Here is a 70608-nt window from a genome sequence, read left to right as displayed (position 1 = left end):
GCTAATGAGACGTCTTCTCATTTCTTCTTTATGTATGAATGTATGATCACCCGTCTGGGTGTCTTCCTTCCTTTTTCGGATTTTGAAATGTCTGTTTTGCACCACTGTCGAGTTGCCCTACCCAACTTCACCTCAATTCTTGGGATTTTCTGAAAATTTATCAATTTATTAGTCAAGCTTTGGACTTCCCGACTTCTTTGAGGATTTTCTTTTTTCTTTTCCACATGACTAAGCCCTTTAGTGAGTTAAACAACAAACAGCAATGGGTGTCCTTCCGAGCCATACAAGGTCGGAGGATTTTCACCCTTTTTGACGAATCCTTCCATGACTTCAAAAATTATTTTTTCAAAGTGCAAGCTGTAGAGGGTCACCACCCCTTTTTTCTGGATGATAACTCTTCTCCTCGCTTTCCCTTATATTGGCTGGAGGCCTCCCCTTGTGAGAAATATGGTCTGGACGACCTGGATGAAATAGAGGTCGCCATTGTGGGATTCCTCCGAGAAGTGTGGGGGAGGGCCCCATATTTGGATACTAAGAAGTTTCTCCAAGGGTCTCCGACCTTTGTCCAGGCGCAGCTAGGTAGCTTTTTCTTGTTTTTAAATTTCCGACTTATCAACTGATCATTCCGACTTGTTTGATTCTTTAGCTATTGTTTTTCTTTTTCAGAAATGGCTAAAACAAATGCTCAAGAATCTTTCCAAAGAGTCCAGGAGGCCAAGGCCAAGTCTCGCGCTCGGGCCGGTGGTGCCAGGGTTATCTCCCCTCCTCCTCCTCCTCGGAATATTGGGACTCTTTCCAAGCCTATCGTAATTTCTTCTTCAGCTCCCCCTCAGTCGCTCCCCGTTGTCCGACCCTCCCCTGATCCAAAGAAGCGCAAGACTTTGGAGTCTGGTGCTTCTGGTGAGGTTAAGGCGGATGCTATTAAGTTTGTCCGAAAGAATATCTATCCCCATGTTCGTATAGGCATGGATGATATGTCTGTTCAGGGCCACCTTACCACGATGGTCGAGGAGAGTCTCAAGGCGGCGGGGGTTTGTGGCAAGCTCTTGGATATCTTTGAGAAGGCTCCCCTCAGCTCTTTAGGTACGACCTCAAAGGTCGAGGAGCTAGAGGGAAGGCTTGCTCATATCAGAGATGAGGGAGAGTTGAAGAAGGAGATTGCCAAGCTGAGGGAGGAGAGAGATACCTTCCGGGAGAAAGGGAAGGCTTTGCAGGCCCAATATAACATGGAGATGGAGTTGAGGAAGACGGCGCAGGCCAGTTATCAAAACTTATTCAAGGATCTTGTGTCTGTGAAGAATGATCTGCTGAATTCTCGGAAGGCATATGATGAGTTGGAGGACTCAATTGCTGATGGCGCCGAGGAGTCTTGGAGGATTTTCTTGGAGCAAGTCAGGGTGATTGCTCCCGACTTGGATCTTTCTCCTTTACATCCTGACAAAGTCGTTATTGATGGTGCCATCGTGGATCCTCCTGCCCCCGTAATTGTTTCCGAGTCAGAATTGAAGACTCGGGGGCAGAGGATTATTGAGTCTCCTCCTCATTCCAAAGACGCTCCGGGTTCTTCAGCAGTTCCTCCGATCTCTTCCTCTCCCATGGATACCTCTGGTGGCGCTCCTCCTGATTCCGGTGGTGGTGATCTTTCTAAAAAATGACTTGTGGCTATTTGGGGTCCGGCCTGTGGGCCCCCGTTTTTTAAACTCTTTATTTATCTCTGGTTTGAACAATTTTCTTTGGCCCCTTGAGGCCGTAAACAAAATATTTTATGCGTGCCCTTTTTGATAAGGGTTTTAACTTAACAAAATAAATACCCTTTTTTGGATAAGGGTTTAAGTTACCTTATGCGTGTATTGTTTTCTGAATTCCCCTTGACCTTTTCCTGAAAAACCTTTCTTTTTGCTTGTTTGTTTTTCTGAGCTTTTTTGTTTAAGGGCTTTTTAGGACAGCCTTTAAACTTCTTCCTAGGTTTTCCTATCTCTTTTCGTTATCCCTCATACTCAACTTAGTTTTGGTGAGTTCTTATGACTTAGGTTATTTTTGCGATGCGTTTTTCTTCTACTCGGTCCTTCATTCCGATTTATGGATCGAAGTATTTCCGAGCTTTTCTACTCGGGATCTCATTTCGACTTATGAGTCGGATTTGAACCCGAGTTTTTACGATCGACTTCTTATAACCTCTTTACACCGACTTGTACCTCGTCGTTTTATCCTGACGACCTTTTAGGTCGGTTCATGGGATTTTCACATTTTGTCGAGCTTAAGTCGGCGCGTTTCGTAGAAAGACTTAAAAAATAAAAAATGAAAAGGATTTCATAAGAGATATCGTAGATGAAAAAGATCTTTATTAATCGGGGAGGTACCTTTTTTTGCTACTAAGGGTTTTGATAATCTATTTCCCTTAGCCTCCACTATGATGCCTCGTTAAAAACCCTTCTCCAGAAAAAACCCTTTTGGGAAAAAATCATGAAGTTGGGAAAAGAGTACATCAGGGAGTAGAGTTCGCTTTTAGCTATAGTACCTTTTCATGTTACAAGCATGCCACGACCTCGGGACCTCAGTGCCGTTCAGGTCGATTATTTTATAATAACCTTTTCCTACAACTTCATTGACTTTGTATGGTCCCTTCCAATTTGCGGCGAGCTTTCCTTCTCCTGATTTGTTGACTCCAATGTCGTTTCTGATTAAGACCAAATCATCTGGAGCAAATGTTCTTCGAATGACTTTTTTGTTGTACCTTGTAGTCATCCTTTGCTTTAACGCTGCTTCTCTTATCTGGGCATCTTCTCGGACTTCGGGGAGCAGGTCGAGCTCCTCTTTGTGCCCCTGTATATTTCCGATCTCATCGTGGAGAATTACCCTTGGGCTTTGCTCATTGATTTCTATTGGTATCATTGCCTCCACACCATAGACTAGTCGGAAAGGTGTTTCTCCAGTGGCAGATTGGGGTGTTGTCCTGTAAGCCCATAGCACTTGAGGGAGCTCTTCAGCCCAAGCTCCTTTTGCTTCTTGTAGTCTCTTCTTTAGTCCTGCCAGTATGACTTTGTTGGCTGTCTCGGCTTGTCCATTGGCTTGTGGGTGCTCCACCGAGGTGAACTGATGTTTGATTTTCATACTGGCCACTAAGCTTCTGAAGGTAGCATCGGTGAACTAGGTTCCATTGTCCGTAGTGATGGAGTAAGGTATCCCATATCTTGTGATGATATTTTTGTAGAGGAATCTCCGACTTCTTTGAGCGGTGATGGTGGCCAATGGTTCTGCTTCTATCCACTTTGTGAAATAATCTATTCCCACGATCAGGTATTTGACTTGTCTAGGCGCTTGGGAAAAAGGACCTAACAAATCCATTCCCCATTTTGCAAAAGGCCATGGAGAAGTGATACTGATAAGTTCTTCTGGTGGAGCCACGTGGAAATTTGCATGCATTTGACATGGTTGACATTTTTTCACAAATTCTGTGGTATCTTTCTGCAAGGTCGGCCAATAAAATCCAGCTCGGATTACTTTCCTGGCTAGTGACCTTGCTCCGAGATGGTTACCGCAGATTCCACTATGTACTTCCTCCAGTACCTCGGTGGTTCTTGAGGTCGGTACACACTTTAACAATGGTGTTGATATCCCCCTTCTGTAGAGGATATTTCTCACCAAGGTGTAGTGTTGTGCTTCCCTTCGGATCTTTTTAGCTTCTTTCTCCTCGTTAGGGAGGATGTCGAATTTCATGTATTCAACTAAGGGGTTCATCCATCCGAGGTTTAAACCGACTACCTCAAGTACTTCTTGTTTATCTTTTATTATTGAGGGTTCCTGGAGGGTTTCTTGGATCAGACTTCTGTTGTTCCCTCCTGGTTTGGTACTTGCTAGCTTGGATAGGGCGTCTGCTCTACTGTTCAGATCCCGAGTTATGTGTTTGACCTCGGTTTCTGCAAAGCGCCCGAGGTATTCCAAAGTTTTTTTCAAGTACCTCTTCATATTTGGGTCCTTTGCCTGATATTCTCCGCTTATTTGGGAGGTCACCACTTGCAAGTCGCTGTATATCATCACCTTTGTAGCACCGACTTCTTCTGCTAGTTTTAGCCCCGCAATCAAGGCTTCATATTCTGCCTGATTATTTGAAGCTGGGAATTCAAATTTTAGAGAAACCTCTATCTGGGTTCCTCTTTCATCTACCAATATTATGCCTGCGCCGCTTCCCGTTTTGTTGGAGGATCCATCTACATAGAGTTCCCATGTAGTTGGTTTTTCCTCTTGATCCCCTGCGTATTCCGCAACGAAGTCGGCGAGGCATTGAGCTTTGATCGCTATCCGAGTTTCATATCTTAAGTCGAACTCGGAGAGCTCTATTGCCCATTGAACCATTCTCCCTGCAACATCCGTTTTTTGGAGGATTTGCTTCATGGGTTGGTTCGTACGGACTCTTATGGTGTGAGCTTGAAAGTAAGGCCGTAACCTTCGCGAGGCTACTACCAAGGAGTAAGCAAACTTTTCTAGTTTGTGGTACCTTAGTTCGGGGCCTTGTAGAACTTTGCTGATGAAGTAGACTGGATGTTGTCCGACCTCGTCTTCTTTTATCAGGGCTGACGAGACAGCCTTGTTTGCTACGGACAAGTATATGACGAGGTCTTTCCCAGGTACGGGTCGGGTTAGAATAGGAGGTTGGCTTAAAAACTTTTTGAACTCCTGGAATGCCTCCTCGCATTCAGAAGTCCATTCGAACTGGCATCCCTTTCTTAATAAGGAAAATAGTGGAAGGGATTTTAGTGCCGATCCTGACAGGAATCTGGAGAGGGCCGCAAGTCGGCCATTTAGCTGCTGGACTTCTCTCAGACAAGTCGGACTTTTCATCTCTAGGATGGCTCTACACTTGTCGGGATTTGCTTCGATCCCTCTTTGTGTTAGCATAAATCCTAGAAATTTCCCTGCTTCCACTGCGAAGGCGCACTTTGCGGGATTTAGTCTCATCACATGCAGCCTTATAGTGTCGAAGACTTGCGAGAGGTCTGTCAAAAGGTCGTCTTCTTTCTTGGTCTTTACCAGCATGTCATCGACGTATACTTCCATTAGACTCCCCAGATGAGGGAAAAACACTTTATTCATCAACCTTTGATATGTGGCCCCTGCATTCTTTAATCCGAATGGCATGACCACGTAGCAGAAATTAGCTCTGGGTGTGATGAATGATGTTTTCTCCTGGTCGGGTTCGTGCATCGGGATTTGATTATATCCCGAGTAGGCATCCATAAATGATAAGTATTGGTACCCCGAGCTAGAGTCTACTAGGGTATCAATACTTGGCAAGGGATAAGGGTCCTTAGGACATGCCTTATTTAAGTTGGTGTAGTCGACACACATTCTCCATTTGCCGTTCTGTTTTTTGACTAGCACTACATTGGCTAGCCATGTTGGGTACTTGACTTCTCTGATGAAGCCAGCTTCCAGGAGCGCCTGTACTTGTTCTTCCACTATTAGGGCTCGTTCTAGGCCGAGCTTGCGTCTTCTTTGTTGTACAGGTCGGGATCCTGGATAAACCGAGAGTTTGTGGGACATGAGCTCGGGGTCGATCCCAGGCATGTCAGAGGCCTTCCAGGCGAAGAGGTCGGAATTATCTCTTAGGAGCCTAGTCAACCCTTGTTTTAGAGTTTCCCCTAGGTTGGATCCTATATGGGTGTTCTTCCCTTCCTCTTTACCAACTGTATCTCCTCGGTTTTTCCTCTCGGTTGTGGTCGCAGTTCTTCTCTGGCCCTTGCGCCACCGAGCTTTATTGTGTTAACTTCTCTGCCCTTTCCCCTTAGGTTTAGGCTTTCATTGTAGCACTTCCTTGCTAACTTTTGATCTCCCCTTACCGTTGCTATTCCCGCTGAGGTTGGGAATTTCATGCAGAGGTGAGGAGTAGATACCACTGCTCCGAGTCGATTGAGGGTAGCTCTGCCGATTAGAGCATTATATGCTGACCCCACATCGATGACTATGAAGTCTATACTCAGAGTCTTTGATTTTTCCCCTTTTCCAAAAGTAGTGTGAAGGGGTAAAAATCCTAGTGGTTTTATTGGCGCGTCCCCTAGTCCGTATAGGGTGTCGGGGTAAGCTCTTAATTCTTTCTCATCTAACCCTAGTTTGTCGAAGGCGGGCTTAAAAAGAATGTCCGCCGAGCTTCCTTGGTCCACCAGGGTTCTGTGGAGATGGGCATTTGCTAGGATCATGGTTATCACTACTGGATCATCATGTCCAGGGATTATTCCTCGCCCATCTTCTTTGGTGAATGAAATGGTAGGGAGGTCGGCTGGCTCTTCCCCGACCTGATAGACTCTTTTGAGATGTCTTTTGTGAGAGGATTTGGTGAGTCCTCCTCCCGCAAACCCTCTTGAGATCATGTGAATATGTCTCTCTGGTGTCTGCGGTGGTGGGTCTCTTCTATCCATGTCGTCTCGCTTTCTCTTTCCGTGACCGTCTGACCTTTCTATGAGATATCTATCAAGCCGACCTTCTCTAGCCAGCTTTTCTATCACATTTTTAAGGTCGTAACAGTCGTTTGTGGAGTGACCATATATCTTATGGTACTCGCAGTAATCGTTGCGGCTTCCCCCTTTTTTATTTTTAATGGGTCTAGGGGGTGACAATCTCTCAGTGTTACAAATCTCTCTGTATACGTCCACTATAGAGACTTTCAGAGGAGTATAAGAGTGATATTTTCTCGGCCTTTCCAGACCGAGTTCTTCTTTTTCTTGGCTTCCCTTTCCCTCTCTTTTGTTGAGGGAGGGGGTCCGGGTCGCCAACTCAGGTCTCTTAATTTGGCGTTTCCTCCATGTTGATGTACTTTTCAGCTCTTTCCTACATCACTCAAGGAGGTGGGGTGTCTTTGGATATGGACTGCGAGAAAGGACCTTCCCTAAGTCCATTGACTAACCCCATTATTACTGCTTCGGTGGGTAGGTCTTGAATCTCCAAACATGCTTTGTTGAACCTTTCCATATAGGTTCGTAAAGATTCTCCGACCTCTTGCTTTATTCCCAGGAGGCTCGGTGCATGCTTCACTTTGTCTTTCTGGATTGAGAACCTCATCAAAAACTTCCGCGAGAGGTCTTCAAAACTAGTAACCGACCTCGGGGGGAGGCTATCAAACCACTTCATCACTGCTTTCGATAGAGTGGTCGGGAAGGCCTTGCATCGTGTAGCGTCGGAAGCGTCAGCTAGGTACATCCGACTTTTGAAGTTGCCCAGATGATGTTTCGGATCCGTGGTCCCGTCATAGAGGTCCATGTCAGGGCTTTTGAAGTTTCTCGGAACTTTAGCCCTCATGATGTCCTCGCTGAAGGGATCCTCCCCACCTAAAGGTGGTTCTTCGTGTTCATCGCGGGAGTTGCGACTTTTGAGGGAGGATTCCAACTGTAAGAGCTTTCTTTCTAACTCTTTTCGTCGTTCTCCTCTTTTAGGCTCTTTCAGTTTTCTTTTGTCGCTCTCCTTGTGAGGAGCTCACCTTCGGATTCTTTATTCCGGAAGTGCCTTCCCTGTGCTGATTATCGATTTCTTGGTGGAGGGTGAGGTCCACATCGTTGTTGCCTGTGTCCAGGTTTTCTTGTTCAGAGTCTGTTTCTACATGGCCTTCTTCGTGGGATCTATCTACCATCGTGGGATGATCTCTCAGGTCCCCGGCAACGGCGCCAATGTTACGATGGGTAATCGGAGATTAATAAGAGGGATGGCTTTGGTTGGCCCAATCGTTCGTGGATGGTGGCTTCCGAGCTGGTTTGCACGTTGGAGCCTCCTTCCGACTTGTGTTCGTGAGTGAATGGGGGGTGGTACCTGCAAAGACACTCCGATGCCTAAGTTAGCAAGGGTGTGAGCAGGTCTAGAGAGTATTGGGCTTAGAGATACCTGAGGGGTGTCAGTGTATTTGTAGTGGTGAGCCAATAACCACCGTTGGAGTAGTGCCATATTTTTAGGGTGTCAACCGTCCCATTATCTTAGGGAGGTTAAGATATGGCTCGATTAAAGTAGTTTGAGAGATTTTAGGGGCAGTTACTCATTTAAATGAGTGCTTATCTGCCAGCTATTCTCCGTCCCGACTTCTTGGGAGTAGGTCGGGTTTGACACCGACTTCTAAGTGTGAAGGTTGGTGTTTAGTAAGGCTCGATCCTCTGGATTAGGCCTCTTATTTAGACCTGGACTTTTATTATTGGGCCAGGGTAGGAACAATAATGTATCTCTAAGAAAAGTAAAGGGTGTTGTAGTGTCTTTTTAGAAAATATTCTGCTATTAGAAATAAGAAATAAAATTAGTAGGTTTTGAGTTTTTATTGTTTAGTAGGTTTTAAGCTTTTAGAAAATATTTTTGCAATTATTTTATACTATGAGTGTGACATAATGAAACGCCAACGAATTATATATTTAGTTAGATCTTGCGAATTCGAGACTTATTCTTAACTTAAAAAAAAAAAAACGTGACATGGTTAAACGCTTAAGACAAACTCGGAAAGTATACTTATGGCAAAAACAGAAAAATATCTAGTAGAAGAAAACCGGACTCCGTTGTTGAATGCGAAAGGTGAAACGAAAAGACAAGTGGACACGTGTCAATGTGAACATAGAAGCAAGCCCACCACGCCTTTCTCTGGTCTCTAAAATGATAGCTACGTTGTGAATTACCTTAATCCACCTGTGATTTCATCTTTCCCTTGTTTTGCGTCCACGTACATCGCCCTTTCATTCCACACACAACACTACTTTAATTACAGATCTAATCAATAATAATTATTATATTTTTGTGTGCTGTTAGATCTAAGCTATTATTATGGACGTGGATTACAAATAAATCAGCCTATCTATATATTTATTTATTCACTAATCTTCCCCTCTAGGCTCTAAGTCTATTAAAGCACCTTGATTTTGTCATCCTCCCTGTTGAAACCAGCAACAGTGGATAAAGAAAAAAGTTGCCACCTATTTTACTATTTATATTATTTTGTGTAAATTCTTTTATATGATGGGTATTTTGGTAAATTCGACTATGGGGTCGTCGTCCCAGGTCTCAACTCAAAACAGGGGGTCGCTCTAACCGCCAGTTTCCAAACAATTCTATGGGGGCGCGAAGTGGATCTAAATATTGCTTTTTCTTTTATTTTTTAATTTAATTTTTATACACTATTAATTTTTAAAAATTAAAAAAAATTACACAAATAATTAATTATATATTATTATATTAATAAAAATAATTAAATTTTAAATTAAAATTATTTAAATATAAAAATACATATAATTATATCTATTTTTTAAATAATTATTCACATATTTAATATAAAAAATATTTATTTTTACTGATATTATATTATTAAATACACATATAAAATTATTTTATAAAATATATTAATTTTTTTATTTGATCTTGTTTTGATTTCTTCGTAGTTGCAATAACGGTTGTCACTTGTCAACATGGCACATTGGCACTACATTCCTAAAAGAAAATAGCCCATGGTTTTCAATCTTAGATTTCTCTCTCTCTACACTTTCTCTCACTCTAAACTAATTCCATTATTCTTATCTCTCACTACATATAAATATCACCTCCAATTTCTCCCAATCTTCTCTTACATCTTCAGAAACCTCATCGTACTGTAGCAATTTTGATACACGTTTTATTTAAGTTATTTGGGTCATTTTTGCAGAAAATATCAAAGATTCTCTTTCTTTCTCTTTCAGTCAACCATTACCTATTTCATTCTTGAGTTCCAAATCAAATTTATAGTAATATCAAAACTACCAGAAGAGTTTCCATTTTTGAATCACTCCAAAGTTTTTGAAGAAGAAGAAGAATCATCAAGTCCATCTCCAAGAGGAAAATGTTGATCCAGCTGAAACACTGAAGAAAAAATAGAAGTTCGTTCGTTCATTAATTCATTCATGGAGGGTGGTTTAAGGATTGGTTGTGCAAAAAGGGTGATCGCGAAGAAGAAGAAGCCTTATCGGAGAATAAAGAAGGCAGTGCCTAAAGTTCCAAAGGCACTTGAGGATCTTTTCCTTTCATGCAGAGAAACATTCAAGGGTCCTGGAACCGTTCCTTCACCACAAGATGTTCACAAACTCTCTTGCACTCTTGGTACGACATATATGATTTCATTTCTTTGGATTTTCATGTTCTTTTATAATTACACTCACAGGTTGATTATGACTAATTAATTGGATTTAATTTCCATTTACGTGTACTGGCTATTTGATTGTTTTAACCTTTGCACCATATATTTCTTTTTCTGCCCAAGTCTTTTATTTATTTATATTTTGTAGAATTTTATGCTTAACTATTTTCCAATTTTATGCCTAACTATTTTATTTATGATTGTGATTGCACTGAGTGCATCAAAATTAAACTCTACCTAGATAATGTAATGACATTTCAAAGTTTGTTTATTGTTTATGAAAATATAAACATTTGAGGACAATGCACCTTTCTTGTTTTTGCTAAAAGTACATTTGACAACATCAATTAGTAGAAAAATTGAGGGGATTTATTTCCGTCATTCAAGGTCCTTGATTCTTGATTGATTTATGACTTTCTCTGAAATGGTGTGTGGTTAACAAAACAGATACCTTGAAGCCAGAAGATCTTGGGCTAAGCAAAGACTTGCCATTCTTCAATCCTGAAAACCCCATCAAAGATAACCCAAGGGTCACCTACACAACAATATACCAGTGTGCTAATTTCTCGGTATGTCTTGGGAAGATTCATGAATCTAAAATGATGTTAATGTTAGGATAATTACTAACTTTCCTTTGTTCTTGCAGCTCTGCATCTTTTTCCTACCAGCAAAGGGAGTAATTCCTCTCCACAATCACCCGGAAATGACAGTTTTCAGTAAGCTTCTATTGGGGAAAATGCACATCAAGTCTTATGATTGGGTTGATCCTGAGATCACTCGCCGTCTTTCGCAGGGACAGTCACAATGTATGTGTTAAATTTGATAGTCTTGAGTTGATGGGATTGGGAATTGAGATATACACTAGCTTCTGAAATCTAACCCATATTCTAAACCTTGTCTTGCAGTGAGACTGGCAAAATTAAAAGCTGATAACGTCTTCACAGCGCCGTGCGACACTTCGGTTCTGTATCCAAAGACAGGAGGTAATATCCATGAATTCACAGCCATAACACCATGTGCTGTGCTTGATGTAATTGGTCCTCCTTATTCCAAAGAAGACGGAAGGGATTGCTCCTACTATAAAGATCATCTATTCACTACATTTTCCGGTAAGCAATCCCATCATTTTAGACAATTACTCGCTCCGATTCAACTGAGAAATTGTTTTAACTTATATTTGGGCTGAATGGTTTTATGACATGGTATCAGACCTTTATCTGAAAAGATTTAGAGTTCGATCTTTTGTGAATGTCAAAAGTAAAAAGTTAGCATAAGGCAAATAAAAAAAAGTCTATGCAAAAATCAAGCAAACTCAAAAAGAGTCTTTTGCAACATAACTATTTATGGTGCCTCATCTTATTAGTTTAAGCTTTTTGGAATGGATGGTTTCATGACACATACATTCATAAATGTATGTTTGCATGCAATTTGGATTCATAAATTTGTTAATATGAAATGAAAAAAGTGTTGTATAAGGAATTGTCACTTCTTAGACATGTAGTTCATGTCTTCACAAGCAGGATGGATTTTGTTCTTTGTTTAGGAAAAGGCCTCACCTTTAAGATTCGGTTTGGTTGGATAGATATTTGTTCCTAAAATTTTTGTCTGAATTTAATTTTGATGACATTTAGACGTGTATTGTCACATCAATAAAAATAACTAATTTTCAAATTCGCTGCTTAATTATCTAACATCGCATTGCATTAAAATTAAATTCTTTTTTATTCCATAAATAGAAAATCTATGTCCTTGTCTATGTTTTTTGTCAATGTATGGAAGATGTTTCCATAAAGACGCAAAAAAGTCTTTTTTTTAAGATATTTTTTTATAATTTAACTTTAACACATAATTATTTAAATTATGTTATTTTTGTCAAAATTAGGTCATACAAATTAATTTGACCGAAAAATAATGAATTAAATTTTAAATCTGTCTAAATTAATTATTTTTTATAAAAAATGACTACAATACCCATATTATATAAAATTACTAAAATATTTTTATTATATATATATATATATATATATATATTAATTTTGAGAATTCTAAATTCTAACTCTTTTCTTTTCTATGGTTATAGGATTAAAATTTAAAATTTTAAAAATTAATATATATATATATATATATATATATATAATAGAGATATTTTAGTTGTGTTTTATAATAAGGATATTGTAATAATTTTTTATAAAAAATATTAATTTATACCGGTTTAAAATTAAATTTATTAATTTTTTGTTAAATTAATTTATCCAGTCTAATTTTAATAAAAATAATATAATTTAATTGATTATATATGTTAAATTTGATTTTTAAAAACATTTTTAAAAAAGACGTTTTTTACATCTTTATCTAAGTGACTCCCTTTATTAGATTAAGAGACAATCTCTAAACACAACCTAATATTTTATTTAGAATTACACTATGGTGAAGTTTGGGTGATTAAGCTAATTAATTATTCTAATTATGTAGATGGCAAGGGAGCTGAGGTGAAAGAGGAAAGTGATAGGTACGGATGGTTAGAAGAAATTGAGATGCCAGAGAATTCAAGAATGGATGGAATCAAGTACTTGGGTCCTTCAATTACTGCAGACAGAGAGTTGTAGATCAATGATATGTTTTCCATTTAGGTCTTAGTTCTTACTTCTTACTGTTCATAACCACAGGCATATACAAGTCACCTACCACTTCATCATCTGTTTTCTTGTGTTGGTTTTAGTTTTTTTTACCCTTTCAATTTGTTTGGGTGCTGTCGGTTGTAGATGTTTAATGATACCTACATGTTTAATCACGTTGAAAGTAAATCTCAAATCGGTAATTTCTTGTTACTACCTTTAGTTTTCATGTTCTAAGTCATTTGCATAGTAATTAAGAAATCTAAAGTTTGGAATCAGTTGTAAAATATTTTACTGTTTTATGGAGGGTGAAAATAGAAAATGCCAAATAAAAGTATATTAAATGTGGAGAGTAATAAATGAGTTTAATTAAAAAATTAACTATTTTTCAGTTAATTAATTTTTTATAATTTTTTTATTTTAAATTTTAAATTTTAAATTTTAAATTTTTTGCATAAAACTTGTCTCATGAGTGGCTGTAACGAGTTGACATACTTAACATAGCTAAAATCCTAAAAGTAAACTGTTCAATTATAATTACAAGTTTATAACTATGTATATGAATTAAGAAAATACTAAATTATCCAATTCTTCTATTTATTTCTTCCCTACTTGTTCTCTGTTATTCAGTTAATAATTAACTGAATTATTACTTTGGACCAAGTTGAACTATTTGGTGACGAGGTGGGTCAGACGGTTCGGGTTAGATGAGTACGGTTTGGGTTAGACGAGTTTTTGGTATATAGCAGCCTCAAAATTTTAAATTGGTCCATTGAGTTACGCTTGCCAGGTTTAAGAATTAATCAATCGTGAAAGCCTAAAGTTTGTTTTCATCATGTATCGTTACTTACATACAAGTTTTTTATTTTTGGTTTTCCACGGTATTTTTTAAACAGGCTAAAAACTAAATTAATCTGTAGTGTTACTGAATTTCATTTAAGGTTTTGTTACTGGCCAATAAATTGCTGTATACACAAGACAGGATTCGAACCCCTAACATTTACTTAAGTAGACTAATGTGTTAATCACTAGACAAACCTAACTTGGTTTACATACAAGTGTTTAGTCATGGCTGGTGTGTCCAATTTAGCATGGAAGGCCCAATAACTTTATTTGCATGACCACACTGTCCAAGATTGTGTCATGCATTTTCATGATCCGTCTTCAAGAAGCTACGCCTTGTCCTATCAAAACCTAAAAACCTTACGTGATCCTACAAATGGTTAATTATTTCCTATTTTGTTATTCTTTCTCTGTTCGCATTATTCTTTAACTTTAAGGTAAGAGTATGTTCGTAGCCCCATGTTTTCATGTTTCTTCCTCTTCTTCGGGAGACTTTGTTAACTCATGTTTAGATTTAAACTTTAGGGATAAGTATTATTTTGGTCCCTGACATCGAGAGTCAGAATCGAAATCGTTTCTAACGTAATTTTGGATTTTAAATCATGCTTAACATTTTTTCGTATTAAAATCGTCTTTTCTAATAAAATAATTTTTTAAAAGACAACAATACCCCCAACCCCTATTACTGTTCATTTTGCATTCCCTACATTCTGCATTCTCCATCATCGCTACCCCCTTATTTTCACTATCAGCCATCCGATCATTTTACATTCTCCACCACCACTGTTCATTTTGCATTCTCCACCAACCGTCACCGCCCCTATTTCCACTATCAGCCATTTCTTTCCACAACAATAATAACAACAGAACATACATTCAAATTCAAGAATCCATTATCAACAATAACAGAACATTCAAATTAATAATAACACAACGTTCAACATTAAAAAAAATTCAAATGAACATAGAAATCAACACAAGCAGAAGCAGAAAGCAGAAAAAATCAACACAAGCAGAAGGCAGAAGCAGAAAGCAGAATCTAAACAGAAACAGATGCAGAAGTTCAAACACAAAGTCAAATCAACAAGCAGAAGAACAAATTCAACAAGAAGTAGAAGCAGAAGCTCAAGCAAAAGCAGCAAGCAGAAGCCTGAGCAAGAACCACCGGCAGCTTGTGGACGACGGAGCGACAGCGGCTGGGTAGATCGGCAGTGGCAGCAACCCAACTCAGCCTCAGATTTCTCTCTCTCCTTCGCGCGCCATCCTCCTCGCGTCAGGCTCCTCTTCCCGGCGACGCATTCCACGGCAGCGGCAGAAGCATGCATGAACGGCGGCGACGTTTCTAGCGGCGGCTCGTGGGCGGACTGACGACGATGTAGGTGTCGCGATGGTGGCGGCAGCTATGGCAACGGCCTCCTCCCCTCCACCAGTGCTCCCTCTCTCTTTTCAGATCTCCTCTCTCGCTGCTCCTGCTCCTGCTCGGTGACGAAGGACCCAACGGTGGCGGCGATGGCCTCTTCCCCTCCCCCATTCGCATTTCCTTCCCTTCCCCCCCAACCCTCACCCCCAAAAACGCGTTTCCTTCCCCCCTCCCTCCCACAAAACCGTTATTTTCTTTTATTTTTTAATTTTATAATTTTTTTATTAAAATATGGATAGTTTAGGAATAAAATTAAAAATTTTATTAAAAATGACGATTTTAATACGAAAAAAAACATTAAAGATGATTTTAAATTCAAAATTACATTGAGGACGGTTTTAATTCTGACCCTCAACGTTAGGGACCAAAACAATACTTATTCCTAAATTTTAGTAGCACAATAGTGGTTAAATCACTTGGATCTAGTTATGCATTATATATATGTTCTAGAGTCTTATTGGAACCGAGATATATCTCTGTCAAAGGACTAATTTTTTAAAGGATCTGTTGCTGATTAATAAGTTATTGCATGCATAAGATGAAATTCGAACCCTTATACTTGTTTAAATGGACTAATAAACTGATCATTCGATCAACTAAGTTGGTTCATTGCTTTTACAATTTGTACTTAAAGGCTACACATTTGGCAAGATTTATGAAGAAATTTTTTGCATCAGAATGATAAGTGATTAACATATGTAATTAAAACAAAAGTCTCAACCAATCCCTATCTCAAATTACAAACCGGAACTTTCATAATCAGCTAGACCCTCATATTATCCAAAACTTTTGTTTTAGATTTTGAATAATAATAATAATAAATAAACCTCTTAAATGCCAAGAACCACCCTTGCGCTCGTGTCACTTCTATTCCCACCCAGTGGCTGTTCTTTTTGGTGAAACAAATAGAAAGTATTCTAACTCAAACACGATTTTAGCATTATTTCATAGAGAACATGATTTTTCGAGGAATAAATGATCATTTTTCATCATATAAATTTGAGTTCTGATAATCCTAATCATAAAAAATATACACTAATTCAATACTCATAAAAAACTACAGAGATGAGTAATATTCAATTGTTAATTTTATGGAATTATCACAACATTGGATAAATAACAAATTACTAAACCTATTTCATAATCAGAATCAGAACAGTGAGGACTCCCGTTTTGATTCTGAAACAATAATTTACTCTTTTTGAGTAACTTTGGTAGAAATTCGAGTGCAATTAATTTCATCCGAAACTGATTATCATCTAACGATATTCAGCTATCAACTTTACACGAATTAAATACCAGTCACTTTTCTAGACGCCAATATTGCATACACTGGCGGAGTTTCCAGCAGCGACTAGTGACTTGTAGATCTGAACTATCACCTTCTCGTCGTACTCTTTGGGATGGGCCGGCCCAAGCCCACCAAGAGCTACAGAGTACGGCCCACCGAAGCCCGTCGCGGAGGCATTCATGGTCATGACACGGGAGTTGGCGAAGCCGAGCATCATCCTGACATAAGCATCCCTCAGCCACAGCAACATCTTCTTTGGCGAAGGGAATCTTCGGATTCGGATCTTGGGCGCAACCTTGACCCGCCATCCCCAGAATCGGGTCCGACGCCGTGACCCGAGTTGCTCAGACTTTGATCTGCGAGCCGAGCCATGGAGCTTGCGGTAGCGTCTCCTCTTTTGGAAATCCTTGAAGCTCTTGTAGACGCTCACTGTGATGCCTTCCATTGGAGTTAGAGAATGAGAATGAGATTGAAATGAATTAGTTAAGGAAGTGAAGGGAGTAATAATGGTGGTAGGTGCATGTGGACAGGGACACCGTATAGTAGACATCATACATTAATACATGGGTTTGTGCTAAGCATTCCTTGTACATTTGGTTCGCGATTCTTTTGGACTTCGATAAATATATTTAAAAATATTTTTTTAAGACGTTTATATGTGTCATAATATTATTAGACATTTTTATTAAATTGGTTGATAATTTATTTTTTGAATAAATTAGAATAAAATTGGTTTATTATAACAACAATAATAAACCCAATTATTTACATTATAATTATTAGATCCGATTTGATTCGATCGATTTACATAATCTAAACCGAATCATATTTAAATTTGTTATAAAAAAACAAATATATTTGTTAAAAAAAAATTTATGATTCGGTGGGTTATGTAAATTGGTCGGTTTCAACCGGATCTGATAACAATTGGGTTTATTGTTATTATTATAAAAAAAGAGAAAAGTTCTGCATACAAGTCATTAGGGCTTGTATGCTTTACACGTTAATTAACGAATAAACCCCAAAAATGCGATGCAAGGTCTACGTTCTTCTTCTTCTTCCTCTTTCTCTTCTTCTTTTCTTTCGTTTCTTGTCTTCTCTTTCTCCTTCTTCTTCTTGCTGCACGTTCTTCTTCCTCTTCCTCTTCCTCTTCTTCTTCTTCTTTTCTTTCGTTTCTTGTTTTCTCTTTCTCATTCTTCTTTTTGCACGTTCTTCTTCCTCTTCCTCTTCTTCTTCTTCTTTTCTTTCGTTTCTTGCCTTCTCTTTCTCCTTCTCCTTCTTCTTGCTGCACGTTCTTCTTCCTCTTTCTGTTCTTTTTATTCATTTACGTGCTTTTCTCTCTATTTTCTTTCTTCGTTATTCTCGATTTCTATTTTTTTTACATGAAATCGTTTTTGAAGAAGAAGAAGCAGCAGAAGATGAGGAGGAGAAAGAGAAAGAGTTTTGAAATATGCATAAGGTGTACTTCAACGAATTTTGGGTGTATTTTTGTAATCTTTTGGGTGTATTTCTGTAATCCTTTTGGTGTATTTCTATAATCATTGGGTGAATTCCGATAACCGTTTGGGTGTATTTCTGTAATCCTTTTGGTGTATTTCTGTAATCGTTGGAGTGTATTTCTGTAATCGTTAGGGTGTATTTCTGAAGTTCCATTATCTTCAAATTTGGCAAGAAAATTGTTTTCATGGAGGAAGAAGAAGAGTCGTTCATAATACATGGTGAGTAGCGTGCTTTGGAAATAGGAAGTTGTTAAATAACGTGCTTTTTATTTACTCTTGAATGTGGAAGTGTGTAATGCGTGTGTTTTATTGAACTTGTAAGACTTGTAAGCCAAAAAGATTTGTATGTGTAACAGGCCTCATAAAAAAATAGTTTTATTCTAATTTATTAAAAAATTAAAAAATAACAAATTCATTAATACGTCTAATAATAATGCCACACATAAGTATCTTTACAAAAAAAGACGTTTTACATGGGAGTATCCTCTTTTCTGTATATCTATTAGAAAAAAAATTATATGTATTAAAAATAAAAAACTTTTTATTTTATATAAAAAATATAAATGTTAGTTTTTAGTATATTTATTATGTATTTATTAAAATAAAAAATAAAAAATTTTATTAATAATAATTTTATCAAATCTTCTAACTTTTAACTAAACTCTTATTATATTTACCAATTACTATTTCCAAAATTTTTACTCTTAATGCGTTGATAAATTAAGAATGTATTTGATTTGTATTTTTATTTTTTTATTATTATTTTTTTAATTTTGTGAAAAAAATTAAAAAATATTAAAAATAAATAAATTTGAGAAGGTAAATCAAACCGAGTCTTTAATTTCTAAATTCAATACAATATTAAATAGTAATAAATAAGTCTCCTAATAAGGTATTTTCTCTCAGATTAATTTCTTAGAGAAACTTTGTCTATGAAAAGGTCTATTCATATTGAAGTTGTCGGGATTCATAAATTGTAAGTACTTTTAAATATGCTGATATAAATAGCTCTCCAATATATCCATCTGAAAAACGAAAATCTCTCCAAGTAATTTGATTGTGCAATAATAAAAAATATTTGCCTTGTAGAACAAAATTCCTTGCATTATTGTAACATGTACTCCATATTACATCAAAATGAAGAAACTGAATTTCCAAGCATGCGCATACTTGTAATGTATGTATTTTATCTATTTCTTATATATTCATATGATTTTAAAAGAATTTAAATCCGAGTAAATTTTTATAATACTCTTTGAAATTTATGAGATTACTTAATTTAATTTTTGAGATTTTAATTTTATTATATAATCTTTTAAATTAAATTTCAGATACCATAGTAGTCTTTGAACATTTTTTAGTAATAATTAAGTCATTTCAGTGATGACGTGGCTACAATGTGCCTTGATGGTCCCTCAGCTACCCTTTTTTCCTTTTTCTCTCTGATCTCCATCATACTTTTTTCTTTTTTTTCTCCATCATATTCTTTTAAAAAGATGCTCAGAAATTATTATGGTACCAAAAACTCATTTTAAAGAATCATTATGATAAAATTAAAATCTTAAAAATTAAATTAGATAATTTTGTAAATTTTATGGACTGTTATAGAAATTTACTCATTTAAATTTTTTAAAATAAAAAAGTTAGTAAAATAAAAAATTAATCACGATTACTTTATAATTTTTAAAATATATAAATTTTATTATTTTAATTTAAAAATGATTAATTTTTATTTTATTATTTATCAACTTTTTTATTTTATATTTTAGAGGATGTTGATCCGGTTTAGGAGGTGAGGCAGACGTGACATATTAAATGGGCAACGCAAGCTGGTACCAATATTTCGTGCACATTTAGTCATCACTCTCTTTTAATGAGTTTGGTAGAACTTAGAAGTTGCATACTTGCATGTGCTGATAATTTAATTATTTGTGGCCAACTAATTATAATTTATTAGTTTTGAGCATTTGTTGTATCATTGTAAAGGCTCATAGTTAAATGCACACCCCAACAATTGTTTCTGACTTCAATATAGTGTTTCTAACTTCTTAAATTTCAATATTGTATGTTCCTCCAAAAATTGTTTTTATTTTATTATTTGTATATTTCCAGATAATCTACTTAGACCCACCAATTACTCCACATATCTTTTCAGTCTTCTTCGAATTCTAATTTCAAAATATTTCATTCACATAGTCTCCTATTTCCTTATTTGCAATTTTGTATGGTGCACAACTTAGTCATTAAGTTTCAATGAAAAATGGCTAATGATCAATTCATTGTAGTGATAATAACATTAACAGAAACACGGACATTACCTTGAAACTTTTCGTCAAAAAGAATTCCACGTTATTATGGTGAGATTTATTGTTGGATTTATCGTAGAACAAATTAAAAATATAAAAAAGAGTATATACTAATTTTGGTTCTCAAAGAATTTTAGATTAGACACTTTAGTTTTTAACTAAAATTAATTACTCGAATGATCCTTAATAATTAATTCCGTCAGTCACTTAGGTTCTTTATTCCGTTAATTCTAATGGAGGACAAAATAGTCCCTGACAACTCTAATAGGAGACAAAATGGTCCATGATCTCCTCTGTTTGGAAACGACATTGTTCTCTCCCAATTTCCATTATATATTGCATAACACTAACAGTCTAACACTGTAATTTCAAACTACACAATGCGCACTCTATAAATTTAATGTTTACAAGAAAAAAAATCCTTAACTTGTTCTCAACCAATTCATACTCAGAAAATTAATGTCTATGTCTCTCAACTAGTTGTCGTCTTCGATGGATCCCATGAATCTAGACAGCAAGTCTGATTTGTTAAGACTCGTTGTCGTCGTTGTCATCTCCCTCCCCCTCTGCCCTAACATCTCCATGACCACGTTGTCCACCACTCCGATCGCTTCCTTCAGCTTCTTCTCTGAACCAATGTTCAGTAATTGCTTCAGTTTTCATATGAGCGGCAACGATGACATTGCTCGTTGTAATGGCTTGGATGCGAGGTCGAAGCTGTCTACCAACTTGGACTTCGGAAAAGAAGGAATGAAGCACTCGGTGTCTATTTCAAATAATAATTTACATATGATGTCGAAGGAGAATCTTCTCATGATGTCCTAATGTCCAATAATCTATATTGCTTGACAGAGAGTGGAGAAAGGCATGCCCTTGGAGTAGTTGTGGAACTTGGTCTTGAGGATGTCGTGGACGTTGTCGAGGTTGGAGGTGATGTTATTAAAGACGTGGAAGTTGATGCTTTTGGTGAGTGAAGTACAAAGGAGGTGGATGTACCAGTCACAAAGATTTAGGAAGTGTGTGGTCCATGACATGTTGTGGTAGGTGCGACATGTGTGACAATTACACCATGGCTTAATCTTGGAATTAAAGAGAAGAAAGGAAAAGATGGAAAAGAAGACTGTGAAGGTGAAGAAGGAGAGTATGAACGTTAGGGTTATGCGAGATATGATAAAGACTTGTTAGAGTTGTCAGGGATCATTTTGTCCCATGTTATAGTTTTCAGGGACCATTTTGTCTTCCGTTAGAGTTGACGGAGCCAAGGACCTAAGTGACTGACGGAATTAATTGTTAGGGACCAATCGAGTAATTAATTTTAGTTGAGGACTAAAATGTCTAGTTTAATATTTTTTTAGGACCAAAATGAGTATATACTCTATAAAAAATTACTGTTAAACATGAAAATTTGAGATGAAATCTTACGTAATTCTAGCGTCAAAGTTGACTCAATTTGAGTCGAGTGTTACTCTCGGTAGTAGTTGAACTAAAGACATTCGATTAAAGGTAAATATCAAATCAGTATTCGAAAAATTTTGACGTTGACAAAATGGTATCTAATTTTTATTATTGACAAAATAATTTTTCAAAAATGTTAAAATTTGACAAAATTAACCCACCGTCAATTGAGTTACATTGAGTCAAAATTTAAGAATGATGCGTCAGTTAACAATTATCATAATTACAAAAATTACTCACTTTTTTAAGTGAAGAACTAGAAACTCTCATTTTCGATTGAATCAATTTCGGTGTTCAGTGACAGTTTCTCGCCGAAAAATTACGAGCGAAAGAGACTGAAAATGCAACAACAGATAGAGATGAAAATGAATCTAAAGGGGTTGAAAGGAAGGAAACCGGAACGAGTGACGAAAGAGAAAGAAAAGAGAAATTGGTGGGGATATGCAGTGAGGGAATTAGAGAAAAAAAAGAGAAAAAATAGATTAGGATTTTTATAAAATTAAAATTAGAATCTACTCGTTCTTTTATAAAAGTTTTATAAAAGTTTGGAGGGGTCATGACCTCCCATTGCCTATAAAAACCTGTCATTGTTTATGAAAATTACTATCGAAAATTTTTTACAATAATAAGAAAGGAAATCTATCATGAAAATGGTATTCAATATTAAGTCAAAATCGCATCATTTTTATCATTGAAATCATTACCGTCAAATTAATTAATCAAAAATCTAACACTCATGTACTCTAAAATTCAAACTTCACCAGCCTCCTCCTCCTCTCTCCCTCCCCTAATTTTCGAGCCCTGCCCTACTTGAAACCGTACTATTTTCTCATCTTCAAACCATCATTTTTTTTCATCACTTCAAACTTCTCAAAATATTTAACAGTAATAATCACAATTTTGTTGAATCTAGATTAGTATTTAATGTGAAAAGTTTTTACGATAAATTCGATAGTAATTATTATCAGACAAAAAATTTGATGGTAATATTCATTTTTATATTTTGCGTCGAGGTTTTTATTGTTAAAAAAATTCAACAGTAAATTTAAAGATTAATCTAATGGTAACAGGCGAAGTTTTTAAGTATAAAAGACGTTGAATGGTGGATTAGAACTAATTAAGATTATTTAGAGTATATATTTTAAAACTTGTACTTAAATAAATATATTAGAAAAATATTAAAATCCTCAAATTTTTGAACTTTTTGTTCAACAAAATCTTATTTATTAACATTCTATGTTTTGGGTTCAATTTTATTCTTCTTTTTGTTGCTTCAAGTAAGTACATTGAATCATGTAATATAGTGCTAAACGACTCGTAAGCTTTGGCATCGGTGAATCACATGATCCTTGTACCTTGTTTTTATGCTTTTGGAAAATGGTGAAAGCTAATTATATTACATAGACATAGTTGACTTTTCCTTTTATTATACAGTCTTACATTGCATTTTCGTAACGTCTTTCGTTATTTGGCATTTTGGCCAAGTGAAATTGTAATTCTCTAAAGTTGCGTAAAGAAGTACATATTTTAGGAATTTTAACTTTTAGCAAAATTATGTGCACTCAACTTAAATTCTATCATTTTGAAATATATTTATTAGGATTAAATAAATTATTATTCTTAAGATTCGGTTGAGAATGGTGGATGGTGGTGTGCATGGAAAGTCATGGAAGTCTTGAATTATCATGATAACAGAGTTGAGAAATAATTTTCTAATTTCGAATATACTCTTTTAGGTATATAAAATCTTATAAATATTCTTGGAATTTTGAATTTTTATGTTACGGAAACAAATAATTTTATGAGATCAATTAAAATATTTTTAAAAATTATATTTTCTCTCATGTTGCACCATTCTAATACAACATAACGTTAATCTATCGTTTAACAAAAGGAAAAAAAAAAAGTAAAAAACAATATGTTTCGGACCTAACACCTGGAGCTGTAGTAGGACTGAATACGATCCGATCCAAACAGTTTTTATTATTTATAATTGTTTGGCCTAACCATCTTTTAGATATCAAGGGGATCCCTCTAGCTGAAAAGATAAGACAACCTTTCATAGCTATAAAAAGGGAGTCCCTTTACTCCTTCAGGTATGATCATTTTTCTCTATATACTTACTTTTTACTTCTCTAGCTCTCTAACTTGGGTGTTGGAGTGTCATTGTAGGTACTATCCTCGCTCTGAGGATCTTGCCTTGCCACCTTGCCAGACCAGCAGACACCCGATCCATCTCATCCAACCAAACCATCAGGCAATTCTCTTGCATATTGGCGCTGGCGGTAGGGATCGCTAGGATCCCAGCAGTCATGGCAGATATTCTTGAAGAACGTTTCTTGGATATCGCTGAATCAATCCCCCACCACCAACCCGAGCAACTCAAGCCCTTGGACCATGACGACCATCCAACTCACGGAAGGATAGCCAGCATGATCCAAACTCGCATGACACAGAGCTAGCCTAGGCCACATTGGCAAGGAGATGACTGTCAATCCAACGAAAGCAGACCGGTTGACGGCTTAGGAGAGAATACGAACTGAATAATCCAAGAACTCTGCCACCGAGTGCAATCCCTAGAAGGTAGAGTCGCCACTAACGAGTGCTACAAACTGGAGCACACAGGTGAAGCGATCTCTTGGACCGACGGGTTAACTGGTCAAGAACCCCAGTTCACGGTCACGGGAGGCGTAAGGATAGGAGCAGATCTCGCGACTCCGACCCTGACACATACCGATATGATCGTGACGAATGACGCCAAAGGGAACCCAAGTGGAGAAGAAGCAATCACAAAATAATAGGAGCCATCTCGTTTACCGAGAAAGTCTTAAGGGTCAAGCTGCCAAAAGGTTTCGACAAGCCAACCGACATGAAATAGGACGACACTAAAGACCCCCAAGAACATCTAACGGCCTTTAAGGCCAGAATGAATCTAGAAGAAGCTGTTGACGCTGTCAAATGCCGAGCCTTCCTAGTAACGCTAGGCGGCCCAGCCATTAAGTGGTTCAACGTGCTTCCAAACCGTGCGATTTCTTGCTTCGCTGACATTTCCAAAAGATTTATGGCCCAATTCACCACACTGATTGCAAAGGAAGAGCATCTAATTAGCTTGCTTGGAGTCACCCAAAAGCCAGATGAGTCCACAAGAAAAATACCTAAATAGATTCAACAACAAATGCCTCCAGCTAGATGGATTGAAGGACTCAATGGCCAGTTTGTGTCTAACCAATGGACTCATGAAAGAAGATTTCAGGAAGCACCTCACAATCAAACTAGTATGGACAATGCACGAATTTTAGAATGTAGCAAGAGAATACATAAATGATAAGTAAGTGAGCCAGGTCGTTGCAGCCAATAAACGACATCACGGCAACATAGCACCACAATTCAATCCTTCAGATAAGGAAGCATCGAAAGAACAAACCAAAACACCCGCCACTAGCCGGCCTCCCCGAATGGAAAAGTTCACAAACTACACATCCCTGCCGGCCCCAATCACCAAAATTTATCATCAGATAGCAGAACGAGACATGCTTCCGAAAGCCAAACAGCTGAAAGAGCGTGCGGAGGGAAACAAAAGTCTATATTGCGACTATCACCAGGGTTACGGACACAAAGCCCAAGACTATTTTGACCTCAAGGACGCTCTCGAACAAGCCATTCAATACGGCAAACTTTTCGAGTTCGCCAACATCATCCGATAGTCCCGGAGGACCAGAAGGGAAAGATCACCCAAACAAGAAGGAAGAAATCCCAAGGCGGTATGGTCGGGCAACATGAGAACCCAGATACTAACCCGACCATCGTAGTAAATATCATCACCGGGAAGGACATGTCAGGGAAGTCCAAAACCGCAATAAAAAAGGACATCCGTGTCTTGGCCATCAAGGACAAAAAGAGGACACCCCTGCCATAAAGATGATAACATTCTCTTCAGATGACTGCCAGAACGGCACACTGGAAGATGATGCCCCTTCGTCATCTCAGCTAGAGTCAAAATCGGACTGGTAAAATGTATCTTGGTGGTCACAAGAGCCGACTCAAACATCCTATTTATGGTAGTCTTCAACAAGTTAGGGTTTTTGAGATGAAAATTTACAAAGCCTTCGCAACAGAATAATCGGACACGGAGACAATTTTCTCATGTCAGACGTATCCATAGTTCTGCCCATCACCATTGGAACCGGTAGTCAAAGAAAACTGTGCTCTTTGATTTCGTATTCTTGAAAGACTCCACGACCTATCATATCATTCTCGGCATAAAAACTATCAATGACCTCTCTGCCTCCATATTCACTAAATTCCTAGTCATGAAGTATCAAGCAGACGACGGGACCATTAAAACTATCCATGGGGATAAACAAATAGCAGTAGAATGTAACAATGCTAGCCTAGCACTCTAAAAATGGTCTCGCAATGCGGCAGGAATCTTCCTCACTGGCCTAGGCACGCTGCAAGACGACTTGCCGAGACCGAAAGCGAAAGGAAACATGGAGAAGTTAAAGATCGGGCAGTCTAGGGAGGAGATCACTTACATCAACTGGAACCTGACTTTCAATCTGAAAGGACCACTAATCAAGATGCTAAAGGAGAACAGAGACTTGATCACTTTACGCCTGCCGATATGCCGGGAATAGACCCAGAGATAATGTCCAATCAACTAATTGTGGATCCCAAAGCCAAACCGATGACCCAAAAAAGAAGAAAAATGTCCCCAGACCGAGCAAAGAAAGTGAGAGAACAAGTCAATGGCCTACTGGAAGGGGGATTCATCCGAAAATTTCCCTACGCTACTTGGTTAGCGAACGTCGTGTTAGTAAAAAAAGTAAACAGAAAGTGGTGAATATGTGTCGATTACACGGACCTAAATAAGGCCCTCCCAAAAGATGCCTTCCCCCTGCCCAAAAGACGCCTTTTCTGTGCCCAACATCGATGGCACATTTCATCGAAACACTAATATCTTTGATTCATGGATGTGTATTATAGGTACACCCAAATACCCATGCACGAATCGGACGAAGAAAAGACCGCGTTTGTTACACTGGAAGGAACGTACTGCCATACCATCATGTCATTTGGCCTAAAAAATACAGGCGTAACATATCAAAGACTTGTGACAAAAGTTTTCAAAGGTCTTTCAGGAATGAAGCTCGAAATCTACATAGACGATATGTTGGCCACGAAGAAAACTGGTGATGAGCTCATCAATGACCTCAAGTTGATACTCGAAACCCTAAGAAAGTATCAAATGCAGCTCAACCCAGGTTGAGAAATTCCTAGGCTTCATGTTCACGCAACGTGGGGTGGAAACCAACCCGGAAAAATGTCGAGTCATTCCCGAGATGAACAATCCATCAAACCTCAAAGACATTCAAAAATTGACTGGACAACTAGCTACCTTTTTCAGGTTTCTCGGAGCTTCAACACAGAAAGCCCTCCCGTTCTTCAAACTTATGAAAAAAGGCATCCACTTTCAACGGGGACCCGAGTTCAAAGAAACTTTCTAGCACTTCAAAAGGGTGTCAACGGAACCCCCCCATCCTTTCCAATCCCAAAATGGGGGAAACGTTGTACTTCTATCTCGCCATAACGAAAGAGGCACTAGTGGCAGCGTTGGTTCGTAAAGATAAGCAAAAAATCCAGAAACCAATATCCTTCATTAGCAAGGTGTTTTAAAATGCCAAAACTCGATACTCTTATATCGAAAAACTAGCCTACGCCCTGCTTATGGCTTCCCGATGCCTTCGTTAGTATTTTCAAAGGCACCCTATGGCAATTCGAACAGACCAAGCCGTCAGACAAGTCCTTCAAAAGCAGGACTTGGCGGGATGAATGGTCGCTTGGTTGGTGGAGCTATCCCAGTACGAAGTCAAATTTGAGCCTAAAAACGCAATCATAGTTCAAGCCATGGCGGACTTTGTCGCCGAGATGACCCCGAGGGGCGAAACGCCTGAGCCGTGGAGGCTGCATGTCAATGGATCGTTGAACGTAGGCTCCATAGGAGCGCGAGTAATATTGGAAAATAAGAACAGAATCTACATTGAACAGCCAATTCGATACGAACTTCATATCTCCGATAACCAAGCCGAATATGAGGCCCTCCTGGCAAACTTAACACTAGCAAAAGAAATCAGCGTAAAGGCTCTGGAGGTCTACAACGACTATCAGGTTGTTAGTTCCAGGTAAAAGGAGATTACCAAGCACGATATCCTTTTTTACAAAAATACCTATCCAGGGTAAAAGAATTGACCACCGAATTCGATGTAGTAATGGTTTAGCACATTCCCAAAGAGAAAAACGCAAGGACATACCTGCTCTCCAAACTAGCAAGTACCAAGCCACACTCCAGAAATCGATCCTTAATCCAAAAATTTGTACAGATGCCTTCCATCTTGTCGTCAAGCCTGACCTACATGCCTTTTTACGACCAACCGACCTAGACAACCCCCTCGTCCAGTACCTGGAAAAGGGCGAACTACCCGAGGACCCGACGGAAGCGAGGCGTATAAAGCAAGAAGGGACCAAATACACTATCATGGTGAGACAACTATACAAGAGGGGACTCTCCCAACCCCTTCTCAAATGCATAGAACCGAACTAAATAGACTACATCTTGCGAGAAATCTATGAGGGGTATTGCGGCCACCACATCGGAGGCAAAACCCTGGCCCAAAAGATTATCCAGGTTGGATACTTTTGGCCAACCATAATCAAAGACTCCCTCTAGCTAGTTAAGACTGCAAGCAATTCTAGATACATGCCGACTTCCACCAAGCAGCCCCACATCAGTTCAGATCCATATCGGCGGACCGCCCCTTCGGGACGTAAGGAGTCGATCTCATGGGGCCCTTCTCAACGGCCCAGGGGTTCAATTCTTCATTGTTTCCATCGATTACTACACTAAGTGGATCAAAGCAGAGGCATTATCAGCAATAATGGCCACCCAATGCCAAAAGTTGTTCTAGAGACAAGTCATCACCTGATTCGGCATCCCTGGAGTTATAATCTCAGACAACGACACCCAGTTCATAGATAAGTGATTAGGGAATTCCTAGAATGACTCAGAATCACCAAAAAATTTAGCTCGATAGAACACCCACTTACCAATGGCCAGATAGAAGCGGCCAACAAGATAATCCTGAAAGGGCTAACAAGGAGACTAGACAAAGCTAAGGGACTGTGGAACGACGAGCTAGGATCTGTCCTCTGGTCATCTCGAACTTCTCCTCAAAGCTCAACTAGAGAAACACCCTTCAAGTTGACGTACAACATGGAGGTCGTCATTCTGGTTGAAATAGGATAACCAAGCTCCAAAAGAATCATTGAAGGCCACGACGAGGCGACAGAGTAATATCTCGTAGATGAGGTCAGAAGCATAACCCATCTAAGAGACCTCGCCCTAAAGCAAAGAGTCAGCTTAAGGTATAATAAGGATGCCTTGAAGCGGAAATTCAAACAAGGAGACTTGGTCCTCCGACGAAATGACGGCAGCCCCCCAACGCTGGGATAAGAGACGCTGACTCCAAACTGGGAAGGACTCTACCGAATCAAATCTGTGATCAGGAGAAGGGCCTACAAGTTAGAACGGCTTATCGGCAACGAACTACCGAGGTCATAGAGCATTGCGAACCTACAACGCTACTACCCGCAAATCATTCTCCCAAGTTGGTAACTTGGAAAAATTGTCTTACTAGTTATGTTTTTCTTTTTCTTTTTTAAAAATCCTTTTCTTTTCTTTTCTAAGTTCGAGCACTCTTTGATACCCAAAATTGCGGGGAGGTTTTAACGAGGCCTACATCCGTCTAAAACTCTTAATAAAACTTTCTCATTTTTTTCAATCATTCATTCTATCTTTCTCGAGCGAGTGAAAACCAAAAACTATAAAATGGAAACTCAAAAAAACAAAAAGGCTACCCCAAGGACCGATCACCCCCGAGGCAAACAAAAATAGATATCCAAAATAATAACTAAATCAAAGTCGGCCCACCAAGAGGCCCAAGAGTTCATAACAAAACGGCCCCAAAGACGCCACCAAAAGTAAGTATATACACCGAACACATGACTTACAAACTTAATAGTTTTTAAACAAAATAAAATAAATTCACTCAAGGTCCACAATCTACCCATCCTTCACGGTTCGAAAGACTCCCATGACAGACACATCAACCTTCGGAGCCAGCACCTGGACCTGGGCCTTTAAAGCCTCTTCAATTGCAGAAACAGCAGCCCGAGCATCAGACAGCAAGTTGGCATTCTGCTTTTTCAGACCTTCCATCTTCGCCCTCACAACATTAGCAACAGCTTTCTCCGCTTTAGCAATCAACTTTTGAGCAGCAGCCACCTGAGTTGTGAGGGCAAGCTCCCAATCTGACAGACGCTGAATCTCTGAGCTAGCACTTTTTGCTTCCTTCATCGACTTTGATTTAGCAGCCTTAAATGCCTCTAACTAGGCTTTTAAAATGCCTATATTCGCCCGCGCTTAGCAAAGTTTCCAGAAGGAGATTCTAAGCAAGCATTAGTTTCGCCTTTCGAACTAATGCTGCAGAGCATAGCAGGACACGATACACTGATTTGGCCTGTCAGGAAACATCACAATCTTTGAAAAACGTCTTCAGTCTCGGGCAACAGATGCTGAACAATAAACCCGGGCGCATAAAAGGAGCGATCCATCATGCAAGAAACTGTGCCACCTTGCCACTTCCCACACCACTAACTCATGAGTTCCCTCAATAGCAACTTCCTGAGAAATAGTCTGGAAACTAGGGAGAAAAGTAGCCTGGATAGTCGAATGGGAGGTCCTATCACCCCCGCTCCCTGAGCCAACAACAAAGGCAGTCTTCAACCTAGCCAAAGTCATTTGACCATCAGCCATCCCAACTACAAAACAAAAACAAAATAAAAATAACATGTGACGAAATCGAAAACCCAAAAGCATAAACCCAGAAAATACCCAAAAAACCTACCAACATAAGACATGCCACCTCGAGATTCCCCATAACATCTCGAGGATTCAGGGGCATGTCCCCGAATATCACCAACAAAACATCAGCAATATCTTTGTTCTCGAGCGATAGACCTTTGTAGGTTATCCTCGTCAAGTAAGAAGCCCCTGCCTCGAAGATCCAATAAGTGGAAATTCGACACTCCCCTTCCAAGGTCAACCAAAATGAGTGATGCCTGATGCAAATTTTTACAAACCACAAACTACCAGCAAGTGCACCGAGTCTTATCAAGTAATATCATGGTGAGTGAGTTATCGTTCCCATGAGGATTATAAGACTAAGCAACAATGATTAATTGATTGTTCTAATTTGACAAATCAAATAAACAGAGAAATGAATGAGGAATTCAAAATGTGTAACAAAGAGCAATAAAACTAGCAATCAGTGAGTGAAAGAAGACAATAACGGTGAGAATGTTAAGGTTTCAGAGATGTTCACCCTCTAGGAAAACAATCTTTATGTTCATTTATTTAAGGCATGCAATGATCAATCACAACAAATCACAATTAATCAAATTCCAATTCCTTGGTAATTCAATTTCTCTTTAACCTAATTAATCACTAATTCCTTAGTCAATTATTTAAAAAAAAGAGGTGAAGTACAATACTGATTTAATTTCAAATAAGATTTAAGAATAGTCTTTAGGTTGAATTATATGTTACCTATCCAATCTAGTCCTAAACAATTGAAACCTACAAGAAAAAATGATTTTCAAAAGTTTTATAATCCGAATTTTATGTCGCTTATTCAAACTAGAGCAATTGAAAATCAATACGTGTCACACACTTTTTGAAACACTATTCCTAATTAAATCAAAATGTAATGAGAAAGTGTTTTCAAGCTAATTCCAATATTACTTTTTCCAAAACAATATTTAGAATTCAAAACGGAGTTAAAATATTTTTCAACAATTCTAAATCTTTAGGGATGAAGAACGAAAACTCAATCATGAAATAGATCAAGCATAAACCTCAAATAAAGTCAAATACTTAGATTAACAATCCATAAAAAGATGAACAAAGCTCATAACCTTAACAAAGGAGATTAGTTGCTCATGATGAAAAAAATGCTAAATTGTAAAGTGTGGTGTAATGTGGTGTCCCTGTCTGTTCATGCACAAGGATTTATTAAAACTTAAAAGCTAAACCTAGAATTCAAACTCAAACTAAATAAAAACAAAATCAAATCTAATCAAATCAAATATTTTTTAATAACTCTTAATTAATTAATGATCTTTCTTGTAATTGAAATTCAAAACTTGATGTGCCTTGTTGAAATCATGGGCTTAAAACTAAATCTTGGGCCATCCAATTAAGTGCTTGAATAATTGAAGGATTTGGAAGAATTAGGAAGTGATTTATCAAGGAATCACAAGCACTGGGAGTAGCCCACTTTGGTGTGTGAGGCGCATGAGATGGAGGCGTGAAGCGCAGCCCAAAATACAAGGAGTTGGAGGCCTCTGTGAACTATGCGTGAGGCGCACACAACCATGCGTGAAGTGCATGAGGAGAAGGCAAGGCTGGGAGCTCTTTGTTGAGTATGTGTGAAGCGCACAAGTCCATGCGTGAGGCACATGGCATGGAAGGTAGCTCTTGGGTGTCTCTAGATGCATGCGTGAAGTGCCGAGGCTGAGGCGTGAAGTGCATGGGGAGAAGGCAAGGAGAAACAGCTCCTGGGAGGTGAGGTTGTTGAGGCATGAAGTGCATGCATGGAAATTGCACTTGAGATGGGGATGCTTTCAACACAGGAAAAGTTGTCTTAAACGCATAACCACTATAGACTATTATATATTATTGGAAATCTCTCGAAGTTAGCTTTCTAAAGCCACTAGAACTTTCTCATTTGGACCCCTGTAACTCAAATTATACTTATTAAAATGTGAAGAGTTCAAGGACTCATGCGTGAAGCACATAGGTTGCTGCGTTAGGCGTAGGAAATTTCGAGCTTGAGATGGGGCTGCATTCAATGCAGGATTTGGGTGTGTTAGAAGCATGTCCACTATGGATAATTATATATCGTTGAAAATCTCTAGAAGTTGGCTTTTTAATTTTGCTTAAACTACTCCATTTAGACTTCTTTAGCTCAAGTTATGCATGCTGAGAGGTTAGGGTTACAAATTCTTTTTGAACTTCCCTTGGCTTGTTTTCAATTCCTGGTTCTCTGGGAGATTGCTTTCTTTTGCATACCATCTTTCTTAGTTCTCCCAGGAGCTTCTTGGGTTGTCTCTCCCTTCTTTGGTCCCAATGTTCCTCTTGCTTGCTTCTTTTCATCTTTATTTTTGCTCATTTTCAACATTTTTCTACACATACCAAAGCTCAAGAGGACTTCAAGAAATATTTATTAGAGCAGAAAAAATCTCAATTATAACAAGAAAATCACTAACTTTATTCAAGAAAATAATAATAAAATAACTAAAGATGCTCATACATCAATGCCCTAGGGCAGGACGAATCTTAAAATACTCTACCTTGAACCCATTAAACGAATCCTCGAATAAATCGAAGATCTGACGATTCGATTGGGCCCAAAAAGAAATATAAGTATACAGCCCTTCTGATGCCTTCCTTCCTTATGAGTAATGGTGCAGAGGAAGAAATATAAAAAAATCTCGACCCAAATAGGGATCTCCAGGAAAGTACAATCCAAATCGAAAGTCTGAATAGTATCCCAGCTATTCAGATGTAGCCAACTTGGAGCTGCGAAAACCTAGTTCAGAAGGGCTATAATGAACTCAAAAAAGGCAACCGAATCCCTACCTTCGTGAACAACGATTTGTGCACCCACCTCCAATCAAGGACAATAAGGAAATCTAAATTAAGGTAGCATACTCTCTTATTCACATCGTCGAGTAGGAGCTCCTACTGCTGCTCCGCCTCCACAAACGGCTCCCTCCTCCCGGAGCCTCCGAAGATCATCTTCGCCCAATCCGGAGGGCGTACTCAACACGTTAGAAGTTATCTAATGATAACAATTCGGTACACCCCCGGCCGGGAAGATGGGTCCCGGGTTCTCCTGAACCGCCTTCTATGGCACCATACCTATATTCAAAGGGGCACCACCATCAGCCCACTACCCAGAATTTTAGGAAAGTATACATCCTAAAAACAAATCCGAAAGACAAAATCTTACCAGTTTTAAAGCTACGAAAGTGGCATCCCATTCTTTCCATACCACCATAAAAAATTTCCTATAAGAACAAGAATACAACAACAAACGCGAAACATAAATAAGAAGAAGAGGCACTAACCTGTGTCAAAGTTTGAAAGGGGAGAAGAGCAATGAAAAGCACGGTCGCAGGGGAATGTGGAACCACAAATCCTCGACAACAATAATGAACAAACAACGATTCAAACAGACGCTCTCACAAACGAAAAAGTAATGGAAAGAGAAAAGAATAGTTATAAAGAAGGGTAGAAAACGAAACCCCCAAGACCATTCAAATAGTAATACGGAGGGACAAGGAGAAAGAAGGAAAAACAGAGAAAACCCTTCTCTCTCCCATCACGTGTCATTATGACACCTCGAGAAACGCAACGGACAGGTACTGGAACGGCCCGGCACCCTTTCCACGACATCCCAAACTGCGGGATAACTGAACTCATCAATACCAGTATCGAGACCAAGCGAGTATGCTTTCACCCTCAGGGGGCAACTGTTCCGAGCATGGACCTAGAGCTATAGTATATCCAAACACAATCTGGCCCAAACAACTCCCGTTATTCATAACTGTCCGACCTAACCACCTTTCGGATATTAAGGGGCCCCTCCACCAAAAAGATAAGATAACCTTACAAAGGTATAAAAGGAGAGTCCCATGTCCCATCGCTCCTCCAGGTATGATCACTCTTCCCTATATACTTATTCCTTTTCTCTCTAGCTCTCTGACTTGGGCGTAGGAGTGCCATTGTAGGTACCACTCTCACTTTGAGGATCCTGCCTTGCCACCTTGTCGGACCAGTGGGCACTCGATCCATCTCATCCAACTAAATCGTAAGGTAATTCTCATGTACATAATAAATTTTCATTCTTTGAAAATTATTCAGAATAAATTTTAATAAACAAAACAATCAATTTTTACCCAACTCTCTTCTAAATAAAAAGTTAGTTATTTTTTATAATATGTTAACCATATCTCTAACTTGGGTTAGAAAATCAAATCAATTAACTAACATAAAAACATTCAAAATTCAAATGCACAACATTTCATCAGATCACAGAATTTGGCACAAGAAACTTGGTTTCAAATTTGCCGTGGTCATTGTCATCAATCCACACATGGAACACAAACAAGAAAACCTTCAGAGTCACTACTAATCTGCAAAAAGACGATTGTAATTTGCCAAAACTTTCCGGTCAAATTCAATTTGTCTCCTTTAAATTATTGAAAAGTGTTATTATGGAATCAGCGTCTCTTCATTCTGAATTCCAAACGAACCCTCTCTCAACTCCTTTCTTCTCCTTTCTCAACGATTTCTGTTATGACTTTGTTTTTCTACAGGACCTCGTCACAATGCAGAAAGAGATTTGTTGATGTTCAATTTTATTTTTTAATTTTAAATTTTCTCTTTTTAAATTTTGATTTTTTTTTGTTGGAACATATTAAAAAAATGGTTAGTTTTGTAAAAAGATGAAATCCTATAGTAGAATTTCTTTCTAAACTCTTGTAATTTGTTGAAATGAGTTTATTCTAATTAATTAATTTAGTTTTTCTAACTTAAGTAAAGAAATATTTAAAATAAACTATGATGACTCAATCTATTTCTTTTAATAATTATAAAGCATATTATAAAGAATCATTATCCTTTTATTTATGGGAGAGTTAAATAGAAATTATTTTTATTTTTATATTTTTTATAATGTGTAACAACTTATTTTTTATATTCTATATCATTAAATAATTATATATGTATCTAATTATTTAACGTGTTAGCAAAAATAATATTAGATAATTTTACAAAATTTGTATATTATTTGTGTATTAAAATTAAAATTTTCGTGTATACATATACAATTATATTAGGTAACTAATGACTTTTTTGAACAACATGAATAATAGACTCTAAAATTGGCCCAATTCAAGTAAAACACATTAAACCCTCAAATTACTCACCTATATCTTAATATTAAAATAACCATTCGCATATCTAGTGAATTAAACATACAATATATTCATTATTCACATTATTTAATATTTTTGCTGTTTATCTATATTTTTCCATATATATATATATATATATATATATATATATATATATATTTCTTTTAGTATATCCAAGATAATTTGGTTTGGCTGCATGTCCTTAAAATCATTTGTGTATGCTGACGTGGCACTGTCAGCTCTTCATGTGATGTGAGAATAGAGTGAGCACAATCTCACTGTCAAGAGTACTCTTCTTCACTAGTTCAATGATCACAAATAAAATGAAAGAAAGAAAGAAAGTGAAAAGAAAGAAAGGCGGCAAAAGCAAAAGGCACAAATAAAATGAAAGGTCACACAAACAAAGTTGAAGTGTGACCATAAAGCTAACTAACTATTAGCTAAGGCTTACCGCTCCTTGAAAGCGAAAGTGTACATCACAGTACTGTCTCCCAAAACCATCTTTAACAAATATTAATTAATCAACAATATTTATCATCTCAAAATTATGACAAAATAAAGTTTTTATTTGATTCACAATTCTTTTGAATGCTAAAACACTAGATAACAAATATTAGCATTATGTTTCGATATGATTTGTTTGGAAACTAGCAAAAAATACACAATACATCACATGTAAAATATGTTACATAGAAAGTATATTCATAGAAAATATTTTATTTTATTTTATTAAATTAATAGCATCCCAATTTTCGTATTAAAGCATGCAGCCTAAGAAATACTAAACGAATTTCGTAGCTCAAAGTAGCTATGGTTTTACAAAATCTGTGGAATCCACATGATGAAATGTGGATATGTTGAGGAATTATATATAGTGAAGAATAAAGGGTTAGCTTCTATTGAAGAATCTCTCTTTTGCTTTTTTTCTCGTTGAAAGCCATGACTTTCCTTTAGGCTTAGCTTCCAAAGAAAAAGAGATGATGAAAACATTTATACATCATTTTGAAAAATATTAAAAGGTCATTAAAATTTATTGTTGTTGCCATTAAATTAATCATTAATATTTAAAAGTATAAGATAGTATATTGTTGGATTATTAGACTAAAGAAATTGAGTCGATGACTAAGTGATGGTAAAAAATAATAAATTTTGATGTCAGCTAGCATTTCTGGTTCATTTATTGTTTGACAGTGATGAAATGTCGGTTTCTGAGTTAGTAGTGTCCAGTGTGTGAGTTTGTGACCCCCCGTTCATTTTCATTCAACCCGTGTCACCAAATTTGTCTTGGCCTTTGCAGAGAAAAAAAAAGATTCCCATGCTTCACTAAGATTTTTGGTGATGTGAAATTATTGTAAGGTGCAAAATGCTACTTCTCAAGGCATTTACACTTGTTTGTTTTCTTTCCATTTGTTTTCACTTCATTGTTTGAATTTTGTTTATTCATCACTCACTTTGATAGGATAAAACTTTTCTCCAAGTGCTTCAACTTTTCTTTTTCTTTTCCTCTTTCTTCTTTACTTGAGCAGCCACATTCTGTTCTTGGTACCCTGCAAATGGCAAAAACACTTCATCCTTCAATGCTTCTCATTCTGGTAACAATTACACTCTCAATTCTCGATTCGGAGCAACAAAGAATTCAATCAACGCAATCTAAGGCGCTTCTAACAATCCAACGGCTATTAAACTTCCCTGCTGTTTTAAGCAGCTGGAATAGCAGCACAGACTTCTGCAGCTCAGATTCAAAAACTTCTCTAACTGTTGTGTGCTATGAAGGCACCATAACTCAGCTTAACATCGTAGGCGAAGCGAAAGCTTCGCCTCTTCCGAAAACTTTCTCAGTTGATTCCTTTGTCAAAGCACTGGTAAAGTTTCCTACATTGAAAGTACTCACACTGGTTTCTCTTGGCATTTGGGGTCCCTTGCCTGCTAAGATAGCTCGTTTGTCGTCGCTCGAGATACTTAATCTGAGTTCAAATTTTCTCAGTGGCGCCATCCCTCCTGAGCTTGCGTCGCTTTCTCATCTACAAACACTAATTCTTGATGACAACATGTTTGCCAGCCGTCTTCCAGACTGGCTGGATTCCTTCCCGGCCTTAACCGTGCTGAGTTTAAAGACTAATTCATTCAACGGTTCGCTTCCTGATTCGCTCGGTCAGTTAGAGAATCTGCGCGTTCTTTCGCTTTCTCATAACAGGTTTTATGGAGCAGTACCTGATTTAAGGCGGTTGGTGAATCTAGAAGTGCTGGAATTGGATGAGAATGCTTTTGGACCTGACTTTCCGAAACTTGGAAACAAGTTGGTTACTTTAGTGCTAAGAAACAACAAGTTTAGATCTAATATCCCTGATGAATTAAGCTCATACTATCAGCTCGAACGATTCGATGTCTCTTCGAATTCTTTCGTTGGGCCTTTCCAGCTGCAACTGTTATCACTTGCATCTATTACTTATCTAAACATTTCTGGAAACAGATTAACAGGAATGCTTTATGATAATGTTTCTTGCAACTCTCAACTCCAAGCAGTGGATTTATCCTCAAATCTTTTGGCTGGAAGCTTACCAAAATGTTTGGAGTCGAATTCGAATGGAAGGAGTGTCCGGTATGCTGGGAATTGTCTCGAGGAGACAGATCAAGATCAACACGAATCGTCGTTTTGCCACACTGAAGCCATAGCAGTGGGAATATTGTTACCTGAAAGGAAGAGGCACAGAAGAGTGTCTAAGGCAGTTCTTTCAAGTGTGATAATTGGTGGAATTTTTGGACTTGTAGCTGTTTTTTCATTGATTTTGTTTATTGTTAGAAGAGGAAATTCCAAAAGCAAAGTGAAGAAGAATCCTCCAACGAAATTGATATCAGAAAATGCAGCTTCTGGATACACCACTAAGCTACAATCTGATGCAAGTAACTTTTCTTTCTTTCTCCCTTTGAAAATGCTCAAATGATATTCACTAAGACTTGATGATAACCATTTTGCATTGTAATCAAAGGGTATGTATCTCAAACAATGAAGTTTGGATCTGTTGGTCTGCCACCTTATCGAGCTTACTCACTGGAAGAGATTGAGGTAGCTACAAACAATTTTGACTCAGCTCGTTTCATGGGTGAAGGTTCTCAAGGACAGGTATATATATACCAACTCTACTTCACTCCATCTTGTTTTCTTAGTTATATGAAAGCTTCTGTTTCATGAATATTTTGACACATTGCTTAAGTAGACGAATAAACTGACCGTCAATCAATCCAAGTTGGTTGATGCACGTGTACTTTGATTCAAAGAAAAATTGAAATCGTAATGCATTTTGTCAGATGTACAGAGGTCAACTTAGGGATGGTTCACTTGTTGCCATAAGATGTGTGAAAATGAGAAAATGCTTCAGCACTCAAGACTTTATGCACTACATAGAGCTGATATCAAAGTATAGGCATCTCCACTTAGTCAGTGCCCTTGGACACTGCTTTGAATGCTATTTAGATGATTCAAGTGTCAGCAGAATATTCCTTGTCTTTGAATATGTACCCAATGGCACACTCAAGAGCTGGATCTCAGGTAATTCCCAAACACCAATGATTAAGGTAGCATTTGTCTTTGGAGTCTTGAACTGAAGCGGAAGACTAAGATTTAGTATTGTGTTTTGGTGGTCAGAAACTGAAACTAAAATTTCAGTCTTGAGATTCAAAATTTCAGTCATTTTAATATTTCTAGAAAATGGAGACATAGGAGAATGAAATTTTTGAAAATGAAAACCAAAATTTTAATAATATTTCTCTTTAAAAATATCCTCATCTAATTTTTTAAATTCTAATTCTATCGCTTAATCTTTATATTTATCTTAAATTAAACATAATAGTGAGACATAACTTAATCCAGGATATTTTATACTAAACACAATACAGAAACTTAATTTAGTCTCTGTTTCTTAGTCTCCGTCTTCCAATCTTAATTTCTCAGTTTCCATCTCCCTTCCAAACTCAGCCTAAGAGTTCTAATTTATCCTCTTAAACTTCATTGGCACTTGTGAAGTTGAGGAGTCACATCTATTTTATCTTTGCATGTTATTTGGCAGATGGACATTATAGAAAATCACTGAGCTGGACACAACGGATAGCAGCTTCAATTGGAGTAGCAAAGGGAATTGAATTTTTGCATACAGGGCTTGTCCCTGCCGTATTCTCAAACAATATCAAGATAACTGATGTTTTATTGGATCAGAATTTTGTTGCAAAAATCAGCAGTTACAACCTACCTTTGTTATCTAATATTGTAAAGGTACCAATAAATTAGTCACTAATATAATGTCTTCCTCTCACAAGTTTGATACATCTGTTTTATTATACCAAATTGTTGAAATAACATTTTTGTTTCTTTTTATTATAAAGAAGTTATACTGTTTTCTTAGTAAATTTGGTCTATTCATGGCTGATGCAGAGTGGAAGTGGAAATCTTTCCATTGGATTCAGAAGTCCAAGCTTTAAACAAAGGTGATTTACTAGAAAATTTATCTGATAACAAATGTAACTATATATGGTATGACAACTCAGTAAGAATTGACAAGTGATGTTATTTTGCAGTTTAAGACATGAAGATAAGTCAGATATTTATGACTTTGGAGTAATACTACTGGAACTCATTCTTGGAAGGACAATAAAACCAAGGAATGTAGACACCTTAAAGGACCTGGTAATAAATGGATACTGATTGATTTATTATTCACTATTTTCAGCATTTTTATTTTCTTTCTTTATATTTTAAAAAAAAATTAAGTTAGAAAAAATTGTAATGATCCAAAGTCCATGCAGCACAGAAATTAACCAAGAATATCAATTATTTCTTTAAATTAATATATTGAAATATTTCGCAAAAAGATTGATTTTATCTAAAAATTTTCCGCACGCATAAACAAAAAATGTAATCAATTTTGACTCTCTACTTTTGTGTCTCTATCTTCAATGTCTTGCGACTGAAATCGAATGCATTAACATATTTAGAGTATCAATAATGCTAGAGATAGTCAAATTGTATAGATAATAGTAGTTTTGTGACTCTGATGCTTCCATTGATGATGGGATTGTGAGGTAGTTGCAAGCAAGCATAACATCAAACGATGAAGCTCGAATGAGCATCATAGATCCGGCGATTCGCAAGGCGTGCTTGGATCAATCACTGAAGACAATGATGGAAGTGTGTGTGAGGTGCCTGGCTAAAGATCCATCAGAGAGACCCTCAATAGAGGATGTTCTATGGAACTTGCAGTTTGCTGCTCAAGTCCAAGATGCATGGAGAGTTGACTCTCAAAGTCAAAGCAGTGATGGCTCTTCCATATCACCTTTGGCGTCGCCACCAATGAACTTCCATTAGCAGCGTCGCTGCTTAGTTTAGGATTTAGGATTTAAGGTTTAAGACTGTATGTACCGAAGTTTTTTAATTTATTTTTCTTCTTTGATATATCTTAAGTTTAAGCCTTGAATATTGATGGTTAGAGATTGTGAGTTTTAAAGCATGAGAACTGTGCAACTTCATCATGAATTCATGATGTAACAAAGTACGAGTTACAGGTTAGTTTAATACAAAATCGTTAATTAAAATGATTGATAAACACTAATGAATATGGTTGTGAAGTTTACATCTAAACATTTATAGTACATGATAAATGTATGTAATATTTGACAAAAATTATTGTAGGCCAGCTAAATTGATCTGCTACTAAACAAATAAAAAAAAAATACCATCTCAATTTGACACGTTTAATTCTTTCTTTTCTTTTAAAAAAATCACTACACAATTTTAACAATTGTTTTTCCTCAATTTTCATATAAATAAAAAAAATTGTCATATATTTAGGGATGATAATCCAACCCTAATCCACTCCACCATGTCTGGTTGGTTTGCGAATTGGAGTGAATGCGGATTGGATTGGATCGGATATGGTCAAAATTTCAATTCGATCCACACTAAAATCATCGGATTTAATATCTGCAGTTTTTAAGTTTAAATCCGATCCAATTCCATCCGCATATTTGTGCGTCGAATATCGGATATCGAATATATAAGCAAAACACTAAAATGTTTTTAAAAACTTATTTTTATTAAAAAATATCAATAAAATTCTTTTTTCTATTCTTTTAAATATGCTTACCCTTAAAATAATATTAAACATACTTTTCTTAAATAATGAATTTAAATAATACAACATATATAATAATTATTAGTTAAAATAAAATATAAAAAAATATTTATTTCTTTATTTCTTTATTTTTGCGGATAAGCAGATATGTAGATATCTATACAAAATTCGAAATCCAATTTTATTAGTGTGCGGATCCGTCCGATCCGATTCGATAGCCTTGCAGGAATCCATATTCGCAATTTTTGAATTGGATTTGAATAAATACCACGGATATACAAATCAAATATGATCTATATGAATACCCCTATTTGCGAAATATCTGCTCTGATATATATAAGATAAAAAAAAGGAAAAGTATAAGGAACCAAAAGCTTATCAGCTAAAAACTAAACAAAACTATATTAATTTATATTAATAATTGATTAATTTTAAATTTTTTAAATTCAAAATTTAAAAAATTTTAAATTGATTAAGTAAACCTAATTAAAACCTATAAAAACCTTCCTCTTTTTTCTCACATTAATCTATCCACTTCCAACAATTACAAATTCGAAAAATATATAAAAGAACATCTATTTAATATGAAAAAGAAACATTCTGATACTTAGTAAAAGAAACATCTATATATATTAATTCGTAAAAATTTTGAATTCATCCAGAGGTATTTGACTGAATTTTGGCTGATATGCTTTTGGTTCCCTAGCTTTACTCTAAAAAAAATAGTTTTGAGGGGGTGGATTTTTGTTCAGGTGGATCAAGAGTCGGATTTTGGCTTTACTCATATAATATAATATAAAAGATAAAAAATGTATAATTTTAAGAGATTATAGAGTGAGTAGGAGATGGAGTGGATAGAAATGGGTTAGGATACAAAATTTTGCTATTCGCGAGTAATAGCAAAATGGATTTTTCTTAGAATATAGTAAGACGGGACAGGATCGGATAGTATAAAAATCTGTCACGTTGTCATCCTTATATACATTCATATATTTTCATAATAAACTATCTAAAATTTTAAAATAGATAACAAATCTACGACACATAATATAAACTCATCAAGTTTGGTTAAAATGGGTGAGAAGGGTAGAGAGTTTAAAAGAGGAAGAGTTGAGAGTCGCAATGAGAGAGTGTACTCGTGTCTGCTTAATTCAAATCTATTTAACTCACAAATTATTCGAGTTGAGACAAAATTTGTGTTATAGTGTTTGCCCTATGCTTAGTGGATACAAAAGAGGAAGAAATGAACAAAAGAGAAAAGCACGCAATCTTTGGTATTCGTCTAGCCATGACATGAATGCATGTTTGGTGTTTTGCATATGAATCCCCACACACGCGAAGAGAAGCAAAAAGACTACACAATTCTTGTGTGCTTGCTTCCCCACCAAAGATATAAATTATAAATATCCTTTTCAATTTTCTCATCATAACAACAACCACTATTTAACCGTTATAATAATATTTATACATAACGCCTAACAAACAAACACAAGTATTTTATGTGCTACACTTCCATACAATAAAAAGGGCCACATTAGCCACACCATCATCACTCACTTCGCACGTGCTCCTCACACACACAACCCTCACCAACCTTAACGTTTTCTTCTTTCACAGGGCCACATTATTCACCATGCCAATCAACTCACAAGACCAACGTGCATTGACGCCCCCCAAAAATTTCCATATAAGGATCAACTCTCTATTCCCATCTAATTAATCACATACCATACAAAGATATTTCAATTCATATCCCAATATGGCTGAGCCACAAGGCGGTGGTGCTGAAGGAAGCAGGCGTAGAAGCACTAGTGCCGCAAGGCGTGGCGCGGCGGCGCCAACGCAAGAGGGAGCGACGCCGCCATCTCCGAGTAGTCCATGCGGCGCTTGCAAGTTCTTGAGGAGGAAGTGTGTTGCAGGGTGCATCTTTGCACCCCACTTTAGCTCGGACCAAGGTGCCGCTAAGTTTGCGGCGGTTCACAAGGTGTTTGGTGCTAGCAATGTGTCGAAGCTTTTGTTGCATGTTCCGGCACACCGCCGCAATGAAGCGGTGGCGACTATTTGTTACGAGGCTCAGGCAAGGCTATCTGATCCGGTTTATGGTTGTGTGTCCACCATTCTCTCTTTGCAACAACAGGTTAATCTTTAAATTTGCACTTGCTTTTTACAACGAACTCCGGGTTTTTTTTTTAGTTGTTTAAATTAAAGCATGCTTGCATGAATTCAGTGACACCAAGTAGCTATATGGATCGTCAATGCAGGTAGTGATGTTACTGGTTTGCAATTAAAACTCAGAAAGATAATTGATTTAGAAAAGAATTAACAATGATGGAAGATGTCTGGACATAAACAAGAACAATTTTATAAGAAATTAATGTATTAATTAATACTAACACGTCTATTAATTTATTTTTTTATAAATTAAATACGTAGAATAATAACAAATATAAAGCAAGTCAAGATAGTAAATATATATTTAATGTTCTAATTAAGAAGCTTTATTACATTCAAACTATGCACACTGACACTTTCCTGAATTATTATATCCGCGTGTCAGCTCACATTTTAGACATGATATTTGTTGACATTAGTCTATACGCGTGACTGCGGTATCTAATTGTATCTTAATAAAAAATAAAAAAATTACAATAAATTTAGACATATTTATATACCATTATATATTAACGTGTTTAACATTCTTAATATGTATTCTTAAAATGAGTTTAGAAATAGTATATATTATTTTTTATTAAAATAAAAAATATTTAAAATATTTTATATAATTAAAAAAAGACATTAAAAATAGTTAAAAAATTATTTTATATTTTAATATTAATAAAATATAAAAATATTATTATAATTTATCTAAAAAATATTTTATATTTTATATATACGATGTATTGCCAAAACACCAAAAATATATCTGCGTGTTCCGTGTTATATCCGTATCCGTCTATCATAAGATTTGAATATACGAAATAGTATATATATATAATGAATAACATTTCAGACAAAAAAAAATTGTGCTTCAAACTCTTCCTATATTCCAATAATAGATGACAGATTACAAAAAGTAAAATCTCTAAAACAACATCAACTAAGTTTTAAAGTATATACATATTCTTGTACTAAATATTATATTATTAAAATATACCGTATATTGAAATTGCATTTGGAATAACAGGTGATGTACATATCACGTATTCATTCTCGTAGTTATGCTCTAAGTTTAGGATTCAGGATTATACGTCGATTGACGCAGTTATATGCTCTTGAATGACTAGCTCCTAACATGCATCCTACAAAACATGTACTTGAATGTTTAAGGCATTCTTACTATTCTTATAAATTTCTCCCCACCTAAAAAAATCATAAGAAAAATAAAGATCTGGCTAAAATTCCTAATTAGCACCTTCAATTTTATAAAATTTATTATTAAATCTCTTTATTTTTTCACCACTAATTATAGATCCATCATCTATAAAATAACGTCATTATATATAAGAAAATAGAAGCTTTAGATCTTTTGAACATAAAATTCTGATATCATGTCATGAAACCAATCATCCTAAAAATTTGAGCAGATAAGAAGAGACAACACGAATGATTATATTTCTAACAAAAACTAAATTTTCTTTTGGGCCAATTCAGGTGGCATCTTTGCAAGCAGAGGTGGCTATGACTCAAACTCAAGTGATGAATGGAAGGATTGCATATGCAAGTGTTCTTGACACCACCCAGCAGCAGCAGCAGCAACAGCAACAACAAGCACTACAGCATCACCACCCAAACATGATCAACACTCTGGGGCTGTATCCGGCATTCTCAAACAGCTCATCTGCCTCCACAACCAACCTTATGAACATCACCAACTTCAACCCTGCTACCGGTGGTTTCGACCTCTCAATGGAGGCGGCAACAGCACCCTCATCGTCTCACAGCATTCATCCACTTCATCATAATAGCAATTTCTCTCGCTTGTCTCAATATGATGATGATGATGAACAAGAAAGCAAGATTCCTCCGGTCTTTAACCCTGATCTGTAGTGGCTATTTATATTCACCGTAAAAAACCATCAGTTTTTGTTTAATGTTTGGTCTTCCTTTGATTTACTCTTTCTATGACTCTGTCAGTTTCAAGTTTACATGCGATAGAGAATTGAGTTTGGGGGTATAGTTGGGGGATTAATAAATGATAAATTTACCTAAACTTTTTCCAACTAAATGAAGTTTTAAGTTTATAATATAAATTATGGTCATTGCTTGATTGATGGAATGACAGTGCAATTCCCTTTTTACTTAAGCATGTTGTTAATTGTATACAAGGGGTGGCGGAAAATCCTGCTTTTTGAAGCATTAAGGATTTAAGTTAGATTAAATTTAGGTACTAAACTCAAAAGACAATGGTTTCTTAATCCTAACTTACCTCATTTGAGAAGGAGTATGATGCAAATTGTTTTAGCAACATCCTCTTAAAATATAAAATTGTCTTCTTTAATAATTTGTTTATTTAATTTATTATTATTCCTTCCTTCTTCCTTTCTTTTAATAGTTTGAAGGCAATGACTCCCTCCTCAATCAATTCAAAAGAACCTTTTACTTTGTTGTTTTCTACCCCAAATACGTTCGCCAACTCATGTTATATATAACATTAACAAGACACTAAATATAAAAAGAATGACTAAAAATGTACATTTAAAACTAGGTATATTTAAGATTTATTCAAGTAAAATGAGGTTGACCTAAAGGAAGAGTTTATCCACATTAACTCATTTTGTAAAAGCTCATGCCAACAAAAACATTGGTATTCCTTTCACAACTAATCCATATCCTTAAACAAAAACGTGTCTCAAGTGTCTTCCGAAGGCAAAGTTCCAAGGCATGAAGGGCTGCTGCAAAAGCATGGCAGACCATTGGCCTTTTTCCTGATTTCTCCATAGCTAAATGTAAGCTCTTCATCTTTCTGGATATCTTTCGAAGCAAAGAAGCAGAGGCGGGGGAACAAAGCTCCTGAACTTCTAATTAGCTTTGTGCTCAAGTTACCACCATCACAAGAATGATTAACAAACCGGGCAACATTTCCTATTCTTGTGGCATCAATATTCAATCTCAAGCATACGTTTCCAGATGGAAGATGTTCCCTTACAACCAAAAGTGCAGAAGAGAATCTACCATGTGATGATTTTTCATCATAACATTGATGTCTCCTCCGCGCTTCCTTGGTTGTCAAGAGTTCGCCTTTTCCAAGCAGGAAACCATGAATCAGTTTTACATTCGTATGATGTATTGGATACACTAAAAGAAATCCAAGTGTGAGAACACAACTTAAAGAATCAAGGAATTATTAGCAACCAAACAATGACATCCTAACCAAAATACAAAAATACTTCTCAAATGTGTATATATGCATGATAAGCAAACCAACCTTGGAAAGACATCTTATTAAACTCTAACTCTTAACTACAAATGCATAAGATCACCACAGCAAGTTGAAGGTAAAGTTGCGCAAATAGAATTAAAAGATAAATGATTTCAAAAGAATCAAAAATAAAAAATCAACAGAGAACAGCTCAAATAGATAACTTGTGCAAATATCTGGTTCAAATCCCCAAACAAAGATAGCTAAAGCAGACAGATCGCATATCAGACAACTAAAGCGCCCGACAGTGAAATAAAATTGACCAAAGCAATTAGCATCAACAAAAAAATGATCAAACAGTCATAAAACTTCACAACCAGAGAAAAATTAGAATCATGTGACTCGAACAAAAAACAGAGCACTGAGTCAAACTCAAAGCAAAGTCAGAAAAAGAGAAGAAGCAAACTAGAGGTTGTACGAAAAAGCGAAGAACAAGACCATCAGATTGAAAGATAAGCTCAGAAGAGTTTGACGGATGGCACCCACAAATTTGAAGCAAGAACCCAGAGTTCACTTATCAAGCATTTTGAGGATGGGACTAGTGGCCCTAAGACTTCATATTTATATTTCAGGGCAGGCTCTTCAGTTTAATGTTCAGAGATAAACAACTCCTAACTTGTTATGTGCAATCCCATCAACCCCACAATCAAACACATCAATCTCAATCTCATACAGAGACCAAAGTTCCTAAAATTACTTGTAGGCAAAGCAGCATTGAAAAGTGATAGAGAATAGGAATCGGATCATAAAACACCATAGAAAATACTAGAACGTGGCTCGAACTAATATTCATACAACTTTATAAAGGGCAAGAAGACATCTGATCTCATAATTGAGAACCATTCAGTTCTGTCTATGTCAACTGCCTTTCACATAGCCCTTCTAAATAGAAGGTTGCAATTGAATGCCTCACTTGATGACACCAGTGAACTTACAATAACTTCTTAGGTTCATTTCCAGATTTCAAATATGCATTCTGCGAAGATACTGATTTCACCTCCTATATGGATTGGCATAAAAGCAAAGAGGCCTCTGTCTCTTTCTAGATAAAGACCTCCTTAGTCCTTATAGCTTCAAAGCAACCTAGGTGAGTACTTAACCAGAACAAAAATTCAAACAAGAAAGAGACTTTTGCCACTAGTTAAAGGACACTCCTACAACATCAGTCAACATTCAATAACTTGAACTCATACATGGATTTCAAGTATTCAATGATATACATAACATTGATTGCACCTCCAATATGGGTAGCAAAGACCAAAAAGCAGAGAAACCAGTGCTTCTAGGACTATCTAGTATCTATTGATCTATAACCTACAGCCAACTCAATCAAACAAACTAACAATTTTCATATCTATGAAAATACTTCTCCTATCAACCAGTCATACATTATTTCATCACTAGGCCCTGTTTTTTACATTGTATAAGGCATGATAGAATTTTATTTAACAATATCAAATCGAATTTTATCACATGTTTGAAGCTATATGAGTTAAAATACCTGCATACTCAAACAAGAACTCCTCTTTCCGAATCCACTGGTCAGAATGCAAACACCACCCTTTCCTTGCATCCCTCACAATCTTCACCCGAACAGCAACCCCATTCTGAGTCAACCGGTTTCCGCACTCTGGTCCGCACCCACATCCCGGCCCGCACTCACTGCCCACGTCATCCAGCCCACCCAAGCCCAAACAAGGGCAGTCGGAACCCACACCGCCACAAGCCTCGCAGTCGCAACCAGACAACACACTCTGACCTAACTCATCGACCAAACTCACCGATTCCGCGGGGATCCGACTCGGCGCGGAGGCGAGAGGAGCAGCGGATCCCCATGGTTGGCGGAGGAGGCGGGATGCGGCGGATGGAAGGATGAGGGAAGGGGTGTAGAGGAAGTAGGCGTAGGGGTGGTAGTGGTCGACGGTGTTGTGGAAAGGGACTGGAAGGTTCTCGAAGGTTCTAGATGCGTCGGAGGATCGGCGGGTGGTGATGGAGGCGGAGGCCTTGCGGAGGGATGTAGAGGTTATGGAGACGGTGGCGAGTTCCGGTGGGGTTAGCCATGGAAGGATGAGGTCGGCGCATTGGAGAAGTGGGTCGTTGGAGCAGCTGGCTTTTCTGGGAACTGTCTCTTCTGCCATTAACATGAAATGCTCAACACGATGATAAAACTAATTTAAATTAAAAGATGAAAACTATTTATTTTTCAAAAGGAAAACAAAAATTAAGATAGTATTATTTCGAAAAATATTTTTTAAATCATTTACTATGTCTTTCACATGGTTCTTCAATTCTTAAATCATTTACTCAATAATCAATTTTGATCCCTCGATAATTATTTTGTGAAATGAGAGAGAGACAGAGAGATGAGACGAGAGAGCTTGCTATAATGTGAGAGAAATTATTAGTGTGAGTTTCAAGCTAACTAAATCAATTAGAGTTATACAATATATATATAGCAAGTGTTTACACTTAAATAATAACTTAACTAACAACTAATTGCTATACAAATGGTCTACCATATACCAAATCAAGCATGGGAAGTTTGGACACACATTTTTGTTGATCTTAAAATTCTAATAAAAAACAGTTTTGATTGATTGAATTTCTACGAGATCATTTTCATCTAGAACCAACTCATCCACATAAATCAATATCACAGTAAAGGAAGAATCAGAATTGAATTTAGTGAAGAAGGAACAATCATGTTTGGATTGTTTGTAGCCATGACTGAAAATAACAGAACAAAGTTTGAGATTTTATTATCTACTAGCTTGTTGAAATTCATATAGAGACTTGTCAAGTTTACACACCAAATCAGAGAAAGAAAAAGTGGGAAGTTAAGTAGTGGACGCATATAAACCATTTTTGTTGAGATCCATAGATCAATATATTGTTGGTTATGATACCATGTGAAATGATAAAGAATAGAGAAGTAAAAATATGACAGAGAAAGAAGATGAGAAGAGAGAACTAGTTGTAGTGTGAGAGAAATGATTAGTGTGTTTCAAATTAACTAAATAAGTTAGAGTTGTTAGAATATATAACAAATATTTACACTTAAATAGCTTAACTAGCAACTAATTGCTATACAAAATGCCTACCATCTACCAAAATGCGGATGAAATATCATCTAAGTTAGGTAACATATTTCATTGACTTTCGTGAGTAGTTATCAAATTTGGACCATTTCAATAGTCGGACCGAAAATTCAATTATTGGATCATCAATTTGAGATACATCATCATTTAAATCGGTTAAGTAATTAACTCAGTCAAATTTAATTAGACTCGGTGAAATATGTTCAAAAATAGAAGGTAAATGCGGATTGAATATGGCCAAAATCTCAATTCGATCTGCACTAAAATCATCGGATCAGATCCAATATTCGTAATTTTTAAGCTTGCATCCAATCTTATTCGATCTGCACAGCTTATTTTTATTTAAAAAATATCAATAAAATACTATTTTCTACTATTTTAAATATGTTTACTCTTAAAATATTATTAAATATATTTTTCTTAATTAATAAAAATAAAATAATACAACATATATGATAATTGTTAGTTAAAATAAAACATAAAAAGAATATTTACTTATTTATTTATTTATTCTTGCGAATTTGTGGATATGCTGATATCTATATGAAATCCGCAATTTAATTATATTAGTGTGCTGATATAGCCTTACGATTAAGATCGACTGCAATTTTCATATCAGATAAATATCCGCAATTTTTGGACTACAGATATCTCCAATCCATGAACATCCCTATTCAAAATTGGTTTAAACTGACCTAGTCAAACTAAAAAAAAATGATTTTCTATACATAATTTTCTTATTAAATGTATTACGTAAATAGAAATAAATTATATTCACAAATTAAAAAGAAACATTAACTACAATATATTTTCTATTTCTATAACTGCTATTTTTATTTCTTTCTATAAATATTTAAAAAATATAATAAATATAAATTAATTGATGAGTTATGTTATTAAAATTTAAAAATAATAATTAATTAAATACAAAATAAAATTAAAGAAAAAATATTTATTATAAAATAAAAAAATGTATACAATTATTTAATTATGACTAAATCAATCAATTCAATCTATAATCTATCAATTAAACTAATAATCTAATGATCTAATAATTTAACCGCTTTAATTATCTATTCAATTGTGATAACTATACTTCTGTGATGACCAATAAAATCCAAAACTAACTCTTAAATATATCACCAGGGCAATACAGCTCTTAAGCTATGACTATGATCATCCTACGATTCTTATACTGCTCCTTTAATGTGATGTTTTCTTCTTCTCTCTAGACATTGTGATCTTGTATTAATTTGTTTGAGTGAATTAATTTATTTAAATGTTTATATAGTTGTGAGTTTAAGTTAGTTTTTATATAGAATATATTTTGATGGATGTGAACTGCCTCTACTTAATCATTTGTTATATGCCTTTAATTTGTAGTGTAGGCCGTTGCTTATATATAGTTTCATGAGATTGTTGGATTGTAGACAAACATATTATTTTTAATTGTCAAATAGTTAAGGGTGTTGAGCATGATTAATGCGCAAACAAACATAGTTGAAACAATAATATTGAATAATAGTATAATACTGACAGCTTGGTATAGAAAATATTTTGATTCAACTTAAAAAATTATATCATCAGAATGTAGAAAACATTTTTTTGTATCAATAAATATGTATGAAAAGATTAATGGAAGCAAGATCCTTTTCGTGTACGGTGTATTGGATAAGCAGCCTCTAACCAAACAAGATTGCAAGCTGAAAATAAATAAGATTAGTCATAATATTATATTATTAGACTACTAATTAACATTATTTTATTATTGAGGCCACGCCGATTGAATCTATTAGCATATTTAAATCAAATTTGGTTGCAGATCCCAACTACAATGACAACGACAAGAGAAAGAACCGAAGAATGTAAATCTACCCACATGACCACATGGCCTTCCCAAACATATGGATTATGATAGATCCACACGTATGCATGCACCTATGTCAAAATATCAGACCTCCATCCTTGCCTTGTCTCACTATATTTGCTTTTTTAAATTTAATTATTTTTTTGATTATATAATTTTATCGAATTTTTAATTAAATTTTTATATTTTTTTTAATTAAATCTTTATATTATATCAAATTTTATAATTAAATTTTTATTATGACAAAAATATTAAAATTAATAAAATATTTTATTAAACTATATAAAATATTCAGTCAAGTATTAAGTATATTTGTTAACAGAATATTATGTATAAAGACTTAATTATAAAATCTAATATAATATCAAAAAAATATAAAAATTTAATTAAAATTTTAATAAAATTATAAAGATTGACAGAATAATTAATTTTTTTTTATAAAAAATACTCAAAAGTAAGTAAAATTTATTATTTTTAATTATTAATTTAATTTTTTAATTTAATAATTTAATAACATAATTTAGTTTTATATTTTTTAAATATTAATAGTTAATTGATAGTAAAAAATTTAAAATTAATAAATTTTATCGATTATTTAATATTTCTCATTTCTTATATAATTTTTTTAAATAAAGACAAGCTTTGAGAAGGGTTATACGAGAGAGATAATTTCTTATTTGCTATTTATTAGAAAAATTTTAACTATACATCTATAGTAACACAAATTGATGTGCAGTGAGAGAATTAAAGAGATAAAATGAAAAATAAAACTAGTGATATTAGTCACAACAACAATTTATATCTACATTACGTAATTTTTACAACCCACAAAAAGGTATAGTGTAAATAAAAGTTTATAACAGTTTATTTAGACATTATTGTAACTTTTGGTTGTTTGGCATATTAGTAAAATGTCTCTTTTCACAAATTTAGCGATTAATTTATCTCATAATTTGAAAATCTATGGATTAACAAAGAAAGATAAATAACTCAAGTAGTTACTACATACTAAAAACTCAATGAGGACCAGTTGAGTTTTTATTGGGACGAAAAAAATAGTTTATTCGTTATTGGGACAAAAATATTATTCATATATTAAAATTAATTATCAATACATTTATATATAAATCTATATAATTTAATTTATTTTTAATATATATTTATAGAAAAAGTTTAAGAGATTAATGTTTTTATTAAAATTTGCTCAGTACTTAATCACAAAAAAATAAATAATTTTATATTATTGGATGAAATCTCGCATTATTAAAATATTAATAATGACTAATTAATTGTTACAAATTATAAAATTTATTAATTTTCTAATATTTTTTATATTTATATTTTAATATATATTTTATATTAATAATTTATATTTTATATTTTAATAATTGTTATAAAAAAAATACAGAATACTAATATATTATTTGTTAATTTATTGTTAATAATAATTAATTATTATATTTTAAATATATATATAAAAAAATATATTTAAAAAATATTTTTATAAAAATATTTTTATTAGACATATTTATAAAAAAATATTTTTATTAGATATATTTATAAAAATATTTTTATTAAATATAATTATAAATAAAAATTAGTAGAAGTTGATAGAAATATTATTGATAACAGCATGATTGATAATTATAACAGTGATAACAATCATGACATGGTCTTAATATAATACTCCTGATTTAACCATTGGCAAATAAAAAATCAAAGATTCTAATTCAAGTGACGTAACACTTTTGGAGGCGAGAATCATGTTTTCTTTTTGGTGAAAGGAGACGAGAATCATTGACAATTTAACCATATATATGCCATTATTGTGGGCCATTTCTGCGACGGCAATGGGCAGAGTCGTGGAAGAATGGAGGATAGAGATCCCTTTTCCTCTCATTTTAAAATTATCAAGAATTTTCGTCCTTTTTTCTTTTTCATTTTTCATGGGGATCAATTTTCTTCTTCTGAGTTTTTCACATTTGACCATGCCAATTAAAATTAAGTCTTCAGAATAACGTTTCAACGATTGATTTGTCCATAGAATTATTTCAAACTATGACTTGTGAAATGAAATAAACCATGTTTTAGCAATAAATCGTGTGATTTTATTAAAAGTACTATTTCTACATCAAAATTAATTATAAAAAATCAACAATTATATTATATATTTATGTATAAATTTATATATTATTTAATTTATTTTTAATATATATTTTATAATAATAACTAATTGTATTTTTAATTAATTACGAGGTTCTAGAACTCAAAAGTAAATTGTGTTAATATTGAATTAAAAAGACATTCTGCAAAGACATTCTAATGTTTAATTTAGTAACTGATTTGATATGCTCCTAATATAGTTGAGATTTTATTAATAAAAAAATATAGTAGTAAATGCTCTTAAACTAAAAGGTTTATATATTTATAGAAGTGTAAGCTATCGAATCGGATCGAAAATTACTACAAACTGAACCGAAAATTATAATAACCGATTTGAAAATCGAAAAAATTGGTTTTTTTTACAAAATTGATCGGTTCGGTTCAGTTTTCGGTTGGCTTGATAGAAATCGAACCGAACATATACATCCATTTTAATGTTTTAACCATTTTAATCTTTAACCTAACAACAAAAATCCCCAATTCCTAACCATTTCAATGTTTTACTCTTATTATTTTAGTTTATTGACTATTTTGAACCTCTAATTATTGTGATTCATATTTTGCTCATTAGAAATTAAAAATAAAAAAAACCGACCGAATTAAACTGCTGTTGGTTCAATTCGATTCAGTTCGATTGTATAAAAGTAACAAACCGAATAGTTGTGTGTTTGTAGAAACCGAACATATCGGTTCGGTTGGTGTTTGATCCAAAACCGAACTGATAATAATATTTGTATTATTTATTAGGAAAGATCGCATAATTAGTGAATTTTTTGTATTTTTCCTTTAACCTTTGTATGCTGATTTTCGTATTAAAAAATATTAATTTTAAAATAAAATAATTAAATTTAGGATAACAAAATAATAAAACTATTTATTTTAGCAACATGATTACTTTTTTTAACCTAACATTCAATGATTCAATTGTATTATTCATTGCAATTTGCAAATAATTGCTACCTAACTTTCTATAAACACATGAAACCATTTTGAGAATTGTAGCGGCACAACAGAGACTGGGACTTGTCAACAACAGATTGGTAAAGCCAGAATTTTTCATTCTAACTACCAATCAATCTTCTTCAACGTATCACAACATTATCATCTATTGTTAAATTTACCCATCATTTCTGAGGGGAAATAAAAAAGAAAAAGAGAATCTGCTGAATTTGCTAGTTTGTCAAACTCAACAAAAAAGGAAGCTACTTTTGTGATGGGAATTTTGGTTGATTCACAAGATGGTGGTGAAAATGGAACTCAGGGTTCATGGATGTTCTTCACTAGAAGGAAGAAGGTTGATTCTGCCAATGAAAGCAGCTCTAAGGGTCAACTTGCCAAGGAGTTGACTGTGCCTCAACTCATGGCAATTGGTAATTCAGTTTTCTTTTCTGATAATTAGAGAATCATGATTCCTGATTTTTATTGTAGGATGTTGTTTAGAATATCTCATGATCTAAGTAATTGGTTTGAGATTGATTTCTTGTTCTAGCTGAATTTTTGTTCTGTATTGTATTTGGGTCCAGAAAGGTAGGCTTTTAACAATGGTTGAATTGGATCTTTGTTACAAACTTTGAATTAAGCCACTTATGCTTGCTTCTTAGGTTAGACTGCCTGCATTAAGGGATGCACTTCTATGGTATTTGGATCTAAGCTGTTTTGATGGTCAATTCATTTAGTTTTGGCCTTGATTCAGGTGTTGGTGCAACAATTGGTGCTGGTGTATATGTTCTTGTTGGAACCGTTGCTCGCGAGCATTCCGGTCCGTCGTTGGCGATTTCTTTCCTGGTAGCTGGATTTGCAGCTGCTCTTTCAGCTTTTTGCTATGCAGAGCTTGCGAGTCGCTGTCCTTCTGCTGGAAGTGCCTATCATTATTCATACTTATGTGTTGGGGAAGGGTAAGTCACTTTCTTTGGATTCATTAGTTCTAAATCAATAAGGTCCTTTATTGAGAAAGATTTTCAATTGAGAAATGTTTATATCTGGAAAATTATTCATTATTCATTATTATTATTATTATTTTGTCAGAGTTGCTTGGTTGATTGGTTGGGCCTTGATACTTGAATATACAATTAGTGGATCTGCTGTTGCTCGTGGCATAACTCCCAATTTGGTATGTTTTTCTATTAACTATTCTATTGAGTTATTATTTGTCTTAGCAACTTTGATTGTATATTGTACCATTTTAATTACACCACATTATTTGAGGTTGATTTGACTTTGACTTTATTTGTTCATGTTTACTTTTATTTACTATTTATGGAAGTTTTCAAGTAATTCTGTTATTCACTCATTTGTTACCCATTCTACTAGAAATAAAGTCTTAGGTTTGAACTATTCTTTGAAACTACCCTCTGAAGCTCTCTGTTGTAGGTTCTTATTAGCAAATACATGAAGTACACCCTTGAATCCATCATGAATAACTTGGCATGTGCCATGGTTTGTTAGTCCTAATTGGTGTTTGACGCTAAAGTCTAAATGAATATTAGCAGATTCATTTGTTGGAACTGTGATTAGAGTTGTACAAATTTTCTGATGCAACTATTAACTTCAATATATATTTCTCATTTTAGGCTGCACTTGTTGGAGGTGCAGAAAATTTGCCCGTCTTTTTATCACGTCATCATATTCCTGGGCTTGATATTGTTGTGGATCCATGCGCAGCAATCGTGACATTTATTATCACTGCACTCCTCTGTTTTGGGATTAAAGAGGTATATTTCTGTTAGAATCATTTCTATAGTATGATATTATTTTAAATTTTGCACTTAGCTATGTTTTTAGATCTCATGCTCTTGAGTTTCTCTAAACTTTGGTTACTGCAACTTATTGTATTTATCCTTTGCTTATATTCACTCCCCCGAAAACCCATTCGAATGTTTTCTTAATTTTTCTATGAATTCATGATATTGCAGAGTGCAATGGTACAAAGTGTAGTCACATCAGTGAATGTATGTGCTTTGATGTTTGTAATTTTAGCGGGCGGTTACCTTGGATTCAAATCTGGATGGGCTGGATATAAACTTCCTACAGGGTACTTTGCATCCTTACTTTGCTTTTCAACATGCATTTTGGTGTCTTATAGTTACTGATTACTTCTCTCTTGCTCTTTTTGTAATAGGTACTTTCCATTCGGGGTAGATGGGATGCTTGCTGGTTCTGCAACTGTCTTTTTTGCTTATATAGGTTTTGATGCAGTAGCCAGCACTGCTGAAGAGGTAGTATAAATGAGGACACAGTGCAGATTGTCTATTCTTGTTTCTAAATGCCATTTCTGTGCTTGATACATACATAATTAAGGATGTTCTTCTAGCTACTTACTAATGTGTTACTTTGATCAACAGGTTAAAAATCCTCAACGCGATTTGCCACTGGGTATTGGTGGTTCACTGTTTCTATGTTGTGGATTGTATATGATGGTTTCCGTTGTTATTGTCGGTTTAGTACCTTATTATGCTATTGATCCTGACACCCCCATATCGTCTGCGTTTGCTGACCATGGGATGCAATGGGCAGCGTAAGTGAAAAATTAAGCTACGCTATAGTACTTATGATTCTTCACAAAGTTTACACCGCCTAGTATAAGTAGTAAAATCACTTCTTCTCCCCAATTTGTGATTTGCAGTTATATTATAAATGTTGGGGCATTTACAGCTCTATGTGCATCATTGATGGGTGGGATACTGCCCCAGGTAAATTAATTGGAACACTTCTGGGCTACATTAAACTCTGAAATGGTTTAGTTTATTCTTCCCTCGATGCTGTTGCAATTTCTTTTACTACGTACATGATCATAGGGATTAATGCTTTGGATGCATGTTATGTTTGAACTTTGAAGTTCATCAAATTCCAAAGGGTTAAAAGATGCACATAGAGTATTAGATGCAAATTAGGCATGCCTTTTGTCGTCTTTAATTACACTGGATTCATGTAAGTTTCATCGTTTCTATTAGCCTCATACTAATAGGCTTCTTTGCTTAAATTTTATGCAATAATCTAGTCATAGTCTACTGGTTTCAATGAAGACTACTATTATGTTCCTGGTAATAGGTGCACTTTTTCATGCTAGTTTTTGGCTTTTTTCAATGATTACTTTATGCAGTTATCGCAAAATTTTTATTTTCATTTGACGTCTTCTATTTTGAGAGCCAAGAATTTTAATCTGTTTTCTTCAATATCTTTCAGCCGAGAATTTTGATGGCTATGGCAAGGGATGGTCTGCTGCCACCACTCTTTTCTGATATAAATAAGCACACCCAGGTTCCTGTCAAGAGCACAATAGCTACTGGCCTTGTCGCTGCAGTTCTTGCGTTTGCTATGGAAGTCTCTGAGCTAGCTGGCATGGTAAGTCTAGTAGGTTTATAACAGTTAGCATTGCTCTCAAGAAACAACTCCATCAAAGAGCTTAAGCTATTTCAATCTGAAGAATTGCTTTTATTAGTAGTAACAATCCGTATATTGCTAGAGCAACGAAATCCCTCTGATGAAATAATTGGCTTTTCCAATTTTAATCCAGAACCTTTTTTCCTTTCTATTCCTGATTGCTTTGAAATTATTAAAACATTTCTAAGGCTGTTCTCATGGCCTGCATGGACTTGTTTGTTGGCTGCGAGTGCCGTGTATTTGAAGCATTAAAAGTGTATTTGACTTGTCATCTGCAGGTTAGTGTGGGTACCCTTCTCGCATTCACTGTTGTGGCAGTATCTGTGTTAATACTAAGATATATCCCTCCGGAAGATGCACCGCTGCCCGGTTCCCTCCAGGAACCAATTATCTCAGTTGATTCTTCTGGGGAACATAAACGTTTAGTTGTGAAAGAAGATGTATCAGCTGACTTCATTTCTAAATATCTTTCTGCTGGCAACTGTGAGTTACACATCCTTCTCCATTACCATTTTCTCTATCATACATGATGCAAATTTTGTTACTAAGAGTTGTAATTAGTTTTGCTACTAGCATACACAAGTTTTTTCCATTTATTGTCTTTACTTTTTCTTCTGCCTTTTGATCTGCTGTTTTACACCATATTCCTTATTGGCGCAGATTTACACGATGGTAACAGACGAAAAGTTGTAGGGTGGGTAATAGCCTCGACATGCATAGGGATATTCGTCCTGACATATGCAGCTTCAGACTTGGTTCTTCCCAGGTTGGTTTTAGATCCATATTTTTATTTTAATTCTCATTCTCATTTTTAACAAGATCAAATTGTAGACACTTTAGCAGCTAATTTGAGATGCTAAATAGACTATATAGGGACTTTGCTTTATCTATAGGAAAGAGAGGGACTTGGGTATTTCTTGATGTTCTTACTTCTTGTGTTTACTTTTTACCAGTTCTATTCGATTTACACTGTGTGGAGTTGGTGTCACTCTTCTGCTGTTTGGTCTTGTCTTCCTAACTTGCATCGATCAAGATGATGCAAGGCACAACTTCGGGAACTCGACTGGTATGGCTTTCCATTATGATCTTAGGGAAATTAGATTTATGCAGGATGAGTCTCTTGATTTTATTCAACTAACATGCATATTATTGAGTCAAAAGCATTTTATCTGGCAAAAGCTAAATTGTTAAACTAATATTCCTCCATTCTACAATACATTGTTTAGAATTTTTTTTGTACATTCTTAAACTAATGTATCCAGAATTCCAGATACATTGATTATTGATATAAGAATGTATTAGATACATTTGGCTTGGATGTAAAATGGTAAATGATTATTTTTTTTACTGATTTATTTTCAGGTTTCACTTGCCCACTTGTGCCACTGCTGCCCATAACTTGCATTCTGATCAATTCCTATTTACTTATTAATCTTGAGTAAGTATTCATATTCAATTCTGAAAGTACATAGAACTTATCCTCTCCATTCATTACCTTGGAAAAGCAATTAGTTTCTTGATTACATACCAAATCTGTGCCATAACTTGAACCTAGGGAACACTTGAAGAACAAATTAATAGGATATTACTGCGCTTTCAGCATCCCGATTACTCAGTATAGCTCGTTTAACCTGTATTTTTCTTCCATTGCGCAACTTATCTAGCCGGTTTTTACTTCCAGATCTGGTACATGGGTGCGTGTTTCTATATGGCTGGCAATAGGGCTACTTGTTTATGTATTTTATGGCCGAACCCACAGCATGCTGAAGGATGCAGTTTATGTGCCGGCGGCGCAAGTGGACGACGCCTATCATGCATCGACAAGTTGTCTTGCTTAATCTTGGTGGCAGCCCAAACTGCAGCTCCACTTTTGTTGTATATATCTGTAATTTCTGTACAGAAAATGCATATAATATCGAGATTCAATAGTTTAGCAATTGTAGTGTGGATATGATTTCCTTTAGCAACAGTTGTATTATGCCTTATACAACAGCTGTAATATTCTTTTTATACGGATTATACCTTCTGTATCATCCTAAATGCAAATATAATTTAAAAAGTTGATAACGCAAATGAGCAAACGTCTCCTCAGATTTCAAATTTTCATTCCATATTGATGTAGCCAAATCTTGACACTAGAGTGATTTCCAGGGCAATTAGAATGTTTAATCTGTTTTTCTTTTGTCACTATTGCTTATGCAGATATAGTCAATAAGTAATGTAGAGATGCAAAAGTGGTCATCATTATGAAAGCAGAGAACTATTACATTAGAAGTATTTCATTGTTGAAATGCTGAGGAAGGGCTAATGTTCACTCTAGTTCTTGTAAGTATACTCGTGATGTAAGATATTTTGATCCCAGGTTTTAATGAGAAATAAAATAGCAACTGTAAGAACTAACTTTGTTAGTGGAGTGAATGTGTCATCATGTCGCTATTTTAAATCACTTGTGCAACTACAGGCACACTGTCACTTGCAGATGAACCACCATTTATATTCGAAACTTCGTCTAACTTTCAAACTGTCCCACTGGGCGTGCGAATTTGTTTTATCAATTTTTAGCAAATCGAGAGTGGTTCGATATCTACTGGTTTGGGAGCGAAACCTACTAGTTATCAAAAGAAGGATCCTTTGACTTGAACTTCCTTGCTTCTTGAACAACTTTACAAGTACACCATAAAAATTTGCATAGAAGTTACTTGTAGCTAAGTTCAAGCTTCAAACAACACAGTAATTTTTATTCATTTGAACCAAATTTGAACACAGCCTAAGAACAATAAGATATTTATTGCATAGTTACATGAAATGCAACACGTTCTGATATTCTTACGCGGTACGCCATATGTAAAATATTTTATGTGAAATATATGCGTACGCTACCTATTTGGTGAATTTGTAACTATGATTTATGCATTTTAGCCACAAAGACATACATTAGAATCTACGAAAATAAAAGGATGAATTGATCATGAAGTTACATACTATCAGGATCAACTCTGGCACTTCGAATTGTTGGCATCTTAATTCTTAAGACCTGTCTCTTCAGATTGACTAGCTTCTTCATTGTTGCAACACTGCATCCAGTTTTGTTTATCAGGGCCCTTTTCTACATCTCCAGTTTTGACAGAACTCCTCAATATTTTACTTGTAGAAGGAGATGATACTTCTGCTGCTGCTTTCAGTTTTTTCCTCGACCAGCCTCGTGGCGGCAGTTCATTCAAGATCTCAATCGAATTGTCATCGCCGATGTGATCCAAGGAAGGATAGTTGATTTCAGAGCCATCAATGATGTCAAAAATTTGTACTTCAATGTTAGAAGTTTCATTGTACGCAAATTGCAGCAGATGGCCATTATCCAAAGAGTAATATGAAGCAAATTCTTTCCAACCATTTTCAAATTGAATCAAACCATCATACAAAGACCAATCTATCTTCCATGCAGTGCCATCTGGAGGCTTCAGATACACTGGATTTGGAACACTATCACCATATTCCTTACTGAACTTTTTTGTTAACTTCTGCAATTCAAATAAAAGTATGAAACTAGTCTTAGTAATAAGCATTGATGAAGAAACCCTTACAAGGGAAAAATCACAAAGAGAAATGCATGCATTAAATAATATTATAAGTAAAGAGGATATGAAGTGAAGAAAATGCTTACAAGGTTTCCATCTTCAAGGCTTTTTTTGAGACCAATCTTGAAGAAACGGATATCAGAGGAAATAGAGGAAGCCATGGATGTTCTTCTTGTTCACAGACGCAGTCACAGTCTCCGGTAAAAGACAAGTTAATTGAAAAAGCGAAAGAAGATGACAGCCACAGAAGAGTATTTAGGAGGTGGTGGATGATGAAGTTATATAGAAGAACTGTCATCAAATCTAATACTAGATACTTATATAAGCAGTTATATATATATATATATATATACACACACACAAAACAGCGAGAAAAAGTAACACACACCGTGTAACCAGAAGTGATAAATCAAAAACTATATTTAAACTCTTAATTATAGAGGATTAAAATTCTATTGATAGTACTTAAAAATGGTTTTATCTTTAATGTATCAATAAGGTTCTTTAAGTGTGGAAAAGACTCAAAAATTATTTTAAAAGAATTCTTAACCTCTCCAATTTTTAAAAATTTTATTTGATAAATAAGAAAAATTTTCTCTCAAAATAAAAAGCACAAATTTAGTACATTAGTATTCTAGAGAAAATCTTACAAATATTGGAATTATAATAGACATAAAATTAATTATAATTATTTTATATTTTATTAATCTTCCATTTTTTTATGATATACTATTTTAATGAGTTGATGGATTAGATTCATAGGTAAAAAATACATGAAAATTCTGCCTCATTTTTTTTATCCCTATACCAAACACAACCTTATCTCATTTTGAGAAGATAAACAATGCAATCATAAAGTGACAAAACAAGAAGTAAAATTAAAACACTTAGTTCATATATATATATATAAAAACTGGTGACACCAAAAAGGATAGGAATATAGGATACAGTAGAAGTTTGATTCAACAAAAGAAAGCTGATACATTCTTCACAAACTTAACTTGTCTAAGAATTAAGATCTCTTAGTTTCTGAAGTTATAATACATTAGTCTAGCATTGAACTCTACAGATATGAACATTAAATAGATCTTTTTCATTGATGAGCTCAAAAACACAAACATCTCCAGTTTCTAATTTACTTGCTCTAGCAAAAGAGCTCCAACCAGCCGAAATAAAGGTGTTTCTTGACGACGGATTGTAGATTATCGTAACAGGCCACATCTCCTTTCCGAACTGTAACTTTACATTCTGCTGATTCTTTTTAAAATATTTTCTGTAGAAGATAGCTGATAAGTTCTGCACCACATTTCATTTTTGAATCACTATGGTTAAAAATAGTCATAAAATTACAATTTGTGAAATTAAGTATAAACTAGCACTCAAAAAATTTGTATGGCATATTATGTATATAAGAAATAAACTTACAGGCCTTGATCTTCTTGGATCACCGTCTTTTATCTTAACCATGAAAGAGGGATTCTGTGAATTGAGCTCCTTAACTTCTTTCAGGAGCTGAATTCCACGAGTCACTGGTTTGGAAAGTGACTCTGATATCATAATAGAATTGTAAAAAAAATAGTATGAATCTTACTTGTGGAGAATTTTGGATACAAGCTATATCTATAGAGTTGGAGACCAACAAAAATTTTATCATAAGATTAGTTTATATAACAAATTGTGATTACATTAAGGACCAAATACATAGCCACTGTAGTCTAATTGCATTCTCAGCCAAAACTAACAATAGTTCTCTTGAGATTAGAATTCTACTGCTATAAATGTTTAGAGGAAGGAAAAAATGAGAGATTTGTAAAATGTACTCCAAGTCAAACACAAACACAGGATCAATTAATTTTTAATATAATTTTTTTTAATGAGGATACTGTTAAATTCTTTTCCATTATTAAAATTAATTACGTTTTCAATGTTAGGACTGATATCTTAATTTTTTTTACAGAATAACACAGTTTAAGAATTCCTAAACAATTGCCTTACCGCGAGGTTGTCGACGACAAATATGAACATCAAGCACGGGATCTTTTCTGTTGACGAGCTTAAACAAACAAACATCTCCGGCTTGTAATTTACTAGCTCGAGCAAAAAAGTTCCAACCAGCAGAGATAAAGGCATTACATGATGATGGCCTATAGATCAACTTAACAGGGAACAACTTCTTTCCAAACCTTATATTTGCATTTTGTGGATTATTTTCAAAATACTTCCGGAAGAATTTAGTTGAAAAGTACTGCAGCACATCATATTTATGTCAAATGGATGCACGTGGAGGTTCACATGATACATAATTTTCAACACGGATATATGTATAAATTTATACTTACACATGGTGCTTTTGTTTGAGACAGTTGCTTTATCTTGATGATGAAAGAGGGCTTTTCCCACTTGAACTTGTTAGCTTCTTTCAGAGATTCAGGTTTTGCAGGATAGGGCCTAACAGAAGATTCAGAATCTTTTCTTCTTCTATTACTTTTACCTTGTACATGAAAAACAAAGAATTAGAAGCTACCACCATAATATACAAAAAAAAAAAAAAACAGTTACAAGTTGTAACTACAAAAGTAATAACGGTTGAATCCACAAAAGGAAAGGACGATCCAATCATGAGACACGTACCATTAGAATCTTGATTGACAGACACTGTCATCTTATGGTTTTTCTTTTCAGATTTAATACCTTTCCTGATTTGTGCGTCATTTTCCAACTGTCTACCTTTAGAAGCAGATGATACTGGTGCTCTCAGTTTTTTCCTAGGTTGGCCCCGGACTCCTCCTGACAGTGGTTCATTTAATCTTTTCTTCTGCCGTCCCTCGTTAAGTCTCATGTTTTGAGTGTTGGGACTGTTATCCACGTCTCTAGTTTGTTGTTCTTTTGGCCTTTTCACCGGCTGGCCCCTGTGTTGTGGCGGGTGCTTTTTGATCTGATCATTGGCAGGATACTCTATTTCGAGGCAACTCATGTCAAATATTTCTACTTCAATGTGAGAAGTTCCAATATTATACTCAAACCATAACACATGGCCATGATCAAGAGAGTAATATGCAACAAACTCTTTCCAACCTCTTTTAAATAAAGTTCTACCATTACGATTGGTCCAATTTACTCTCCATTCAGTTCCATCTGGAGGCTTAAGATATAGTGGGTTTGATAGGCCAGAACCATATTTTCTGGTGAACTTTTTTGGTAACATCTACAATGTTATGAACTTGATATTAATAACCATATTAACAATAAGGTGATACACATTAGCATGTCTTCACCAAGATGTTGACATGTATTATGTTAAATAATTTAATCAAATATATCAAGCCATTAGTAACATTATACCCTCAATTCATCCTTCACTGGTAATTATAAATAGTGCAATAAAATAATCTAAGCATATTAGTCCTAAATTTTGTATGTAGGTAAAGATTAATCGTTCACATATTTTAAAGGAGAGACTAATTTCAAATCTCAAAGAACTATTTTGCAACATGATTTACATAGTTAGAAACTAGAAGTGAAATAAAAAAAAGGTTAAAGATGGAATTGTCCAACATAAAAATTAGTAGGGACGAAATCAGTAATGATAAGAATCAGAACTAATGCACAGTGAAAAATTTATTAGTGAAAGTGTTACCTGATCATTTTTAATTAACAATAATGTAGATTTAATTGTAATTAATTTTGTAGTAAGAATACATCAGGAGTACATAAGATGTAACCACTTAACAAATATAATTTTAGGTTTTCATTTCATCTTATGTATTTTTTATCTATTTCTGCTGCAAAATTAATTATAATTAAGTCTATATTATTGCTAATGAAAAATAATCTAGATAACAAGAAGCAATGAATAGTAATACTATTAATTTTAAAGAGCTTACTATTACTATCTTTGCAGCTAAGAAGTCATGCATGTGTGTTGTTCTATGAGAAAAGTGTTTATAAACAAAAAAAATCATATACAAAGGAATAAAGAGAGAAACTATTGTTGAATCGAACAATATCTCAAAAGGTAAACAGTTCAAAAGAAAGAAGAAGAGATGGAAAAGATGAAAAAATGCTTACAAAGTTTTCATCTTGAAGACTTTCTCTGACGATAATCTTAAAGAAACGGATGACAGTAGAACTAGAAGAAGAATGCTTGTTTTGTTGATAGTTAGAGGGAGCCATAGCAATAGATGATGGATGGATTTGAGTGTTATTGAGACTCACAGTCTCTCTCACCGGTGTTGGTTAAATAGCTTTATTTTGGGATAATAGTTAAATTACAAAAATAACAAGTGAGTACTAAAAGTAGTTATATGTGTTTTAATTTATTTTTGTGTATTATATATTTTTAGATAATTTTAATATATATTTAATATAGTTTAATAAATTAAAAGGATGAAATTAGGGTATGGATTCATTCATAATTGATTGCAGAGTTATATAACGTTAATGGGTAATGGTATTACTCTAAAAACAAAAAAAAATATAGTTAGAATTTATCTTATAATTATTTTTGTTTTTTTTATCAAATATTTCTAAAATGGTAATATGAAACACTATTAGATAAGTTAAACAAAAGGGGCTCATTTTTTCCTATATGAAAACAATAATGGTGTAATACAATAAAATGGATGAATAAACAAAAATTTCACTATTATGGTATCAATATAAATCATAACCTGCGTTTTACCATTTTCAATTATTTTTTATTTTTTTTCATCAAAATAATAAAACGCAACTTCTGTTTTATTGTTTTCACTTTTTATTTTTTAAACAACAAAATGCAACATGCGTTTTTTGGATGTCAGATTTTTTTTAAAGAATAGAAAATGCAAGTTGGGTTTTGAGGAGAAAAAATATTTTAATCAAGGCGACATTAATAATGGTTGCTATTGGTGCCTGCGATATTGAAAAAGCCATATTTATTATCTTTATATATTCTTATGTATAATCTTATGTATTTATATATATTCTGGAAACGATGATAATGGTTGTCATTATGAAACTTAAGTATTGAAAAAATTAAAGTTTAAAAATCTATGTTTAGAAAAATAATAATTTTTTTATTTTATTTTAATGAAAAATATGTTATAGCTGTGAATTTTTTTTACAGTACTTATTATAAAAAAAATCGGGTTAGATGAGGTTGAAATTATGAAAGATGTTAGGAGATTACACCAGACACACGAAGATGTACATTTAAATATACTCTTTATATCAAGTTTGTTGAATCTGGATAAATCTTAATCATGTGCCTTTATATTGATTATTTGATCTATATTAGTAATAACTTGAAGATAATTGCAGAATTCAAAGAGATTATGGTAAAGCAATTTGAAATGACAGATATGTGGTTGATGTCTTATTTCCTCGACATCAAAATCATTTAGAAAGATGATGAAATCTTTATTTCACAGAATAAATATGCAAATGATATTTTAAAAAATTTTATATGGTACATTCCAAATCAGTTCCTATTCCGATCGAAGAAAAGTTTAAACTGTCAAGAAGAGATAAAGGAAGAATAATAAATTATACTTATTACAAAAGTTTGATTAAAAGGCTGAGGTACTTCACTACAACTAGACAATATATTATATTTAGAGTTGGATTGCTTAGCAAATTTATGGAGAGTCTTGTACCAACTTGCAAGTAGGGCGGTCAAACGGGCCAACCCGAACTATTTAGCCCTGGCCCATGTAAGTTCGCTTTATTCGCAGGCCATAATTTTTTAGCTCATACCATTTATGGTCAGCCTGATTGGTTAAATGGGCTGGTCCGTTTACCATTTTATTTTTTTTTTTTAAAAATATTTTGAAAAAAAAATATTATTTTTAGGTCAAAAACTTTAAACAAATAGTATTTTTTTAGTTGATGGGTCAGATTTTTGGGTTGAATTAATAAAAATGTCGGCTAAAAATACTACTTTTTTTAAAAAAATAAATAAAATGGATCGCGCCGTTTAACCGATGGACTAGCCCATTTAACCCTTTTTTTTGAGTTAATCGAATTCAGCCCATTTAACCTGAAATTTAAACGAACTTAATTTTTAGAGGCAAATCCCACCCATTTAACTGGATAATTAGGCTGGCCAGATAGGTTTAACCCATTTTGACGGCTCTATTTGCAAGCGGTAAAAAGAATTATTTGATATATCAAATGTACTTTAAACGATGGTATTTTTTTATGAAAATACTAATGAAATAAATCTTGTTGATTACACTGAGAGCGATTGAGTTGAAGATATTGAAACAAGAAAAAATACTTCAAAATTTGCATTTTATCTTGATTTTGGTGTAATTTCATAATCTTCAAAAAATAATCAGTAGTAGCATTCTCTATCGTAAAAGTAGAATATATAGCAATAATAAATTATGCAACGCAGGCAATATAGGTAAAAAAATTCTTGAGAAATTGAACAAGAAATAAAGTACTCTAACAACGATATTTTGTAATAACAAATTAGTTATTGCACTTTGTAAAAATCTTGTATTTTATGGAAGATTGAAGCATATTGATATTCGGTTTTACGGAATCAAATAATTAGTGAATAAGAAAGAAATTTTAATTAAGTGCTAAAGATTAAGTACAATCGTAGATATTTTTACAAAATTGTTAAAGACCAAGATATTTAATAAGTTGAAGGAGATGTCGGAAATGATTAATTTTATAAGCTTAGTTTAAGGAATATAATGTTAGATAATTTTTTTTTGAACAAGATGACTCAATACAATACAATGGAGCAATAGACAATCAAACTGAGGACATGAAAATAAAGGAAATAAAACAAAGTAAATCAACTACCCCTATTGTTATCTCCAGCATAGCCATCAACAACAACAAAGTTTTTACTACTCCACTCTCCATAACTGGTCAAGGATCGTTGATACACCTCTTCTAAACCACTTTTGTTAGAATTAAAAATACGCTTGTTCCTCTCCAACCATATATTCTAAATGACCGCAAAAAAGTACCTCAGTCATCAGTTCCGCTCCTCTTTTCTGTTCACGACACCTGTCCAACTCTCAAAATATAATATGTTAGATGTTCCAACATGCTCAAAACAGACTACACATATGATGAGGATGTAACAAAAAAATATATATAAATAATAGAGTCGCTACCAATTTTGTTACAGAAAAGATTGGATAAAATTATTAGTTTAAAAAAATTGATATTTTAAAGATATTTAGAATTTTGATTAAGGACGAAAATTTAATTTCAATGCATCTTTAATACATCCATTTAAAATCGTTATCTTTTCAATATATTAGGTCGATTATTATTATTTAATTAGTATTTATTTTTTGTTTTTTTTTATAAATTACAATAAAAGGATATTATTTGCACAAGAATAACAAATAAGGGCAAAAATTTAAGAAACTTGTTTTTTTTTGTTTTATTTGGAACGAACATAATATATCTATGATAAAAACTAAACTAAACGCAGTGACATCCCTAATAAATTGTAGAAAAAAATGTATTGTTAAATTATAAACTGGAGCTTGTTATTTATTTACTTTTGACCCTTTTTAAAATTATTTTATTCATTTATGTCACCACACAAAAAAAAATGAATTAGAAAACAAACGGGTCAAATGTCATCAACATCCGTTGTTCTTATAGTAATCCTAGGTGCCGTCACAAATAATAATAATAATAATAATAATAATAATAATAATAATAATAATAATAATTTATTTACTAAATTATTGATTAAAAAATTTAAAAATAAAACATACATACTTTAAAAGTTGAAACAAGTAAAATAATACTGTACAAAAAAAATAATTGACCAACAATTCCAAATAAAAAAAGTAAGATAAAATAAAAAAAGTATGTTGTCTAGTGCAGTAGTTTATTATGGCACCTGTATTGTTGTGCAGTACTTTAACTCTATGAAGAGAATGGCAACAATCTTTTTAAATTTGTTTGTGCAGTACATTACACTCTTTCTTTTACGGTGAATTATACGATAAAAATGGTAAATTTATAGTTTTTTTTTATAAAATTAAATAGTACTTAAAAAATTAGATTTTATATTTTAAATAATAATAATATAATAAAAAATAACAATAAAATAAATTTATATTTTTATATGATTTTAATTTATATAATATTATATCTTTTTTTACATTTCATAAATGTATTTGTTATTTTTACTTCTCTATTGATATATTATTCTTATTTTTTTTACTTCACATACATTTGTTTTTTTTATTTTTATTATTTTGTTTTATTCACTCATAAATATTTACAACACAATTTAAATATATATACAAGTCTGAACTTATTCTATTCAAAATATTAACAAAAAAAAAAGATATTGAAGATAATTTTTATT

The 70608-nt window shown here is 34.7% G+C and overlaps 8 protein-coding genes across 11 annotated transcripts; 4 read left to right on the top strand and 4 right to left on the bottom strand.

Annotated features, from left to right (window-relative positions):
- The first annotated feature begins 9481 nt into the window (after positions 1–9481).
- On the top strand, positions 9482–12948 carry LOC130954272 (plant cysteine oxidase 2-like). Its single transcript, XM_057881008.1, has 5 exons — positions 9482–10083; positions 10568–10689; positions 10767–10926; positions 11026–11229; positions 12593–12948. Exons 1-5 carry the CDS (start codon positions 9888–9890, stop codon positions 12724–12726), a joined length of 816 nt encoding a protein of 271 aa, XP_057736991.1. The 5' UTR covers positions 9482–9887; the 3' UTR covers positions 12727–12948.
- Positions 12949–16020: 3072 nt separating this feature from the next.
- Positions 16021–16874, bottom strand: LOC130956509 (uncharacterized). The gene has a single exon (XM_057883561.1). It carries the CDS (start codon positions 16840–16842, stop codon positions 16309–16311), a length of 534 nt encoding a protein of 177 aa, XP_057739544.1. The 5' UTR covers positions 16843–16874; the 3' UTR covers positions 16021–16308.
- A 20215-nt stretch (positions 16875–37089) lies between these two features.
- On the top strand, positions 37090–41092 carry LOC130956116 (probable inactive leucine-rich repeat receptor-like protein kinase At3g03770). Its single transcript, XM_057883148.1, has 7 exons — positions 37090–38550; positions 38637–38770; positions 38956–39196; positions 39714–39916; positions 40076–40128; positions 40219–40327; positions 40727–41092. The coding sequence occupies exons 1-7, from the start codon at positions 37203–37205 to the stop codon at positions 41003–41005; spliced, it is 2367 nt and encodes a 788-aa protein (XP_057739131.1). The 5' UTR covers positions 37090–37202; the 3' UTR covers positions 41006–41092.
- A 2438-nt stretch (positions 41093–43530) lies between these two features.
- Positions 43531–45818, top strand: LOC130957763 (LOB domain-containing protein 20-like). Its single transcript, XM_057884609.1, has 2 exons — positions 43531–43908; positions 45423–45818. Exons 1-2 carry the CDS (start codon positions 43531–43533, stop codon positions 45816–45818), a joined length of 774 nt encoding a protein of 257 aa, XP_057740592.1.
- Positions 45819–46449: 631 nt separating this feature from the next.
- On the bottom strand, positions 46450–50206 carry LOC130955454 (histone-lysine N-methyltransferase SUVR3). 2 transcript variants are annotated; one of them, XM_057882301.1, is made up of 2 exons: positions 48692–50206; positions 46450–47066 (listed from the first exon to the last, which is right to left on the bottom strand). In XM_057882301.1, the coding sequence occupies exons 1-2, from the start codon at positions 49332–49334 to the stop codon at positions 46621–46623; spliced, it is 1089 nt and encodes a 362-aa protein (XP_057738284.1). In that variant the 5' UTR covers positions 49335–50206; the 3' UTR covers positions 46450–46620. The 2 variants fall into 2 exon arrangements, with proteins under 2 accessions (XP_057738284.1, XP_057738285.1); XM_057882302.1 differs by having other exon boundaries at positions 46450–47009.
- A 5036-nt stretch (positions 50207–55242) lies between these two features.
- LOC130955439 (cationic amino acid transporter 2, vacuolar-like) lies at positions 55243–61067 on the top strand. 2 transcript variants are annotated; one of them, XM_057882285.1, is made up of 14 exons: positions 55243–55688; positions 56012–56213; positions 56344–56428; positions 56889–57029; positions 57231–57349; positions 57437–57533; positions 57660–57832; positions 57941–58007; positions 58501–58659; positions 58977–59181; positions 59359–59464; positions 59652–59764; positions 60061–60136; positions 60363–61067. In XM_057882285.1, exons 1-14 carry the CDS (start codon positions 55532–55534, stop codon positions 60418–60420), a joined length of 1758 nt encoding a protein of 585 aa, XP_057738268.1. In that variant the 5' UTR covers positions 55243–55531; the 3' UTR covers positions 60421–61067. The 2 variants fall into 2 exon arrangements, with proteins under 2 accessions (XP_057738268.1, XP_057738267.1); XM_057882284.1 differs by having other exon boundaries at positions 55245–55688; positions 60380–60862.
- Positions 61068–61443: 376 nt separating this feature from the next.
- LOC130955441 (B3 domain-containing protein At3g18960-like) lies at positions 61444–62581 on the bottom strand. Its single transcript, XM_057882286.1, has 2 exons — positions 62360–62581; positions 61444–62216 (listed from the first exon to the last, which is right to left on the bottom strand). The coding sequence occupies exons 1-2, from the start codon at positions 62432–62434 to the stop codon at positions 61719–61721; spliced, it is 573 nt and encodes a 190-aa protein (XP_057738269.1). The 5' UTR covers positions 62435–62581; the 3' UTR covers positions 61444–61718.
- Positions 62582–63189: 608 nt separating this feature from the next.
- LOC130956535 (B3 domain-containing transcription factor VRN1-like) lies at positions 63190–66518 on the bottom strand. Of its 2 annotated transcripts, none has more exons than XM_057883582.1 (6): positions 66342–66518; positions 64905–65478; positions 64613–64764; positions 64269–64518; positions 63699–63820; positions 63190–63569 (listed from the first exon to the last, which is right to left on the bottom strand). In XM_057883582.1, the coding sequence occupies exons 1-6, from the start codon at positions 66444–66446 to the stop codon at positions 63324–63326; spliced, it is 1449 nt and encodes a 482-aa protein (XP_057739565.1). In that variant the 5' UTR covers positions 66447–66518; the 3' UTR covers positions 63190–63323. The 2 variants fall into 2 exon arrangements, with proteins under 2 accessions (XP_057739565.1, XP_057739566.1); XM_057883583.1 differs by having other exon boundaries at positions 63699–63802.
- Between the last annotated feature and the right edge of the window lie 4090 nt (positions 66519–70608).

This window comes from Arachis stenosperma, chromosome 10 (assembly GCF_014773155.1).
Source record: "Arachis stenosperma cultivar V10309 chromosome 10, arast.V10309.gnm1.PFL2, whole genome shotgun sequence".
Classification (NCBI taxonomy): Eukaryota; Viridiplantae; Streptophyta; class Magnoliopsida; order Fabales; family Fabaceae; genus Arachis; species Arachis stenosperma.
Note: the sequence above shows the minus strand (reverse complement) of the source record. Positions and strands in the feature narration are given on the sequence as shown.

Excerpts from the sequence above, each read along its gene's own strand:
- LOC130954272 (XM_057881008.1), top strand. The coding sequence starts at position 9,888 with ATGGAGGGTGGTTTAAGGATTGGTTGTGCAAAAAGGGTGATCGCGAAG. Across the intron at positions 10,690-10,766 it reads ACCAGTGTGCTAATTTCTCG|CTCTGCATCTTTTTCCTACC; the intron begins GTATGTCTTGGG and ends TTGTTCTTGCAG. Across the intron at positions 10,927-11,025 it reads TTCGCAGGGACAGTCACAAT|TGAGACTGGCAAAATTAAAA; the intron begins GTATGTGTTAAA and ends CTTGTCTTGCAG.
- LOC130956509 (XM_057883561.1), bottom strand. The coding sequence starts at position 16,842 with ATGATGTCTACTATACGGTGTCCCTGTCCACATGCACCTACCACCATT.
- LOC130956116 (XM_057883148.1), top strand. The coding sequence starts at position 37,203 with ATGGCAAAAACACTTCATCCTTCAATGCTTCTCATTCTGGTAACAATT. Across the intron at positions 38,771-38,955 it reads GTGAAGGTTCTCAAGGACAG|ATGTACAGAGGTCAACTTAG; the intron begins GTATATATATAC and ends GCATTTTGTCAG. Across the intron at positions 39,917-40,075 it reads TGTTATCTAATATTGTAAAG|AGTGGAAGTGGAAATCTTTC; the intron begins GTACCAATAAAT and ends TGGCTGATGCAG.
- LOC130957763 (XM_057884609.1), top strand. The coding sequence starts at position 43,531 with ATGGCTGAGCCACAAGGCGGTGGTGCTGAAGGAAGCAGGCGTAGAAGC. Across the intron at positions 43,909-45,422 it reads TTCTCTCTTTGCAACAACAG|GTGGCATCTTTGCAAGCAGA; the intron begins GTTAATCTTTAA and ends GGGCCAATTCAG.
- LOC130955454 (XM_057882301.1), bottom strand. The coding sequence starts at position 49,334 with ATGTTAATGGCAGAAGAGACAGTTCCCAGAAAAGCCAGCTGCTCCAAC. Across the intron at positions 47,067-48,691 it reads GTTCTTGTTTGAGTATGCAG|TGTATCCAATACATCATACG; the intron begins GTATTTTAACTC and ends GATTTCTTTTAG.
- LOC130955439 (XM_057882284.1), top strand. The coding sequence starts at position 55,532 with ATGGGAATTTTGGTTGATTCACAAGATGGTGGTGAAAATGGAACTCAG. Across the intron at positions 55,689-56,011 it reads GCCTCAACTCATGGCAATTG|GTGTTGGTGCAACAATTGGT; the intron begins GTAATTCAGTTT and ends GCCTTGATTCAG. Across the intron at positions 58,008-58,500 it reads TGGGTGGGATACTGCCCCAG|CCGAGAATTTTGATGGCTAT; the intron begins GTAAATTAATTG and ends AATATCTTTCAG.
- LOC130955441 (XM_057882286.1), bottom strand. The coding sequence starts at position 62,434 with ATGGCTTCCTCTATTTCCTCTGATATCCGTTTCTTCAAGATTGGTCTC. Across the intron at positions 62,217-62,359 it reads GCCTTGAAGATGGAAACCTT|AAGTTAACAAAAAAGTTCAG; the intron begins GTAAGCATTTTC and ends TTTGAATTGCAG.
- LOC130956535 (XM_057883582.1), bottom strand. The coding sequence starts at position 66,446 with ATGGCTCCCTCTAACTATCAACAAAACAAGCATTCTTCTTCTAGTTCT. Across the intron at positions 64,519-64,612 it reads CTCAAACAAAAGCACCATGT|TACTTTTCAACTAAATTCTT; the intron begins GTAAGTATAAAT and ends GATGTGCTGCAG. Across the intron at positions 63,570-63,698 it reads ATCCAAGAAGATCAAGGCCT|AACTTATCAGCTATCTTCTA; the intron begins GTAAGTTTATTT and ends AATGTGGTGCAG.